This window comes from Bombina bombina, chromosome 5 (genome assembly GCF_027579735.1).
Source record: "Bombina bombina isolate aBomBom1 chromosome 5, aBomBom1.pri, whole genome shotgun sequence".
Lineage (NCBI taxonomy): Eukaryota > Metazoa > Chordata > Amphibia > Anura > Bombinatoridae > Bombina > Bombina bombina.
Window position 1 is genome coordinate 147536684 of NC_069503.1, and position 72089 is coordinate 147608772.

At 39.7% G+C, this 72089-nt stretch overlaps 1 protein-coding gene across 1 annotated transcript; it reads left to right on the forward strand.

Annotated features, from left to right (window-relative positions):
- The first annotated feature begins 10034 nt into the window (after window positions 1-10034).
- On the forward strand, window positions 10035-43540 carry LOC128661400 (uncharacterized). Its single transcript, XM_053715658.1, has 3 exons — window positions 10035-12122; window positions 15568-15765; window positions 43344-43540. Exons 1-3 carry the CDS (start codon window positions 10229-10231, stop codon window positions 43538-43540), a joined length of 2289 nt encoding a protein of 762 aa, XP_053571633.1. The 5' UTR covers window positions 10035-10228.
- The last annotated feature ends 28549 nt before the right edge of the window (window positions 43541-72089 follow it).

Sequence of the window (72089 nt, forward strand, 5' to 3'; positions counted from 1 at the left end):
GTAGAGGGGGAGGGATTGGAAGCTCATCTATAGACGGTGCAGAATTAATATCAGGGTTTCTTACTAGTGACATTGGGTGTAGATATTTTAGTCATATAACTTATGGACATAGTAAACAGGTACAGTGAAATATACCCAACTAGCCACTATTAGTTATGCAAATGAATAGATATGCTTCTTTCAGACTCAATGTACAAACTAAAGCACAAATTAGGGATGTTGAACAGATAACACATAGAACCACATCAACACATAGGGATTCTATGATCTACAGTACTAAACCTGAACTATAGGTGTCAAACATTTAATCCCACATTTTCTAACTCAAAGTAATTAAGTAAAGCATAAAAGAGAACAAACAGCATCAAAAAACACTTCTTAACCTTAACATTTATGCTAACAGTGGAATCTATAAAAAGCTATAAACACCAAGCTGTGCTCAGTCTCTAATATGACACATAGAGAGGAAAAGTCATTGTAGGGCCCTGCAGTATGAAAGGGACAAAAGTCACTCACATGCTATGGGCTAACTCAACAATACATGTAGCATGATATGTAGCATGGGGTTGCATATAACAGCAGCAATCCAGGCCGATGAAAGTATAGTCTAGGTGTCAGAAAGTCTTGCAGGCGACGCTAACATAAGAACACTGTTCCTACATGGAGGATAGAGTATTAAATCTCTAGCCTACACCCGCTTTCAGAAAGCTTGTACATGATGCCTGGTCAGCAGAGCGCCCCTCTTGCTGCTTAGAATCTGTGTTACTAAGCTGCCCAAACTGCCATTCAGACATACCAGGATGAAACTCTGCCACCATAACTCTTATCTGCATCATCCGTCTCTGAAGAGGCAGCGCTCCCGACCATACAGTCTCTGATGTAATGTAGCCCAGTCCCTCACAGTAATCCATCGGGTTCAGCTCAGGTGACTCAAGGGCTTGTTTAGTTGCTGCGTGTACCACTCGTAGATCTTGGAGCCTATCCACTCCTCTTAGCAATGTGTTTGACGCGCAGTGCTCAAATTTTCTTCCGGGCTCACATGTTTTCGGCATGGCCTGCTTCAGGTTCATGGCTGCCCTCAGCTCCTCAGCGAGTGCGTGGTGGTGAGCATCTAATGAGCTTGATAAGCCCTGTAGAGAGGAAATGATCTGTCTTTCCATATTAGATCTGGGCTAATGTATGATAAGAGATTCTCTAGGAAAGTTGCGGTGCGCTCTCTAAGATGGCGGCTGTTCCATACCACAGTCATACCAGGCCCAGCAATCTTTGTGTCAGTGTAGTGACCAATGCTCTAATTCAGCGACCCAAAATGATTGCCCGGAGTTCTGGGGGTCAGTTAGTGAGAAACAAAATTGTACAAAAGTCCTCTACTTGCTCATAATGATAGGTTATTTAATTCAGCAGCGGGAGCTCTGTGTAAACACGTCTTGCTACTTCAGCTGTTGGCTCCGCCCCCAATTACAATTTTTTTAAACTAATTACACCTACTCTAATCCCCCTAATAAAATAAAGAAGCCCCCCAAAATAATAAAATTCCCTACCCTATACGAAATTACAAATAGCCCTTAAAAGGGTCTTTTGCGGGGCATTGCCCCAAAGTAATCAGCTCTTTTACCTGAAAAAAGACAATACCCCCCCAACATTACATCCCACCACCCACACACCCAACCCTACTCTAAAACCCACCCAATCCCCCCTTAAAAAAAACCTAACAGTACCCCCTTGAAGATCACCCTAACTTGAGCCGTCTTCACCCAGCCGGGCACAAGTGGACCTCCAGAGGGGCAGAAGTCTTCATCCGATCCAGGCAGAAGAGGTCCTCCAAGCGGCAGAAGTCTTCAGCCAGGCGGCATCTTCTATCTTCATCCATCCGGAGCGGAGTGGGTCCATCTTCAATCCAGCCAACACGGAGCCATCCTCTTCAAACGAAGTCCAAGCGAAGAATGAAGGTTCCTTTAAATGACGTCATCCAAGATGGCATCCCTTGAATTCCGATTGGCTGATAGGATTCTATCAGCCAATCGGAATTAAGGTAGGAAAAATCCTATTGGCTGATCCAATCAGCCAATAGAATGTGAGCTCAATCCTATTGGCTGATTGGATCATCCAATAGGATTGATCTTCAATCCTATTGGCTGATTGGATCAGCCAATAGGATTTTTCCTACCTTTATTCTGATTGGCTGATAGAATCCTATCAGCCAATCGGAATTCAAGGGATGCCATCTTGGATGACGTCATTTAAAGGAACCTTCATTCTTCGCTTGGACTTCGTTTGAAGAGGATGGCTCCGCCTCGGCTGGATTGAAGATGGACCCACTCCGCTCCGGATGGATGAAGATAGAAGATGCCATCTGGATGAAGACTTCTGCCACTTGGAGGACCTCTTCTGCCCAGCTGGGTGAAGACGTCTCAAGGTAGGGTGATCTTCAAGGGGGTAGTGTTAGTTTTTTTTAAGGGGGGATTGGGTGGGTTTTAGAGTAGGGTTGGGTGTGTGGGTGGTGGGTTGTAATGTTGGGGGGGTATTGTCTTTTTTTTTCAGGTAAAAGAGCTGATTACTTTGGGGCAATGCCCCGCAAAAGGCCCTTTTAAGGGATATTTGTAAATTAGTATAGGGTAGGGAATTTTATTATTTTGGGGGTCTTTTTTATTTTTTTAGGGGGATTAAAGTAGGTGTAATTAGTTTAAACAAATTTAATTATTTTTGTATTTTCTGTAATTTAGTGTTTGTTGTTTTTCATACTTTAGTTTATTTAATTTAATTGTAATTAATTGTAGGTAGTTTAGGTAATTTATTTAATGATAGTGTAGTGTTAGGTATAATTGTAACTTAGGTTAGGATTTATTTTACAGGTAAATTTGTATTTATTTTAACTAGGTAGTTATTAAATAGTTAATAACTATTTAATAACTATTCTACCTAGTTAAAATAAATACAAAGTTGCCTGTAAAATAAAAATAAACCCTAACATAGCTACAAATGTAACTATTAGTTATATTGTAGCTAGCTTAGGGTTTATTTTACAGGTAAGTATTTAGTTTTAAATAGGATTATTTTATTTAATTGTAGTAATTTTATTTAGATTATTTTAAATTATATTTAAGTTAGGGGGGTTAGGGTTAGGTTTAGACTTAGGTTTAGGGGTTAATAACTTTAATATAGTAGCGGCGATGTTGGTGGGGGCAGATTAGGGGTTCATAACTATAATGTAGGTGGCGGCGGTGTCCGAAGCGGCAGATTAGGGGTTAATAATATAATGCAGGTGTCGGCGATGTTGGGGGTGGCAGATTAAGGGTTAATAAGTGTAAGATTAGGGGTGTTTAGACTCGGGATTCATGTTAGGGTGTTAGCTGTAGACATAAAATTCCTTTCCCCATAGGAATCAATGGGGCTGCGTTAGAAGCTGGATGCTGCTTTTTTGCAGGTTTTTTTTCAGCCGGCTCAGCCCCATTGTTTCCTATGGGGAAATTGTGCACAAGCACGTTTGGCCAGCTTACCGCTACCGTAAGAAGCGCTGGTATTGAGGTGAGATGTGGAGCTAAATTTTGCTCTACGCTCACCTTTATGCGGCTAATGCCGGGTTGAAAAAAAACTGTAATATCAGTGTTGTCTTAAGGTAGCGTTAAAAAAAAAAAAAAGGCTCGTTAGCAACGCACCCCTGATACCGCAAAACTCCTAATCTAGCCGATTGTGATTTACTTGCAGGAAAAATGGTAATTTTAAATAATTTTATGAATAAAATAAAAAATAAAAAATAATTCTGGATTTTGGAATTCCAGATTTGGGCATTTGTATATGTACTGCTTTCTCTGTAAAGTTGTTCTTACTACACCAGATTCCTGACTAATTTGAAGGAAACATGTTTGTTGTAGCTCATAATACATAATACATTTCTGTTGCAAATTATTCTACTTTATAGATATATTCAATAGTCAAATCTATTTAGCTTTCATGTAAATATCAATGGCACAATCTTCCATTAATAAATGTATTATTAATATTTGAATTATTATTACATATTTTAAATGATGACTTCATGGTATACATAATATGCTAGATTACAAGTGGAGCACTAAATCTGCCCGTTTGCAGGCACACAATAATTAACCAGTCATTACAAGTGACTGGTTATTGCTACCGCAAGCTCGCGGTAGCATTTAGATCTGATCTCTGGTTAATTTTCTAAAAGTGCTCTAAATTCCCTCAAAATAGAGGGCATTTTAGTTTTTTAGCCTTTATATTGTGGTTTATGGGAACTGTGTGTTCCCAGTAAATATATATGTATATGCTTTTATATATATATATATATATATATATATATATATATATATATATATATATGTGTGTGTGTGTGTGTGTGTGTGTTAAGTGTTTATACACATATAAACACATAAATATATATGTATATAAGCATATACATATATATATATATATTTACAAATGCTGCAATCACTGCACAATTTACCCCATTGGAGCCTATGGAAGCACGCTCTCATGAGCGCAATGCTTCCCAGCTGTTTTACTTGTAATACCACCACATATTAGAGTGTGCTGGTATTACACAGTGTAGCACAAATAAAGTTTTATTGAAAGCGATATTTAGCGATCCACTTGTAATCTGGCAATGTAAAATGTATTACATTGCTGCCTAGCACCACAATAATATGGCATATTGATGACTACAAAGCAGCATGAGATGATGATGCAAAGTAACATGTAGGGAAGATAAATGATTATACATATTCACATAGCAAATTCTCAAAACCTTCTGAGCTGTTCACCAGTCTCTCACCTCCTGCTGATCTTTAACTCAATTTAAAAGAGATAATATCAATCTGCTGAAATCTCCTCGACATTAACGTCAGAATTATGTCTTCCTGTATTAGTCTCTGGTCACATATGGATCATACAATGGCATAGATCTTCCAAGATAATTTATTTGTGGAAATGGATATTAAACTCTTGCTCAGTTTCTTTGCTGATATTTCAGATCTGTATTCTTAGATTTGGAAATATTTGAAATAATTAATGTAATAGAATTTGTGGTCCATGTAAATAAAGAAATTCATTGTTTTGGAACATAGTGTTCTCTACCCATTGTAATCACAATTCCTTTGCACACTGTCTTGCGTTGCTTTTTGCTGGGTTTTTAAATTCTAAACCACCATTTCAAATTCTAAACTGAAATTCTAAAATTCGGAGTCAGTCTGTGAAAGAGTCAGTGCGTGAATGAGTCAGCATGTGAATGAGTCAGCATGTAAATGACTTAGTGTTTGAACAAGTCAGTGTGTGAACGAGTTAGGGCTCGATTTATCAAAGCCCTAGGGCTGCAAGTTCTCACAAGAACTTGCTCGCCGTATTTTAACAAGCAGTGGTCAACTGACTGCCGCTTCCCTAACCTCTTTGCCACCTCTAAGGTGGCGAAATTCAGTCTCCGTGGCTGAATCTGACTGAGGAGATTGACAGCTCCTGCCCGTGTGTGATTGGCTGTACGTGGGCAGGGGGGCGGGATTGCACGCGAGCGCAAAATTGCACTCGTGTGCAATGGTGAATACCTGAGCTGAGGCACCCCTGTACACCTCAGCTTTGATAAATCTAGCCCTTAGAGTGTAAATTAGTCAGTGTGCAATAGAGTTGTGTGCGAACAAGTCAGTGTGTGAAAGAGACAGTGTGTGAATGAGTTAGCGTGTGAATGAGTTAGTGTGTGAATGATTCAGATTGTGAATAAGTCAGCATGTGAAAGTCAGCGCGTGAATGAGTCAGCGCGTGAATGAGTCAGCCTATGAATGAGTCAGCATATGAACGAGTCAGTGCGTGAATGAGTCAGCCTGTGAATGAGTTAGTGTGTGAATGAGTCAGAATGCGTATGAGTCAGCATGTGAATGAGTCAGCCTGTGAATGCATACAGAGAGAAGTGCACTTACAGGAACGAACAACTGGTTCAATACTATTGTTAGCCTGTTCTATGGCGATTTACCACCTGGGTGCAGCTTTTTAGCCCAGTAATACTTTTCACAGAGTAGAACTTTCCTATAGTATATCAGTCTGATTCTGCCTATTACGCTCAGTCCAGCACCGAAATACCAGGCAATTCCTCTCTGAACGAGGAACACAGCAACCCCAGACAATCGTTTCAGCCTTCATTGGGCCTCATCAGTGAGGTGTAGCAATATTATTCAGCCTTTAAATGCATCAGCCTGTGAATGAGTCAGCCTCTGAATCAGTCAATGAGTGAATGAGTCAACCTGTGAATGAGTCAGTGTGTGAACGATTCAGCATGTGAATGAGTCAGCATGTGAATAAGTCAGCGTGTGAAAGAGTCAGTGCGTGAAAGAGTCAGCGTGCGAATGAATCAGTGTGTGAATGAGCCAGCGTGCAATAGAGTCAGTGTACAATAGAGTCAGTGTGTTAAAGAGTCCGTGTGTAAAATGAGTTTGCGCCTCTTTGTTTTTGTTTTTTTTACAGTGACATGATTGAATATAAGGAGGTGGCAGCCTGAATGTACATGAATATTGTGGGACTTGTATTTACGGTGACACTAGCAACCTGTGAGCTGGGACTGCACTTGTTAGTGTTGAACTGAATGATTAGAAAGTTATTGGCGAATCAGTAACTTCTCATATACTATTATTATTGCCATTATCTTGTAATTATTATTTTTGCTACATTTGTATTGTTTTATTATATACACATTTGTACTATAACATCCTCATAGCTTTGAAATAGTAAGAGTGCCCCCTATTGTTTATACATAATGAATGAGTTTGCATGTGAATAAGTCAGTGGGTGAATGAGTCAGCGTGTAAATCATGCATCACATGATTAAGGGGAAACCCCGAAACGTTGTGACCTGTTTGTTGTCTACCTGATACATTGAAATAAAGAAGATTTTTGTATCATTGGAGACCACTTTTTCTTTATTATTCCTATTGATTGGTGAGTTTGGCAGTTCTAACTGTGGGACTCTAATTGGAGTTGTGCCGGGTTAACATTTGTGCTTTTTGAATCAATGTGTATATGAGTCAGCGTATAAACGAGTCAGCGTGTAAATGAGTCAGCCTGTGAATGAGCCAGCCTGTGAATGTGTCAGCGTGTGAATGAATCAGCCTGTGAATGTGTCAGCCTGTAAATGAATCAGCCTGTGAATGAGTCAGCCTGTGAATGAGTCAGCCTGTGAATGAGTCAGCCTGTGAATGTGTCAGCCTGTGAATGAGCCTGTGAATGAGTCAGCCTGTGAATGTGTCAGCCTGTGAATGTGTCAGCCTGTAAATGAGTCAGCCTGTAAATGAGTCAGCCTGTGAATGAGTCAGCCTGTGAATGAGTCAGCCTGTGAATGTGTCAGCCTGTGAATGTGTCAGCCTGTAAATGAGTCAGCCTGTAAATGAGTCAGCCTGTGAATGAGTCAGCCTGTGAATGAGTCAGCCTGTGAATGAGTCAGTGTGTGTCTGCTGGGATTGTTATCAGAAATTCCCAGCACTTGATATTTAGCACCTTGCAATTAGGTGCTTCATTCTCATGAGTGTTTTTAATGTATTTCTTCTTAATACTGGAATCATTTTGGAAGTTAATGCACAGCTTTGGTGCCCTTATGTTTGATTTGTTACTAAACTATTCACTGTTTTGCAGATTTAGGATACATGCATTGAAAAGCCTCTTTAATTTTCTTTATCTTACTTTCTTTACTGTGTCTAATTAGGGGCAGATATAAATATGCACCTGCACAAATCAGCCAATCACTTTTCAGGATATTGTAAGGTTCCACAGCATGCACTACAGTCTTTCTTGGTATAAGGTATAATAGAAAAATGTCCTGATTCATTGGGAGGAACCATTTGTGCAGAGAAAGAGCAGTAATTAGTTATCAGGTTAGCAGTGGGAAAATGTGTGAACAGGCATAGGGGCCTATCTATCAAGCTCTGAATGGAGCTTGATGTCCCGTGTTTCTGGCGAGCCTGCAGGCTCGCCAGAAACAGCAGTTATGAAGCAGCGGTCACAAAGACCGCTGCTCCATAACTTGTCCGCCTGCTCTGAGCAGGCAGACAGACATCACCTGAAATCAACCCGATCGAGTACAATCGGGTTGATTGACACCCCCCTTCTGGCAGCCCATTGGCCGTGAGTCTGCAGGCAGCGGCGTTGCACCAGCAGCTCTTGTGAGCTGCTGGTGCAATGCTGAATACGGCGAGCGTATTGCTTGCCGTATTCCGCGAGGTCTGGCGGACCTGAGACGCACTGTCGGATCAGGTCCACCAGACTTTCTTAAATAGGGGCCAAAGAGTCAAAACCAGAAGATCAGTCTGAAACCATCCTTCAAAGTAGAAGTATAAAACAGGTGCAGTGGTCAGGGCGCAGTTCCAAGGTTCAGAAGCCAGTAAGTCAGTCCTCAGGTAGCGCTGCAGAATCTGTGGGTGCTCTTCAAATAACTGATAATAATTGTAATAAAAATAATAATAGAAGGGTAAAACTTAATCCAGAAACGTTGCTAGGGCCAAGATCAAGGTAACAAGCCAGAAACATGAAGGCTTTAGTATCCATAAGAAAATAATGAATCACTGAATGGGAGTCTGAGATGGCCTTTTAATACCTCTCATTGAGAGGTCACCCCTGATAAAATGTAATGAAAGGAGCATTAACTTAGGACACAGTTCCATAGGCCAGACAAGAGTGGCGTCCAGGAAGCTTGCCACACTATTCCAATCCTATTTATGGTTGTCCATGGCTCCTGCAGCAGTAATTCGCCTCCTTCAAAATTCCTGTCAGTCCTAGATCTCAGAATAGTGTGGCTCCTAGTGCGCTGCAATACCAGACCTCCTGCCCACACAACGCAGCTCTGTCTGTGCTGCAAAATTCAGCTCCTTGCAAGTATAGTGCGGCTCTGGCTGTGCTTAAGACACTGTGGTGGGGGTAAGGGTTTTGTAAAACTGCAATACTCAAAACTAAATTATATGAAAAATAGCAAAAATAAATTATAAAAGTGCATTCCAATTTTTTTTTAATTATGTTTAATGTCCCTTTAATAATAACAACAAAACTATATTCTCAGAATATGTCCCTGTGCAACAAATACAATGTAAACGTGGCACTAAAATGTGTATTTAACAATGTAGATGTAAAAACTAGCTTACATCTTCTAACATGCATACAGAGGCATAACTAAAAGGTTGTTTTAACAGTAAATCTTTCTAATTATGCTCTGTTATGTTGCTTTATTCACGCATTCCCAGACTCCTTTCAAGTAATGACCATAATCATTTTTTTTTCTGAGCTATCAGTCTCATCACAGCACTGTTTGACTCATCAGTCTTGTGTTTTGCTCGTTAGTGGGGTCACACTAAGAATTACTCGCTACACCGCAACAATTTTCCATTTGTGTTCACTCTCATGACTACACATTTCAGCCTATGTGTTCCCCAAACATTCCACAACCCATTCAAATATAACCTTAAAAATCTGTACTGATGAAAATGGGTAAACCTTGCTTAATATGCATAACAGGATCATAATGTTTTCTTTTATATAAACATATTTAAAAATAATTAAGCAAAACAGATCAGGACAATAGTATTCAAGAGACTTTTTTACATTTAAATATACAGCAATAAATTAGAATAAAATGTTATTGGATTAGTTTTATAACTGAAAAAGAATTTTACTACCGTTATAACAATTTTACTGGCTTCATGTAATTTATGTTGCCAAAAAAATTAGCTATCATGTACCTGGGTTTGTTTTTGGGGTTTTTAAACATTAAATAACAGTCATGTTCTACAGTTTCTGAAGATCAAGTTTGATTATGTACTTTGAAATGGAGTTGCAGATTATCCTTAGCTCAACTCTTGGCTTTCCATTCACTTTTAAAAATAATTCATTATACAAAAGTCCTGCCAAAAGATATTGTGATAGACAGCAGCTATTTGATTTTGTTATGGGGGAAAAAAACACATTAAGATTTAAAAATATACACCCAGTGCAATTATATGTCCCATAATTTACAAACATGGATGCCCATTGTACAAATGCAGTGTAGGGCTTAGCATAAGCCTGGAGCAGTCTAAGGGTTAAGGCTGTAGGAGAGTGGGATAGAAGAGAGAGGGCTGTGTCAGGGTGCAACATTGTTGCTATTCAGGGTAGGCCCCTCCTTACCTGTAGAAAAGCTGAATCTTCCCTGGCAACTTCCTCTTCTTCTCTGGATCCTGACTGAAGCAGTTTTGTCCTCATTAGTGCAGACATGAATCGTCCCAGGCGTTCTACTTTGCCTCCCAGACGTTTTCAGACTGACCAAGCACCATCTGGATCTGCAAATGTGACCAGACAGTTAAGTGTTCAATCTGATAGTTTGGATGATTTGGTTATTATCCCCCCAACTCAGTTTTCTAATGTTGTTACTGCTCAGATTCATAATATAGAAGAGCTGGAGTCAGTTAATGATCAGTTAGAGCAAGTAAATCCCCCACAACAGCAAATAAACTTGCCTTTTGACAATATTGCAGCTAGCCACATGGCTTCATTTATCAGTGCTGTTCCTCCCTCAGCAGTGTCTGCAGTATCAGGTTTATTACAGAATATTATTGCAGCAATGGCTGCTTCTCAGCCCATTCCACAAGAGCCGGTTACAACTAATTTTAATCCTACTACCATACCGGTTTTGAATAACCCTCAAGGAACACCTAGGTCCCAATCTGCAATATTGCAGACACCACAGACACCACATCTTACCACCACACAACCTGTTATTTCAGGAGTCTTAACTCCTTGTAGGCCCACAGTTGCTAAAAAACAAAACAAACCACAGCCTCAATCCATTATTCAGACACCTGCGGCCTCTGGCGGTACTCTGCCCGGACGGGACAGAGCTAGACCAACCGTCGCTTCTACCGCCACACCACTCACTAATCCGCGGACACCTTCGGGGACCGCAGGGCCTCCGGTGACATTACTGGAGCCTTGCGGCCTTGCTGAACCCCGACCGCGTGGTGCGCGGCCTATCCCCAGGGCAGACGACATGTTAGTGATGTCACCGGAAGTGCCCATCGGCACTTCCGGTTTGGCGAAACCCCACGCGGTCGCAGGGACATCGGCTCACGGTGCTACACAAGATGCAGGTGAGCACCGAGAGTCGTCCTTGGCCGTGGATGGGGTATTAATAGGAGGGCAAAGGGGCAATAAGGGCGCTAGCATGCAGCGCAAGCAGGCGGTAAAAAAGGCCCAATATTATCAATTGCCGCAAAGGGGCCGCTCACAGTTTAGAGGCAATGCAAGGCAGACAGGCATTAGAAGGGGAAGGGGTGCTCGCACTATTAACCCTATTAGGGCAATGAGGCCTTTAGAATTTGCTCATGGGTTTCATATAAGGAATGTAGTTGCAGCGCAAACACACGATCAGCAGGATTATTCCAGTAACATTATAAGTGATGCAGGTAGCGCAATTTCAACAGCGCAGCAGCAAGAGGTGTTACTCATTAACCCTCAAAGTGCTGATTGTGGCGCAGCTCAGACAGCTGCGCAGCTAGCTGGTTTCATTAACCCCCAAAGGTATGAATGTGGCTTGCGTGATGGTGATGTCTGTCAGACGGCTGCACAGCCAACAGAATTAGTTATTAACACTTTAAGGTCTGAAAGTGGTTTACATGTGGCTGAAACTCATAAATCATCCTCCATGGTGGCGAATGCAGGCTTGCAAGGGGTGAATGTGCAGACAGTAGGTCAGATACAGACAGGAGGTCATGGTCATCTCACTGCTATGACTGCTGCAGCAGGTAATGCATTAGTATCAAATTTAGGCCAGAATGCTAATGTTAGGGCACAAAACAATGCTACTACTATTGTATCTAATCCAGCACAGGATGCTATTTGTATGGCCCAACTTCCTGCTATTGATAACCCACACACACAAGAACAAAGTGCTCGCGAATTATTGTCTCTCTTGCAGGGAGTTCTTCACTCAAAGGAGCCAACAAAGGTCCAGCAACCAACTGCTGCTGTAATTAACCCAGTGGACGCAGGAGCAGCTGCGACCACTTCAAATGGACAGCAGGGCTCAGCCAACGCCATCGCTATTCCCAGTCAGCAGCCAGAACAAGTCACTAGCAACACCGGACAAGGACTGTCTGCTAATTCAAACGGTGAGAATACTTTGTTTACACACGATAACAATTCTTCTTCTGACTCATCCACCTCTGACACAGGGTCAAGTAGTGACTCTTCAATGGGTTTACAAGGGTCAGGACAGAAGAAAATGTTTAAAATGATTAAAACATTTTTAAAGAGGGGGGCTGCGCCAGATAAGAAGCGCGATAGTATGAAGATGCTAGCCCTTCCATACACGGAACCCCTTACAGAGGTCCCGTCAGAATCCTTACCCCCCAGGGCCATTTCTGAAAGACATGCGGCCCTCTATGGCGACGCAAGCCCAGTAAAATTTATTCGCTGCATAAGCATTTGCGCAAAAAAGTAGTAGAATCCACAGAGGTAAATACGTTAATATATTCGACCTCTCTGTGGAAGCTTATAGGCAGAGGGAAAGAAGTGCTGAAGGGACAGGCCCTAAAAAATGTAAGCGCCCCGATACTTTCGATGAGTGGCTGCAATGCTTTAGGGTGTTTTCCTCTTGTTATATAGAGAAATACCCCTCACAGAGCCTGGCCATTCTTAAATACACTGACACCATTCATTGGATTCAGCGTAATCACAGCGATGGAGTATGGAGGGAGTATGATGCAGAGTTCAGAAGAAAGATGGCGGGTAACCCTACCTTAACTTTCGACTCCACAGATAATCAATTATGGCAGCGGATGGACCCCAAAGGGGGTTCCTCCTCCGCCATTAACTCCCCGCAGCAGTCATTTCGTCCCAATAGAAATAGGAAAAGGGGGGGCACATGCTGGCCTTTTCAGGATAAAAAATGTGAAAAGGGTAGCTCATGCGCCTTTAGGCACGTCTGCAGATTCTGCTCTGGATCACACCTGGGTAGTGAATGCAGCAAGCGAAGGGACAATACCACAGCCAATAAGCCCCCAAATACCAGCCTGGGCCAAAAAAGTGGAAACGCCAATTAAGGTTGGGGCAATGACACCCTGGTTATGGACATACCCAGACCAGGGTGCGGCACGAATGTTGTGGGAAGGGTTTTCATACGGTTTCAAAATTCCAACTGTCAAGTTCATTAAGGCCATTAAATTTCATAGGAATCTAATCTCAGCATATCAGCACCCTAAGGTCGTGAGGGAAAAAATTGATAAGGAGGTGGCCTTAGGCCGCATGGCCGGGCCCTTTCCTTCTCCACCTTTAGCCAATTTGGTCATTTCTCCGCTGGGGGTGGTCCCAAAGAAAGAACCCGGAAAGTTTTGTCTCATTCAGCACCTGTCATACCCTAAAGGTAGCTCAGTCAACAATGCTATTGACCCAGAACCCAGCTCAGTGCGCTATCAATCCTTTGATAGCGCACTAGATCTGGTTCGGAGGGCAGGGCCAGGTGCTTTATTAGCGAAACTTGACATTGAATCAGCATTTAGGCTTTTGCCACTTCACCCTTCAGTATTCCACCTTATGGGTTGCAAGTTGTCGGGTATGTTTTATGTGGATCGTTGCCTACCCATGGGCTGCTCTTTATCATGCGCCTTATTTCAGGCGTTTAGCAGTTTCCTACATTGGGTTGTAGCTTCTGACGTGGGCAGCGATTCCATAGCACACTACCTTGATGATTTCCTCATAATAGGTAGGGCAGGTTCTAGCGAATGCTTAACCATAATGAACAAAATGCGCAATATTATGAGCCACTTCGGAGTGCCCCTGGCCGAAGACAAATCTCAAGGCCCCACTTCATGTTTAGTTTTCCTAGGTATTGAGATTGATACCATCGCTCAGCTTTGTAGGGTGCCATTTGACAAAGTTCAAGCCATGCTAGAGGTGGTCAGAGCGTCCATTTCGCAATCAGTTATTTCCCTCAAACAATTACAATCGTTATTAGGGCTACTTAACTTCGCCTGCAGGGTTATCCCCATGGGTCGGGTTTTTAACCAAAGACTAGAAAGACAGCTAAGCGGTAGGTCCAACCCGAACTCTAAAATAACCCTGGGGGAGGATTTGATGGCTGATCTGGTAGTATGGGAAAAATTCCTTACACATTTTAACGGGGTGCGGGTATGGCGGTCAATTCCCATGTCAAGTCAGTTATTACATCTTTTCACGGACGCAGCTGGATCGCACGGCTACGGGGCTTACTTTCAGGGAGAGTGGAGTGCAGAGCCTTGGCCTAAGTCCTGGCCCCCAGTGGGCCTGACTCATAATTTAAACTCTCCTGGAGCTATTCCCCGTGGTCTTGGCCGTCGAGCTGTGGGGTAAAAAATTGGAGAATGGGACTGTTGTGTTCTGGACAGACAACATCAGTGTGGTATACGCAATCAATAACTTAACAGCCACTTCCGAGAAGGTTATCACTTTGTTGCGTCACTTGGGGCTGCGCTGTCTGGAGCTTAACATCCAATTCCAGGCCCGCCATGTCCCCGGGGTGAACAATGTAGTGGCCGACGCACTGTCACGTTTTGATTGGGTAAAATTTAGACAGTTAGTCCCAAGGGCAGCTACACTGGGCTTAAGCTGTCCTGATTTCCTTTGGCAGCTCGTTCTTCCTGGATAGCCTTGCTTCCGTTGGTTCGATCCTCCCTTGCACCATCCACATGGCACTCCTATGTCCGCATGTGGACTGAATGGGAAAAGTTCTGTAATTCCAGGGGAATTGAGGCTGCTCGGGGATCTCAGGACACGTTATGTGATTGGCTGGTGAGTTTACACACTTCCGGCGTTCGTCAAGGGGCAATACAGTCTAAATTAGCAGCAATATCATTTTTCTACAGGACTTTATCCATCCCTGACCCCACTGACTCATTTTTCATCAGGCAGGTCATCAAGGGTTGGGGTAGATCGCAGCAGCGTAAAATAGACTCTCGTGAGCCCATTACTCGCGAGCGCCTGGAACGTTTGGTCCAGGTGCTCGATGAAGTTTGTTTATCAGAATTTGAAGCCATGCTCTTCAAAACAGCATTTAATTTGGCCTTTGCAGGGGCCCTTAGGGTCAGTGAATTAGTAGCACCCTCTAAACAGAAGGCTGGGTCAGGGATTCAGTTGCAGCATGTTAGGGCTGCTCCTGGGTCCCTCCTCCTTTTCCTTCCACGTTCAAAAACGGACCAGGATGGAAAGGGAACTTGGATCCCCCTATATCCACAAGCAGTCAGCGCATGTTGCACTGTAAAATGGGTTAATATTTATTTAGCCCACAGACCGCAAGTCCAGGGTCAGTTCTTGGTCCACGCGGACGGCAAATCCCTTTCAAAATTCCAGTTTGGGAGGGTGCTGAAGCTGGCAGCAGTCAAAGCGGGGTTGGATGCTAGCAAGCTGGCCCCACACTCCTTCCGGATAGGGGCAGCTACAGATGCGGCGCAAGCGGGGTCCTTGAGCGAGGACATTAAACGTATTGGGCGTTGGCGACTCCAATTGTTTCAAAAAATATGTCCGGCCAATTGTTTAATGTTTATCGTAAATTTTCAAATACTAAAATATTTGTCTCCACAGGCACTGTCCCAGGAGTGAAGAGAATTTGGATTGTGGGACACTCCTTCGTTCACTGGGCCTCACTTCACTGTGCATCCCTCCCAATTGGCCAATCCCTAGGTTTTCCCTCCAACAAAGTATCCATTAGATGGTTAGGGGACAGGGGGATGTGTTGGCCACAATTAGCGGGAACATTATCAGAGGCCCTAGTACATTGGGGTAAGCCTCATATCCTGATCCTTCACCTGGGGGGTAATGATGTGGGGGCCATGCCAGTTCTCCAGTTAATAAAAGTTATACAGGCAGACATAAGTTGTTTGAGAGTGCGCATTCCAGGAGTCATGATAGGATGGTCCAATATAGTCCCCCGCCTCCACTGGAGGCATATGTCTGCCCATACGGCGGCATATCGGATTAGAAAAAGATCAATGCATCATTGGCAAAAACCGTCACAGGTTCAGGTGGCTTCGTGGTACGGCACGAAGCCATTTCGGCTGATAGAACTGAACTTTACAGAAGGGATAAAGTTCATCTCTCTGATGTGGGTTTAGATTTATTCATAGGAGATATCCAAAGAGCAATTTCACCCCTCCTGTAAGTCGGGCTGTGGGTGGTGGCGGCAAGGGACCATTAAAATGCTTCCTTGTGGCGGGGAGATCCCGGTCCTGTTGCGTAGGAGAAGGTCGCTAGGGGTGAGTGATGACCACATTTTGGGGAGGAGGGTAGGCCTCACGTGCACGTGACGGTAACCCTCCTTCCTCCCTCTTGAGGGATGGTCACGTGATCTCTGCAACCCCTCAGCGTCATCTCCTTAGGGCAGAGACCCCTCTGCTGCTGTTCCCGTTGGGCCGGGAATCTCCTTGCTGTACTGGGTTAGTTGGTCTCTATGCCGCCATATTCAGTTCTATTGGTTCTACTAGTTGATTTAGGTTAATAAAATTTCTGACCTGTGACGGTCAAAAATTTCTCCCATACAAAGTTGTCTGTCGTTATTCGCACTACATGCACATGTAAATAGTTATTTAAGTTAAGTTATGGTTAAGATTCTCCCTCCTCAGCTGGGAAGGATCCGGTAAGCGTTTAATCCCTTAATGCAGTGTAGGGCTTAGCATAAGCCTGGAGCAGTCTAAGGGTTAAGGCTGTAGGAGAGTGGGATAGAAGAGAGAGGGCTGTGTCAGGGTGCAACATTGTTGCTATTCAGGGTAGGCCCCTCCTTACCTGTAGAAAAGCTGAATCTTCCCTGGCAACTTCCTCTTCTTCTCTGGATCCTGACTGAAGCAGTTTTGTCCCGCCCTCCCTCCCCTTTTGTTACTGGTTCTTTGCTAAATTGACGGCAATTCAATGGCAGGGCTATGGCTACTCACCCTAGGCCCCTATGCCATTGCTGTAGTTTATAGATCTCCCCTCTCTGTTATGCGGTTCATTTCGGCTTGGTAACAGAGAGATCCTTATATCAGGTGGAAGATCTTTGTGCACCCCGGCGGCGGGGAGATCCCGGTCCTGTTGCGTAGGAGAAGGTCGCTAGGGGTGAGTGATGACCACATTTTGGGGAGGAGGGTAGGCCTCACGTGCACGTGACGGTAACCCTCCTTCCTCCCTCTTGAGGGATGGTCACGTGATCTCTGCAACCCCTCAGCGTCATCTCCTTAGGGCAGAGACCCCTCTGCTGCTGTTCCCGTTGGGCCGGGAATCTCCTTGCTGTACTGGGTTAGTTGGTCTCTATGCCGCCATATTCAGTTCTATTGGTTCTACTAGTTGATTTAGGTTAATAAAATTTCTGACCTGTGACGGTCAAAAATTTCTCCCATACAAAGTTGTCTGTCGTTATTCGCACTACATGCACATGTAAATAGTTATTTAAGTTAAGTTATGGTTAAGATTCTCCCTCCTCAGCTGGGAAGGATCCGGTAAGCGTTTAATCCCTTATAGAAAACTCAGCATTCATTCTTGTATCTTTGAGCGATACTCTCATGATAAAATAACAACATAAACGTTTATATACGTGAGTGAAAGCTATAAAAGTTTATATATTTTATTTTACCTTTTTGTTTTTTAATTTGTGTGCCACTGTATTGTAACTATTTTGCCAAAGGAGTTTTACAGCAAGAAGATGGAAAGTGGCTGTATCATGATTATGCGCAGATTTGTGTGATAGAGACGGTTCCTTGTGGTCTTTGAATACTGATTTAAGCCAATATGGTTAACTTGTATGGAAAAAACATCTGCATGCCCAGATTGTTTACTACAACAATTAATAAATTTGGGGAAGTGTCGTGTGCTTTTGCCATAAAGTGATTTTTCTATAGCAAGTGCAAAGTATTTTACACCTTTTCACAAGAATTTACTACAGTTTTGAATGATAATGCTTATCAGACCACCACTTCCCCATTTGACACTAGTTGAATTATTCTGCTCTCTTAATGTATTTGTGTGTTTGTACAGTAAATATGGGGCACTTATCTGTAAAGTATTGTTCATTAGATGGTTGTTATGTTTATAAAGTATGTAATTATTGTTAAATTTATTAGTATTTCTAAAACCTCATTGGACTTGTGAATTAAAAAAAAATCAGTTGTGGTCCCTCATTTTAAAAAAAGAAGAATGGATACCCACATAATAAAAAAATGTTATTGGTTATGTACAATGAAAATATATATATAAAAAACATAAAGTTCAAGTAATGATAAGACGGACAGACATAGTTCCCGGGTAGGCAACCTGTCCTTCCATCTCCATTGCATGCAGCAGTAGATGTACATTGTGCAAGGAATTTTTTGTGCAGTGCTACAGACAGCTCTTGCGTATCCAATAGACACCTCTGAGGAAGCAGAGAGGTTAGGAAGCAACTGTTGCCTGGTAATTGCTTCTTAACTTGCTGTAACGGCTTCAAAGCAGCTTCCATCTCTTAGGCCTAGATTTGGAGTTCGGCGGTAAAAGGGCTGTTAAAGCTCCGCGGGTTTTTTTCTGGCCGCACCATAAATTTAACTCTGGTATCGAGAGTTCAAACAAATGCTGCGTTAGGCTCCAAAAAAGGAGCGTAGAGCATATTTACCGCAAATGCAACTCTCGATACCAGAGTTGCTTACGGACGCGGCCGGCATCAAAAACGTGCTCGTGCACGATTCTCCCATAGGAAACAATGGGGCAGTTTGAGCTGAAAAAAAACCTAACACCTGCAAAAAAGCAGCGTTCAGCTCTTAACGCAGCCCCATTGTTTCCTATGGGGAAACACTTCCTACGTCTGCACCTAACACTCTAACATGTACCCCGAGTCTAAACACCCCTAATCTTACACTTATTAACCCCTAATCTGCCGCCCCCGCTATCGCTGACCCCTGCATTACACTTTTAACCCCTAATCTGCCGCTCCGTAAACCGCCGCCACCTACGTTATCCCTATGTACCCCTAATCTGTTGCCCTAACATCGCCGACCCCTATGTTATATTTATTAACCCCTAATCTGCCCCCCACAACGTCGCCGACACCTGCCTACACTTATTAACCCCTAATCTGCCGAGCGGACCTGAGCGCTACTATAATAAAGTTATTAACCCCTAATCCGCCTCACTAACCCTATCATAAATAGTATTAACCCCTAATCTGCCCTCCCTAACATCGCCGACACCTACCTTCAATTATTAACCCCTAATCTGCCGACCGGAGCTCACCGCTATTCTAATAAATGTATTAACCCCTAAAGCTAAGTCTAACCCTAACACTAACACCCCCCTAAGTTAAATATAATTTTTATCTAACGAAATAAATTAACTCTTATTAAATAAATGATTCCTATTTAAAGCTAAATACTTACCTGTAAAATAAATCCTAATATAGCTACAATATAAATTATAATTATATTATAGCTATTTTAGGATTAATATTTATTTTACAGGCAACTTTGTAATTATTTTAACCAGGTACAATAGCTATTAAATAGTTAAGAACTATTTAATAGTTACCTAGTTAAAATAATAACAAATTTACCTGTAAAATAAATCCTAACCTAAGATATAATTAAACCTAACACTACCCTATCAATAAAATAATTAAATAAACTACCTACAATTACCTACAATTAACCTAACACTACACTATCAATAAATTAATTAAACACAATTGCTACAAATAAATACAATTAAATAAACTATCTAAAGTACAAAAAATAAAAAAGAACTAAGTTACAGAAAATAATAAAATATTTACAAACATAAGAAAAATATTACAACAATTTTAAACTAATTACACCTACTCTAAGCCCCCTAATAAAATAACAAAGCCCCCCAAAATAAAAAATTCCCTACCCTATTCTAAAATACAAATATTACAAGCTCTTTTACCTTACCAGCCCTGAACAGGGCCCTTTGCGGGGCATGCCCCAAGAATTTCAGCTCTTTTGCCTGTAAAAAAAAACATACAATACCCCCCCCCTCAACATTACAACCCACCACCCACATACCCCTAATCTAACCCAAACCCCCCTTAAATAAACCTAACACTACCCCCCTGATGATCTTCCTACCTTGTCTTCACCATGCCAGGTTCACCGATCCGTCCTGGCTCCAAGATCTTCATCCAACCCAAGCGGGGGCTAGACATCCACTGAAGAAGTCCAGAAGAGGGTCCAAAGTCTTCCTCCTATCCGGCAAGAAGAGGACATCCGGACCGGCAAACATCTTCTCCAAGCGGCATCTTCTATCTTCTTCCATCCGATGACGACCGGCTCCATCTTGAAGACCTCGAAGCGCGGATCCATCCTCTTCTTCCGACGACTAGACGACGAATGACGGTTCCTTTAATGGACGTCATCCAAGATGGCGTCCCTCGAATTCCGATTGGCTGATAGGATTCTATCAGCCAATCGGAATTAAGGTAGGAATTTTCTGATTGGCTGATGGAATCAGCCAATCAGAATATAGTTCAATCCGATTGGCTGATCCAATCAGCCAATCAGATTGAGCTCGCATTCTATTGGCTGTTCCGATCAGCCAATAGAATGCAAGCTCAATCTGATTGGCTGATTGGATCAGCCAATCGGATTGAACTATATTCTGATTGGCTGATTCCATCAGCCAATCAGAAAATTCCTACCTTAATTCCGATTGGCTGATAGAATCCTATCAGCCAATCGGAATTCGAGGGACGCCATCTTGGATGACGTCCCTTAAAGGAACCGTCATTCGTCGTCTAGTCGTCGGAAGAAGAGGATGGATCCGCGCTGGAGGTCTTCAAGATGGAGCCGGTCGTCATCGGATGGAAGAAGATAGAAGATGCCGCTTGGAGAAGATGTTTGCCGGTCCGGATGTCCTCTTCTTGCCGGATAGGAGGAAGACTTTGGACCCTCTTCTGGACTTCTTCAGTGGATGTCTAGCCCCCGCTTGGGTTGGATGAAGATCTTGGAGCCAGGACGGATCGGTGAACCTGGCATGGTGAAGACAAGGTAGGAAGATCATCAGGGGGGTAGTGTTAGGTTTATTTAAGGGGGGTTTGGGTTAGATTAGGGGTATGTGGGTGGTGGGTTGTAATGTTGGGGGGGGGGTATTGTATGTTTTTTTTTACAGGCAAAAGAGCTGAAATTCTTGGGGCATGCCCCGCAAAGGGCCCTGTTCAGGGCTGGTAAGGTAAAAGAGCTTGTAATATTTGTATTTTAGAATAGGGTAGGGAATTTTTTATTTTGGGGGGCTTTGTTATTTTATTAGGGGGCTTAGAGTAGGTGTAATTAGTTTAAAATTGTTGTAATATTTTTCTTATGTTTGTAAATATTTTATTATTTTCTGTAACTTAGTTCTTTTTTATTTTTTGTACTTTAGATAGTTTATTTAATTGTATTTATTTGTAGCAATTGTGTTTAATTAATTTATTGATAGTGTAGTGTTAGGTTAATTGTAGGTAATTGTAGGTAGTTTATTTAATTATTTTATTGATAGGGTAGTGTTAGGTTTAATTATATCTTAGGTTAGGATTTATTTTACAGGTAAATTTGTTATTATTTTAACTAGGTAACTATTAAATAGTTCTTAACTATTTAATAGCTATTGTACCTGGTTAAAATAATTACAAAGTTGCCTGTAAAATAAATATTAATCCTAAAATAGCTATAATATAATTATAATTTATATTGTAGCTATATTAGGATGTATTTTACAGGTAAGTATTTAGCTTTAAATAGGAATTATTTATTTAATAAGAGTTAATTTATTTCGTTAGATAAAAATTATATTTAACTTAGGGGGGTGTTAGTGTTAGGGTTAGACTTAGCTTTAGGGGTTAATACATTTATTAGAATAGCGGTGAGCTCCGGTCGGCAGATTAGGGGTTAATAATTGAAGGTAGGTGTCGGCGATGTTAGGGAGGGCAGATTAGGGGTTAATACTATTTATGATAGGGTTAGTGAGGCGGATTAGGGGTTAATAACTTTATTATAGTAGCGCTCAGGTCCGCTCGGCAGATTAGGGGTTAATAAGTGTAGGCAGGTGTCGGCGACGTTGTGGGGGGCAGATTAGGGGTTAATAAATATAACATAGGGGTCGGCGATGTTAGGGGTAGCAGATTAGGGGTACATAGGGATAACGTAGGTGGCGGCGATTTGCGGTCGGAAGATTAGGGGTTAATTATTTTAAGTAGCTTGCGGCGACGTTGTGGGGGGCAAGTTAGGGGTTAATAGATATAATACAGGGGTCGGCGGTGTTAGGGGCAGCAGATTAGGGGTACATAAGTATAACGTAGGTGGCGGTCGGCAGATTAGGGGTTAAAAATTTTAATCGAGTGGCGGCGATGTGGGGGGACCTCGGTTTAGGGGTACATAGGTAGTTTATGGGTGTTAGTGTACTTTAGGGTACAGTAGTTAAGAGCTTTATAAACCGGCGTTAGCCAGAAAGCTCTTAACTCCTGCTATTTTCAGGCGGCTGGAATCTTGTCGTTAGAGCTCTAACGCTCACTGCAGAAACGACTCTAAATACCGGCGTTAGGAAGATCCCATTGAAAAGATAGGCTACGCAAATGGCGTAGGGGGATCTGCGGTATGGAAAAGTCGCGGCTGAAAAGTGAGCGTTAGACCCTTTAATCACTGACTCCAAATACCAGCGGGCGGCCAAAACCAGCGTTAGGAGCCTCTAACGCTGGTTTTGACGGCTACCGCCGAACTCTAAATCTAGGCCTTAGTAAATAGAGACCATAATAGTGATCAGTTCATATAGAAAGACAATCTAGTTTGTGACTGAATTTTCTATTTTATTAAAGCATTTTATTTAAGTGCTTAACTTCTGTAAAGAGGGAACCTCATCTGGAATGTTTTAGTTAGAATTAAAGGGATATTAAACAGTAAATACATGCTAGACATAATAATTTATTCCATGCAAATATTAGCCTTAGAATAATATGTAGCTGTATTTTTACCAATATATTAGTTGTTTAAATTTAGATTATATAAGGGTAAAAGTAAAATTTGTATAAAGCACTCGAGGTTCTAGAAAGTAATGGGTGCTGCCATATTTGAAATATTTTTCTATTTATTTCTGTTTTCCATGGGGAACAATTAGGGAAAGATATAAAAGCCAAGAAATTTAGTAGAGTTTGTGTAAACAATGCTGTGTTGAATCTTACAAGACCCTGTTTGCATTAGTCTGTTTTATTGCATGTTTTATATATGTTCCTAATTGTTTGCAGGAGGACAGTGAGATAAGCTTACAAATTAAAGGGACAGGAAAGTCAAAATGAAACGCATGATCCAGATAGAGCATTTTAAACTTTTATATTTGCTTCTATTTTCAATTGTGCTTCCTATTCTTTGTATCCCTTGTTAAAAAAGAATACGCACATATCCTACACTAGTGGAAGCTGCTGCTGATTGGTACCTGCACACATTTGTCTCTTGTGATTGGCTAACTAGATATGTTCAGCTAGATATCACTACTGCAATGTTGTTACTTCAGCAAAGAATAATAAGAGAATGAAGCAAATTTGACAATAGAAGTAAATTGGAAAGTTGTTTAAAATTCTATGATCCATCCAAATAATGAAAGACAATGTGGGGATTTGGAAAAAGATAGAATATTATAGCGCCAAGATAATATTCTATAAAAATGAAATACATAAGCTCCTCTGAAATCAGATTCAAAACAAATAGTACATAAGAAGAGCGCCTCACTAAAAAGTGGGATAAAGTGTAAATATATAAATAATTGAATATATTAAAAACATAACATATGCACATAAAAAATACATAACATGAATAAAATGATCAAAGGGATCCCAATGGTAAAGGAAAATGATCACAGAAAAAATGTCAGGTGTTCAGGTGATATAAAAAAAGGTGTCCTTGAAAAGTTTCCAAAAAATACATATTAGATTGAAAAAATGAAAAATAAATACAAAATAAAACAATAAGTTGATATGAAATTCCAATATAAAAATATATCTGAGTGTGTAGTGATATTTCCCGAATTGAGTGAGTGATATCTTTGACCTCAAGAAAAGGTAGGTGTCTATGTATAATAAAAGAAAAACAACATAGTGCAGAATGTCTATAAAAGATTGCGTACTGAGCGCAACAATACATCTTCAAACTATAAAATCTTTGTTACAGGCACTCAGAATAAATAGTCAATGCATTTCAGCCCTTAAGGCCTTTTTCAAGACTAAAGTTATGCCAGTAGGGGTGCTTATAAATATAATATGTGATCCAATCAAATCCATTTCTGTGTTAACGAAATGGCACCAAAATCTCACCATCCACTTCCTGTTGTAAACGTTACCGGATATTGGAAGTACTACTACTTTCGGATCATGCAGTACGTCAAATTCAGTATCTGCATCAACCCATTTCCGAGTTTATGATAGGATTTATGGGAATAGTTTTGGGCATATTGCCTTAATAGAACATATTGGTAAACAAATATATATGTAAAAACTACTATCGGTATAATAGATGGGATCACACATAGACTAAAATTACATTTAATTACTATCTTTCCTTCTATATTTGCAATGTAAATAATTACAAACATGAAAAATACAATATTGAGGAGCGCTCCATAAGTAAGTGCTGAATAAAGGCTATATGGTTCCATGAATCAGTCTTAGAGCTTGTTAGCTGGAGGGTCACAGATGCAGCGACTTTAAAAACACACAGGTCTGGATGCAGGATATGGCTATGCACAAAGATAAAAACAAAAGAAGGGCGTAAAACCCTCTAAGTGCAGTATGTTAAAAACAACTGAAATGTATTATTACAGATGCACACACACACTTAAAACCCTCAAACGATATGATGTATGTAAAAACACATAAAACGTAGATATCCTCACAAAGGAGTCATTCAGTGTCACAGAGCATCTCAAGAGTCCCCCACAATCTATGCAAGATATCCGATATCAGAGTGGAGTCAATAGGGCAAAGTGTCTCTCATAGAGATGTATAAAAGATCATAACAAACATTGTTGTGAAATAACCGCCACTATACCACATCAGCTGTACATTGAGTATCCGTCTAAAATACAGCTGGTAGCCGTATAAAATAATGTTGTATTTTGCCCAGAAATCAACTTCACCCAGCAGTGATTCCAACCTTCTCCCAGCTGATGAGTTTAAAACACTACGAAACATGCTGTCCTGGGATGGTTCTGAATCACTGCACTAACCGTAGCTAAGTTTATAAGCTGTGTGAACTTTGGCATAAAGGGAGTCTGGGTAAAAGAAGACTTGAAGTAAAAAAGTGTGTCATTGTGAACCTCATTTGCATATCTTACCCAGAATACTTTGCTGCATTGGAAACAATGTAATTCAGAGGTTTTCTGTGGGAAAAACAAGCCTTCTGGTCTGTCTATATATATATATATATATATATATATATATATATATATATATATATATATATATATACTGTATATAAAGAAACAATTTTGCAAGAAGGCACTCACCTTATTTTCAATTTATGATTTTTATAACACCCCGGAGGCTGTGGTGTTCTAGTGAGTGATTAAAGGGATGGTAAACTCTATGTTACTCATTTATATGACTAATCTTGTTCTATCACAATAATTATGGACACCTAATTTTGTCTAATACAATATATTAGATATTACTCACAAATCAATGTATTGTAAGTCATTCATCTCCGTTTCATATGCAAGAATTCACAGAATATATATATATATGCATTTGCAATTGGCTAATGACTGTCACATGATACAGTAGGAGTGGAAATAGACATAATTTTGAAATTTTTAAGAAAAAAAAATCTACAACTCATTTGAAATTCAGAATTGTAATTGTCTTGTTATCATACAGTACATTAGTAGTATACTTATCTATGTACTTACTGGTCCTTTAATTAAGGGGGTTGAAGATGTTTTCCTTTAAAGGGACACTCAGGTTAAATGAAATTTTCATGATTCAGATACAGCGTGTAATTTTAAACAACTTTCCAATTTACTTCCATTAAAAAAAATGTGCACATTCTTTTATATTTACAATTTTTGAGTCACCAGATCCTACTGAGCATGTGCAAGAATTCACAGACTATACGTATATGCATTTGTGATTGGCTGATTGCTATCACATGGTACAAGGGGAGTGGAAATATACATAACTTTCAAATTTGTTATAAAAAAATCTACTACTCATTTGAATTTCAGACTAAGCGCTATTGCATTGTCTTGTTATCTTGCATTTGTTGATTATGCAAATCTAATGTGTTGACTGGTCCTTTAAATGCATAATTTATCAGCAAATATCAATATATCAGCAATTAAAGATGATTTACTGCTCTCTTAGAAATGATTAAACACTTCAACTGCAGTGAATAAAACTAGTGTTTTTAAAGTCCTGTTTGGGCACTAAATCCTCAAAGATCACCATACTTTATACTGTAATTTGCCCTGTATCTTGCTGCACAATCTGTTGGTGTATAAATGTATCAGTATAGGTGTTTGATATTTTTCTTATTTTCATCAGGATTTAGAATACTTGCACAACATATTGTATGTAACAAGGTAACTCTTTCACAAACAATTGCAAAAAAAAAAAAAAAAACAACATTAAAGGAATAGTAAAGTCCAAATTAAACTTCCATAATTCAGTTAGGGCATGCAATTTTAAACAACTTTCTAATTTACTTGTATCATCAAATTGTCTTTGTTCTCTTGTTATTCTTAGTCAAAAGCTAAACCTAGGTAGGCTCATATTCTAATTTCTGAGCCCTTGAAGGCCGCCTCTCATCTGAATGCATTCGACATTTTTCACAGCAAGAGGGTGTTAATTAATGTCTTTCATATACTGTAGATAAAATTGTGTTCACGCACCTGAAGTTATTTAAGAGTCAGCACTAATTGTCTGCAATGCAAGTCTGTCAAAAGATCTGAAATAAGGAGGCAGTCAGCAGAAGCTTAGATACAAGGTAATTACAGAGGTAACAAGTATGTTTCTATAATAGTGATGGTTATGCAAAACTGGGCAATGGTAAATAAAGGGACAACCTATCTTTTAAACAATAACAGTTTTGGTTTTTACTATCCCTTTAAAAAACCTTTTGAACTGTTAAAAATTTGGTCTTGCAAATATGTGGCATAAAGTATAGAGATGAACTTTTCCTATAAATCTCATTTATTTCTATAGCGTTTTACTGATCTTTGTTAACATTTCTGCTTTTGTAAATATGTCTGTAGAACTATGAAGATATTTGCAATGTTCTAGCTCTCCTGCGAATATTTTTTTTTCTTTCTACATTCATGAGTTACATTGTGTTAATTCCTGAATGATGAATTGGATATGTATAGGTTTAAAAGTTTCCGTTGGAATTCAAACTTTGGGTCTCTGGAATTTATTTCTTTTTCTATGATAAAGGAAAATATTTCTTTGAACACAAAGCTTTGTCTAGAAGAGTGATTCAGAAATGATAATAGATCTTTATTTAAGATAAAAAATAAGTGTTAACCTCTTATTGGCAGAATTACTATAATACAAAAGATTTGTGCAAGCTAGTTAATTAAAAGGAATAATTATTAAAGGGACATGAAACATTTTCCATGATTCAGATAGAATTTACAATTTTAAACAACTTTTTAATTAATTTATATTTTCAGATTTGCTTAATTCTCTTGGTATCCTATGTTGAAGTACTATTAAAAGCAATGTTTATAGCATCATTATACATTGTTGCAAGCACCTCTGCCATATAGGGCACAAGACACATGCACACTCCTGACCTGACCTATGTAATCTGTCACAGCAAGTAAAGCGTTAACAAAGAGTACCAAAAGAAAGGAGAAAATTTGACAACAGAAATAAATTGTGATTTTTTAAAAAAATTCTCACGCTATCCTAAAGGGACACTGAACCCAATTTTTTTCTTTCGTGATTCAGATAGAGCATGCAATTTTAAGCAACTTTCTAATTTACTCCTATTATCAATTTTTCTTCGTTCTCTTGCTATCTTTATTTGAAAAAGAAGGCATCTAAGCTTTTTTGGGTTCAGTACTCTGGACAGCACTCTTTTTATTGGTGGATGAATTTATCCACCAATCAGTAAGAACAACCCAGGTTGTTCACCAAAAATGGGCCGGCATCTAAACTTACATTCTTGCATTTCAAATAAAGATACCAAGAGAATGAAGAAAAATTGATAATAGGAGTAAATTAGAAAGTTTCTTAAAATTCCATGCTCTATCTGAATCTTGAAAAAAAAAATGGGTTCAGTGTCCCTTTAAAAATGAAACTTTCATTTTGACTTCCATATCTTTAACTATACAAACTAGACCAGTAGTCAGCTACCTTTTATGAGTAGTGTGCCAAAGTAATTCTATAATGGTACCAGACTTGCCAGTCTCATGTTTTGAATCAGATTTGACTAATGAATATTTAATGATAACAAAGACATAATGAACCTCAGATTAGACCCCTGGCTCTCTAGTCCCTTAGTCAGCCCCATTCCCACATCATTGCCTTGAGATCCCTTTGTCAGCATTTTATTTTAAAGGGACACTCAAGTCAAAATTAATAAACTTTCATGATTCAGATAGAGCATATAGATTTAAGAAACTTTCCAACTTACCTCCATTATTCAATTGTGCACTGACTTTTTATATGCACACTTTCTGAGGCACCAGCTACTACTGAGAATGTGCAAGAACTCACAGTCTATATGTATATGAGTCTGTGATTGGCTAATAACTGTCACATGATACAGGGGGTCGGCAAATTGCAGGAACATTTGAAATTTAGAAGAAGAATAAACTACTGCTCATTTAAAAATCAGAGTATGTGTTATTGTATTGTCTTTTTACTATGTAATTGTTGATTATGCAATGCTACTGTATTTAATGGTCCTTTAAAATCACTTGGGCCACCCTGCTACTGCCTGCTGATTAGGTCACCTCTGAGTATAGTGGATTATCGCTTAACCAAAGTGCACTGGATCTGTAAAGGGGAGTAAACAGGAGGATAATGAGGGCCCTAGCTGCCACACTGCCTGACAGCCAAGCAGACATGTGCCAAGTGCCAAAGACTATGTCATTCCTTTGTGCATTAGTTCTGGAGAATGCTGAACACTAATTAGGGGTAAGGATATATGTGGATTATAATTATTAAACAATAAAGACTTAAAGGGACAGTCAAGTCAAAATTAAACTGTCATGATTCAGATAGGGTATTCAATTTTGAACAACTTTCCAATGTATTTTTATCATCACATTTGCTTTGTTCACTTGGCATTCTTTGATTGGCTAAAATGCAAGTCTGTCAAAAGAACTGAAATAAAGGGGCAGGCTGCAGAGGGTTAGATACAAGGTAATCACAGAGGTAAAAAGTATATTAATATAACTGTGTTGGTTGTGCAAAACTGGGGAAAGGGTAATAAAGGGATTATCTATCTTTTTAAACAATAAAAAGAATAAATATAAATAGACTGTTCCTTTAATTCCCATTATAAGTTTACATTGGTACAATGGTGTTAATTATTGCTATAAAAACCCTTTAAGAATATTGCTACCTAGAACTATTGGTGAATATTTGGGAGGTTCAAGAACAAATGTTATCTTATTTAGGGATTGGCTCCAAACATTTTTAAATTCTCGTTCAATATAAAAAAAATGGGATTGGACGTTTTTATTTATTTTTTGCTATTAAATGATCCCGATGTTCAGTGAGTCCAACACAACTGAGGTTGACAATAATACAATATTCAAACTCTATTTCCCCAGAACGGCACAGTTAACAGCCGATATTGAATATTGATCACTGAAAACCATAATGTGTTTGTTTTGCAATTGGGTAGAGAAGTGTTTGGGAAAAATGTAAAACAACCTGAATGTCATTTGCATATGGGTAAGACGACTATACTGGGAGTTCTCATACTGTAAATTGTGAAACCACTATGTGTTAAAGTAGCGCAGCGATGGCAGCAATTTTAAATATATATGTATATGAATATATACATAAATATTTATGTGTTAATATGTGTATATACAGATATTAACACATAAATATATAAGCATATATAAATATATATTTACAGGGAGCACACAGTTCCCATAGACCACAATGTAAAGGTACTTTTCAGTGCCATTTTTTTTCTAACACCCCACACTCTCCAACTTTTTACCCCTTATAACTGCCTAGTGCAGTATTTTGTTATGGAAAAAAATATGCTAAAAAAAAAAAAAATTCTTAAAAAAAAAGAAGACTCTTGGATCACTTTTAGAAAATAACCAGAGATCTGATCTCTGATTAATTTTCTGAGCGCTAATCGCAGCAGCAATAACCAGCGACTGTAGATGTCTTTTTGTGGGCGCACAATAAATTAGCGCTCCATTTTTAATCTACCCAAATGTATGGCAGTTATCAATCATGTTGATCAGATCCGATCAGGATGATTCACAGCCCCTTCTCACATATGATTAGATGCCCCCAAGCAGAGGGCGGCATTGCACAAGCGAGAAATGAAGTTATGTCATAACGTAGGGAAGCTAAAAGCTTCCCTATAATTGTATGGGATTTTACAATCTGTTCCACTACTGCACAATGTGAGATATATTTTTTCACATACATAGGGCTCCAAATTCAGCTTTGGAGTGCCTTTAGCTGCAGGCTCAGACCACTGCTTCTTAACCTACTACATTCATTCTAAAGTGGCGTTTCTCTTCTGGGGTGTTTGAGAGCCTCTGCTCTTGAGATTGGCCACATACAACCAGGTGACAGTGAACCTCGTCCACCAACCAACTGATATATGGAGCCCTAATTGTTGACATCTAGAATTTCATAAAACATTCCAAACTGCACTGTACAGCATATGGTTTGTTTTTTTGTCAATATCGTTCACTTTAAGAATAATATGACGACACTAGGTTCTAGATATTGTAGATTGTAATGTTTTAAACCACATATTTTAAGGACTATTGTTTTGTATAAAGACCTGTGCAAACAATCTCAGCTGAAAAATTAAAAGATGTAATGACAAACTGGTAACTCACAAACATGTGATTTCCGATAGAAATCTCATTTATGAAGATAAAAGTACTGTAACAAGAAGTATAAAAAAAAGAAAGATTTTAAAAACATGATTGTTATTTTCCATTTCCACAATTTTAAAAAAGATCCAAATTTACTTCTATAATCAAATTTGCTTTGTTCTCATGTCATACTTTGTTGACGAGATATTTAGATAGGTAGCTCGCTCGTGTCTGGGGCTCTTCATGACAGGAACTAGTTTTGCCATCTAGAGCTCTTGCTAATGTGTCACATTGTTGCAAAACTGCTGCTATATAGTTTCAGACACATGCACACTCCTGAGCATAATTTCCTGCTTTTCAACAAAGGATAACATAAAAAAGAGGAACATTTGATCATTTAATTTAATTGGAAAGTTGTTTAAATTGTACGTATTATCTAAATCATGAAGTATATTTTTGGGGATTTATGTCCCTTTAAAGAATATAGGTTAAAATTGCATCAGTGGCCATTTCAGATTATATTGCACATGCGTATAAGGTAAAAAGGAATTTAATTTGATTGTATTATGGAACCAATTTTCCAGTCTGGAGTAGACCAATGTTGTAAACAAGAAGACTAAAACGGATGTCAGCAGCAAAAGAATATCCAGAAGAGTCGTCAGGCGAAGGTTTAATGCCGGAATAACTGATAGAAGTAAGGCGTAACATCAAAAGAGGCAGGCAGAAGAATTGTTAAAAGTTATGTTTCAAAAGTCAGCAACCAGTTTATTAGTCCATAAACCAAGGTACAGGCAAAAAGGTGGCACTAGGCTTAGAACCAGGAGAGCAAACAAGAAACAATTTGATTGCACTCAAGCACTTTTACTTTTGACTTGCAATACGCACGCTATGTCCACACAAAAAAATGAAAAACCATATATTGCTCACGTGTTACAGTCAGCCCGCAACTTGTAATCTAGCCTAGAGTTGGTAAGGACAAATACAGTAAGGGAAATTCAAAAATGTCTGCTAAATGTATGTCTATAATAGAAATGAATAGCATTTGTACTTAAAAAGGATATATGTGCAAACTAAGAGCAATGATTTATTGTGCACGGTAAACGGGCAAATTTTCCAATTTACGGGTGCACAATAAGAAATCAGCCATTACAAGTGGCTGGTAAATGCTACCGCGAGCTAGCGGTAGCAATTAGAGCTCTGAAAATTAACCAGATCAGATCTCTGGTTGTTTTTTAAAACACTCCCCCAATTGCCCTCAAATTTAAATGTAGCTTTTGGTTTTATAAAAAAAAAATATTTTTTTAAATAACTGCACAAAGCAGTTTTAAGGGTTTAAAGTGATAGTACATTTTGATGATAAAGTGCCCATTTTTAAAAAATTCAATTAAAATCAGGGGCACTTTAATTTATCAAAATTTACATTTCACTTGTGTTGTGAAAATACTTACCTTTTAATCTTGACAGCTGCTGCATCGCTTCCTCCGCCTATCGCAAAGCCTCTTCCTGGGTCTAAAATGAGGAATCCGGCTTCCTCCAATCACGGCGTTGAATCAGACACTAATTCCCCCGGGGGGGAAGCCGTGATTGGAGGATGACCGATCCGTCATTTATGACGTAGGAAGAGACTTGCGAAGACCGGGGGAAGCTGGAGCGGCTGTCAAGAGTAAAAGGTAAGTATTTTCACAACACAAGTGTAATGTAAATTTTGATGACTTAAAGTGCCCCTGTTATTAATCAAATTTTCAAAAACCGGGCACTTTATCATCAAAATTTACATTCACTTTAAAGTGAGGGGATGTGGGGTGTTAGAAAAAAAAAACAGCATTAAAATGTGCCTTTACATAGTGGTCTATGGGAACTGTGTGCTCCCTGTAAATATATATGTACTGTATATGCTTATAAACATATACATTTATGTGTAAATATGTGTATATATATATATATACAAATAAATATATATGTAAATATTCATATACAAATATATTTACACTTTGCTGTCCATTGCTGCACAACTTACCGACTTCGCTGCGCTAGGTTCTCCGCTGTGTCTCACAACATGAGAACGAGTCTCCCATTGGAGCCTATGGAAGCACGCTCCTGTGAGTGCAAAGCTTCCCTGCAATGTGAATGCTACCTTTCCTAACTTGTAATACCAGCGCACATTTGCGTGCCCTGGCATTACTGAGTGAAGAACAAATATCGCGCTTGCATAAGAGGTATTTTGCGCTTCACTCATAATCTGGCCCTAAATGGGCTTTTTACTTCTTCTTCTGCAATCAAAATCTATCAGCTAGATTACGAGTTTTGCGTTATGAGGGGTGCGGTACTAACTTGCACGTTACTGTCACGCTCACTTACCTACAGCGCTGGTATTACAGATTTTTCTAAACCCGGCGTTAACAGGCAAGAAGTGAGCTTAGAGCAAAATTGTGCTCCATACCACAATCCAATACCAGTGCTGCTTAAGTCAGCGGTGAGCTGGTTGTACGTGCTCGTGCACGATTTCCCCATAGACATCAATGGGGAGAGCCGGCTGAAAAAAAGCCTAACACCTGCGTAAAGCTCCGTAACTCAGCCCCATTGATTCCTATGGGGAAACTACATTTATGTTTACACCTAACATGAACCCCGAGTCTAAATACCCCTAATCTTACACTTATTAACCCCTAATCTGCCGCCCCCGACATCGTCGACACCTACATTATACTTATTAACCACTAATCTGCTGCCCCAAAATCGCTGACACCTACATTATATTTATTAACCCCTAATCTCCCTCCCCCAATGTCGCCGCAACCTACCTACATTTATTAACCCCTAATCTGCCGCCCCAACGTCGCCGCCACTATAATAAACATATTAACCCCTAAACAGCTGCACTCCCGCATCGCAAACATTAGTTAAATATTATTAACCCCTAATCTGCCGCCCCTAATATCGCCGCCACCTACCTACAATTATTAACCCCTAATCTACCGCCCCAACGTTGCCGCCACTATATTATATTTATTAACCCCTAAACCTAAGTCTAACCCTACCTCTAACACCCCCTAACTTAAATATAATTAAAATAAATCTAATTAAAACCTACAATTAATAACTAAATAATTCCTATTTAAATCTAAATACCTGTAAAATAAACCCTAAGCTAGCTACAATATAACTAATAGTTAAATTGTATCTAGCTTAGGGTTTATTTTTATTTTACAGGCAAGTTTGTATTTATTTTAACTAGGTAGAATAGTTACTAAATAGTTATTAACTAGCTAAAATAAATACAAATTTACTTGTAAAATAAAACCTAATCTAAGTTTTACACTAACACCTAACACTACACTACAATTAAATAAATTACCTAAATTAAATACAATTAAATAAACTAAATACAATTACCTAAATTACAAAAAAAATAAAAAAAATACACAAAATAAAAACAAATTACAAGATATTTAAACTAATTACACCTAATCTAATAGCCCTATCAAAATAAAAAAGCCCCCCCCCCAAAATAAAAAAAAAAAAACCTAGCCTGAACTAATCTACCAATAGTCCTTAAAAGGGAATTTGTGGGGCATTGCCCCAAAGAAATCAGCTCTTTTACCTGAAAAAAAATACAAACAACCCCCAACAGTAAAACCAACCCCCCAAATAAAACCCTAACTAAAAACACCTAAGCTCCCCATTGCCCTGAAAAGGGCATTTGGATGGGCATTGCCCTTAAAAGGGCATTTAGCTCTATTGCAGCCCAAAGCCCTAACCTAAAAATAAAACCCACCCAATAAACCCTTAAAAAAACCTAACACTAACCTCCTGAAGATCCACTTACAGTTTTGAAGATCTGACATCCATCCTCAACGAAGCCAGGAGAGGTCCTCATCAAAGCGGCAAGAAGTCCCCAACGAAGCCTGGAGAAGTCTTCATCCAAGCCGGGAGAAGTGGTCCTCCAGACGGGCAGAAGTCTTCATCCAGACGGCATCTTCTATCTTCATCCATCCGGTGCAGAGCTGCTCCATCTTCAAGACATCTGGAGCGGAGCATGCTCTTTGAACGAAGTCTTCTTCCCGACTGAAGGTTCCTTTAAATGACGCCATCCAAGATGACGTCCCTTAGATTCCGATTGGCTGATATAATTCTATCAGCCAATCGGAATTAAGATTGAAAAAATCCTATTGGCTGATGCAATCAGCCAATAGGATTAAACTTCAATCCTATTGGCTGATCCAATCAGCCAATAGGATTGAGCTTGCATTCTATTGGCTGATTGGGGGGTTGGTTGTGTGGGTGGTGGGTTTTACTGTTGGAGGGGTTGTTTGTATTTTTTTTCAGGTAAAAGAGCTGATTTCTTTGGGGCAATGCCCCACAAATTCCCTTTTAAGGGCTATTGGTAGATTAGTTCAGGCTAGGTTTTTTTTTTTATTTGGGGGGGGGGGCTTTTTTATTTTGATAGGGCTATTAGATTAGGTGTAATTAGTTTAAATATCTTGTAATTTGTTTTTATTTTGTGTATTTTTTTTTATTTTTTTGTAATTTAGGTAATTGTATTTAGTTTATTTAATTGTATTTAATTTAGGTAATTTATTTAATTGTAGTGTAGTGTTAGGTGTTAGTGTAAAACTTAGATTAGGTTTTATTTTACAAGTAAATTTGTATTTATTTTAGCTAGTTAATAACTATTTAGTAACTATTCTACCTAGTTAAAATAAATACAAACTTGCCTGTAAAATAAAAATAAACCCTAAGCTAGATACAATTTAACTATTGCGTAAGTTGATTTGCGGTAAGGCAAAAAAAAGTGTGCAGGACAGCTGTACCTACAAGACTCGTAATAGCAGCTGTAGTAAAAAAAAAGCAGCGTTATGAGCCTTAACGCTGCTTTTTTACTCATAACGCAAGACACGTAATCTAGCCGCATGTTTCTATGAATCTATGGGGTATATTTAACAATGTGTGATACCATGTTGTATATAATGTCTGCCGCACATTGATAAATGCCGACAGCATACACTGTCTGCATTTATCATTGCACCAGCAGTTCTTGTGAACTGCTGATGCAATGCCGCCCCCTGCAGTAGGGGGTGACAATCAACCCGATCGTATTTTATCATTTTATCGGGTTGATTTCTGTCCGCCGCCTCAAAGCAGGTGGACAAGTTATGAAGCAGTGGTCTTTAGAAACACGGGGCAACAAGCTCAATACGGAGCTTGATAAATTGACTCCTATTTGTTTTCATGGTAGTTTGCAGAAATGTATATTTTTTTTAATTAATTATTATTTAATGTATTTATTTGTTACTGTTTATTATTATCCACACATTAAGTGGTTCAAACATTTATATCAAGAAATATACATAAACAATATGTGATATATTTGATTTGGTTACACCTTACATGCACTTTGAAACAACTCATTAAACAAAGTTAAAAGGAATAAAAAAAAATATACTGTACATGGGAAAGGAATGGAAACAATTGAAAATGATATATGCAGCATGAATTCATCATTTTGTTCCAAGCATCAATCCTTTGTTACCATTTACACACCAGTCTGTATAACACTAGGTATTTGGAAATTACACCTGAAACTCATTAGTTAAAACATGTTCCGCTGTGGAATAAAAATGCCTTTTTTTGGCCCTGCTAAAAGACAATTAGCTCTCTGTCTGGATCCACACCCAGATTTCAAAGAATCCTTGAGTCTGGATATCCAGCATTGGTCTTTGTTTTAATAACAAATAAACTATGTTTAATCTTTTTCACCTCTTTTTACTCCCTAGAAAAAAATGTATGTGGTCAAGTTGAGTCTTTTGTTAAAAAAAAAAAAAAATCCCCAGATGGAAAATTAGACTTGAAACTACAAATGGCAAGAGAATTCTATCCCAGGCTATTTGGTAAGTTTAATACTGCGTGCAACAATTACAGATATACCTCCGAGAGCTTTCCAGGGCAAACTGGAAACCTTAACTTTGTAATCTTTATTACCAAATAAGAGTTTATGAAGCAATTAAAATGTACATAACACGTCAGGCAACATATCTGTGGGAAACGAAGCTTTGTTATTGAATTCTTTACCACAGTTCTCTTTTTCCACTGCTTTTAGTCTTTTTTTCTGGCAAACTTTTTTGGGAAAAGCCCTTTCCTGCAATTGATTAATTTCAGCATAGTTTCCACAAAACTGAACAAAACAATGTAAATGTTACAATGTGTAGCCCTCGTCCTTGTGTATCTCACAATTCTGCACCTTATGTTAACATTTAACGTTCAGGAAGACGGAGACCGCTAGGGCACATAGACCAGTTATTCTGTATAAATAGGATTACAATTATATTCATTTCTTTTCAATATTTTGCTGGGTATAAGCCAAAAAAGTAGAAACCAAAAATTAAGAATGAATCAACCAGAAAAAGAAAATACGATAACTGGCAATACATAATTTGGTTGCCTCTCTTAAAGATAGATACAATTTAATTACCCATAAATATACAGTACATAGAAACAAAATTGCATTGTCATTATTTCATTTCATTATTTATTTTCCCCACTTTTCAAATAATTTAACTTTCGAAAATTATTCCACTACCTATACAAGCGCAGTCATGCTACAGACTTAAAAAGCCTGAATCTAACAAATAATAATACACAGTGATTGCTGACTAGGAAGGAGTCCATTTATTTATCTTTCTAATTGGTCACACTAGAGGAGATAAGATAAGTATTACACAATAAGTTTCCAAAGAGGGTTAAATCCTTGAACTATAAAACAATATAAATTTAAAACATTTATTTTGAAAATAGAACTTAATTGTTGGTATAAGAACTATGTATATATAAAATTGTTTAATATTCCTTTAATATTAATAAATGGAGGGATATTTATACAAATAAGAGCAGAGAGCTTTAGATCCTTTCTCATTTTAATATTTTTTATTGAGGTTTGTGTACATTACACCGTATGGAATATGACAATTTACAAAAAAAATCTGGCTGTGACAATACAGTGAATGGACAATGAAACAATGCCTTAGATTTACAATATGAGATTAATAACTTGTAAGCTAAGTACTTAAATTGAGACATGTTTAGTAACAGCAACAACCGAGTGTCAGTAGTAGGATAAAACAAACATAGATGAAACCTAATTTTTCTAATGGATTATTGTATTGATGTAACTACTGCACTGGCCTCTCTTTGGCCAGGAAGGTTAGTAATATTATAGCAGTTGGTAGTTACATGATGGCCATTCTTCGACCATTTGATAAATGAATAATATTAAATGCAGAAAAAGTAATGGTAAAGCAAATTAAGCTAATATGATGATATATAGAGGCATATGTATCAAGCTCCGAATGGAGCTTGATGCCCCGTGTTTCTGGCGAGTCATCAGACTCGCCAGAAACAGCAGTTATGAAGCAGCGGTCACAAAGACATCGCCGGAAATCAACATGATCGAGTACGATCGGGTTGATTGACACCCCCTGCTGGTGGCCAATTGGCCGCGAGTCTGCAGGGGGCGGCGTTGCACCAGCAGCTCTTGTGAGCTGCTGGTGCAATGCTGAATAAGGCGAGCGTATTGCTCGCCATATTTAGCGAGGTCTGGTGGACCTGATCCGCAGTGTCGGATCAGGTCCACCAGACCTTGATAACTAGAGGCCATAGTATGTAATAGGATATGAAGAATTGGGGTAAATCAGCAGGCAAACGCTGCTTTCACTTGGGGGAGGGGACTAGTGGGGGCAATATAGCCAAATATAGCGCCACTAATGAGCTCATACTTAAATGAAAATAAGAACTGGAAACTGAGTGTATATAAACATAAAAGATTTGTCCTTTAAAATTGATAACGCAAGAATAAGATATGCATTTTTGTCACACAAGTGGAACCAAATAGCAAATAGGTTGCTATTGTAAAACAATACATATAAATAATTGTTATCGTTATAATAAAAGATATTTAGCTAGAGAAATGAAGGGGCTATAAACATAAATCATAAAGCTTTGCCTTGTGTTCTGATTGTTTGTGTGATGAGGATGAAGTTGCAAAATAGTATCGACATGTGACAGTAATATCTCAGGCCATACTTAACTAATGTGTCACAAATGAATTTGGACTAAATATAATGAAACCTGTTTTTATATTATTTGGGAATGATCCCCGCATTGCTGGAGGGGACACTCTTGGATCCATCTATTCTAATAGAAAATGGGGCGTGGGGAGTTAGCTTTTGTTATGGTCATTCTTGGACCTAAGAATATAGGGGGGGGGGGGGAGTGAGCATCTGATATACTAAATGTAAAGATAAGGAAAAATAAAAAATATATAAAGGAAGAAACCTTTATCATCTCCTGTCTGAATGTATGGAGGGTGATCTAGATTGCCATCTAAACCATTGGGGAGGTGAGTAATAAAAGTAGTTTCTGTAGGATGTTAGTTATATCTAGGGGGGCTGCTACTAAAGGAATACTGAGTAAAATAAGGGGCAAGATCTTTAGGAGACTAGTGCACTAAGTGGGTGGTAAGAGGGTATACCAGGGTATCGGAAGGGTACTTAGATACATTGTAGTTAAGAGAGAGAGATAAGCTAGTCTCTTATCATTGGAGCTGCAAAGTAAAGGATTCATAGTCTAGTTGAGTAGAGATTGATCTTATTAAGTTAGGAGGAATAATGCCTAAAGTGCAAGAGAGTATGTGAAAAATCAAGACAACATATTAAGAACAGATTAAATGGACACCTAATTCATGCCCTCTGTGATGGTTATATAGTCTGTAACAGAGACATTAATTGAGTAACGTATTGTTAATAAGTAGTGATGTTGCGAATAGTTCGCCGGCAAATAGTTCCCGGCGAACATAGCATGCGATGTGCGATCCGCCCCCTATTCTTCATTATTGAGTAATACTTTGACCCTGTACCTCACAGTCAGCAGACACATTCCAGCCAATCAGCAGCAGACCCTCCCTCCCAGACCCTCCTACCTCCTGGACAGCATCCATTTTAGATTAATTCGGAAGCTGCATTGTTAGTGAGAGGAGGGACAGTGTAGCTGCTGCTGATTTAGTAGGGAAATCGATAGCTAGGCTAGTGTATTCAGTGTCCACTACAGTTCTGAAGAACTCATCTGATCTCTGCTGTAAGGACAGCACCCCAAAAAGCCCTTTTTAGGGCTAGAACATCAGTCTGCTTTTTCTTTTTTCCTGTGTAATTTAATTGCAGTTGCCTGCCTGTCAGCGTGTGTGTCAGGCTCACAGCGTATACTGTGCCCACTTGCCCAGTGCCACCACTCATATCTGGTGTAACAGTAGTTTACATTTAAAAAAAACAAACACTTTTTTGACTGTGTTAAATAATAGCAGTCAGTTTCCTTCACACGTGTGCGTTTCAGTGCCTGCCTGACAGGGCACAGTGTAACCCCAGTGCAACTCATATCTGGTGTAACAGTAGTGTAGATTTTAAAAAAAAACAACACTTTTTTGACTGTGTTAAATAATAGCAGTCAGTTTCCTTCACACGTGTGCGTTTCAGTGCCTGCCAGGGCACAGTGTCACCCCAGTGCAATTCATATCTGGTGTAACAGCAGTGTAGATTTAAAAAAAACAACACTTTTTTGACTGTGTTAAATAATAGCAGTCAGTTTCCTTCACACGTGTGCATTTCAGGGCTTGCCAGGGAACAGTGTCACCCCAGTGCAACTCATATCTGGTGTAACAGTAGTGTACATTTAAAAGAAACAACACTTTTTTGACTGTGTTAAATAATAGCAGTCAGTTTCCTTCACACGTGTGCGTTTCAGTGCCTGCCAGGGCACAGTGTCACCCCAGTGCAACTCATATCTGGTGTAACAGTAGTGTACATTTAAAAAAAAAATACAATTTTGACTGTAATAGATTGAATAGCAGTTAGTTGTCTGCAAGCGTGTGTGTCAGGCCTACAGCGTCTACTCTGCCAACTTCTGCCAGTGCACAGTGCCACTCATAGCTGTTGTCACAGTAGCTTGCATGCATAGTACCACTAATCTAAAAAAAAAATGACAGGCAGAGGCAGGCCACCCCGCAGGGGCCGTCGTGGTCGTGGTGCTGTGATTCCCTTTGGCCCTAGAATAATGCTCAGTGTTCAGAGGCCACGTATCCCGAACTCGAACAGTTCTGAGGACATAGTTGACTGGCTAACACAGGACACCCAATCTTCTACAGCTTCCGCTCGGAACCTTGACGCACCATCCTCCTCCAGCTTAGCTTCGGGCACCTCTCAAGTTACCACTCGCCCGCCTGCCGCCACCACCAACACTAGCACCACAGCCGCTTCACTTGATCTGTCACAGGAGTTATTTACACATCAGTTGGAAGAAATGAGTGATAGTGATGCGCAAACATTATTGCCAGAGGATGTAGATAACAGGGATATGTCTCAGTCAGGCAGTATTACACACATGGACATAACAGGGATTAAACTGATAAGAATAGAACTACTTAACACACCAGTCCTATCTGGTGGCACATTAGATTGCACGTGCAGTGCCCCAAATTTGAAGTAGGAGGACCGACCAAGCATCTTTTTCCATCTCCCAGTTCCTAAAATCAATGCCATATACACATCCCCTGATAGGGGACGTAACAGGGTTTAAACTGATAAGAATAGAACTACTTAACACACCACTCCTATCTGGTGGCACATTAGATTGCACGTGCAGTGCCCCAAATTTGAAGTAGGAGGACCGACCAAGCATCTTTTTCCATCTCCCGGTTCCTAAAATCGATGCCATATACACGTCCCCTGATAGGGGACGTAACAGGGATTAAACTGATAGGAATAGTACTACTTAACACACCTTATAATAACGCAGAGAGAGGCAACGCAGAGAGAGGAGTCTGAAGAAGAGGAGTCAGAGGAGGAAGGTGGCTTTGAGGAGGTGGAAGACCAAACACAGCAGGCATCCCAGGGGGCTTGTTGTCACCTTTCGGGGACCCTTGGTGTTGTACGTGGCTGGGTGGAGGAAGAGACCTTCAATGACATCAGTGAGGACAAGGAACGGGACATGGCTAGCTTAGTATCCAACCTTGTGCAAATGGGGAGTTTGCGGTTGTGCAAATGGACTGTTTGCGGTGCGTTAAAGGGACAGTCTAGGCCAAAATAAACTTTCATGATTCAGATAGAGCATGTAATTTTAAACGATTTTCCAATTTACTTTTATCACCAATTTTGCTTTGTTCTCTTGGTATTCTTAGTTGAAAGCTTAACCTAGGAGGTTCATATGCTAATTTCTTAGACTTTGAAGCCCAAGTCTTTCAGATTGCATTTTAACAGTTTTTCACCACTAGAGAGTGTTAGTTCACTTATTTCATATAGATAACACTGTGCTCGTGCACGAGAAGTTATCTGGGAGCAGGCACTGATTGGCTAGACTGCAAGTCTGTCAAAAGAACTGAAAAAAGGGGCAGTTTGCAGAGGCTTAGATACAAGATAATCACAGAGGTTAAAAGTATATTATTATAAATGTGTTAGTTATGCAAAACTGGGAAATGGGTAATAAAGGGATTATCTATCTTTTAAAACAATAAAAATTCTGGTGTAGACTGTCCCTTTAAACGGGGAGTTTGGTCTGTCACTGTGAAGCGGGCGTAACCCTTACACTACCTGATTGATACAACATCATAACTGATGTTTTAAAGCACGTTATTCCAAACAATTTAGGAATGTTAGGTGATTTATGCCCTTTATGGCTTAAAAACAGACTCTGCATCTACTATGTAATTTTCCATGGGAGTTTTGCCATGGATCCCCCTCCGGCATGCCACAGTCCAGGTGTTAGTCCCCTTGAAACAACTTTTCCATCAGTATTGTGGCCAGAAAGAGTCCCTGTGGGTTTTAAAGTTTGCCTGCCTATTGAAGTCTATGGCGGTTCGCCCGGTTCGCGAACAGTTGTTGAAGTTTGCGTTCGCAGTTCGCGAACCCAAATTTTTATGTTCGCGACATCACTATTAATAAGTGCACTTACAGTGGTCTCTCTAATAAGATCAGCAAGGGTTACGGTTAAATATTCAGTAACTCTAGCATAAAATATTGTTAGTCAGCGCGAGATTTAACATTTTTACATTTTTTAAAGATTCAGCTGCTATCAAAAGGAATTATAGAGGACCTATTGTATAGCTCAGGATGCAGTCAGGTGTACTTCAAACTAATATGCTACCCCCCCCCCCCTCCTGAGCTGAAGGAGCATTAACTAAACAACAAAGATTTATAACATTAGTTAAGGCTCAGGGCCCCAACAACAAAAACTAAGAGAGTAATGGCCAGATCAATAATAAAGAAGGATAGGGAACCCATCAGGTTATCATCATTGCCCCACACTTATCTTTCATTGAGGTTGGCTCTCTAGAACCAGTGTCCCAAAATGTAGAAGCATTAAACAGGAAGTAACTGTGGACCTTGAGAAACAAGCAGAGCAAGAGTGTCTGAATAGCTGGTTGTCAAATGTTCGTGGCTGCATGATCTCTCCAAAAACACCCTCTTTTGAAGCGGGTGATAATCTTGTACAAGTAGTGGTCGGTATTTTGGTGTAAGGCAGCAGACAGTAAGACACTGAGTCTACAGAACAATTTTGAGCCATTATTAGGATTTTCAACCTCTTAAACAGTTGCCTCTGACCTCTGTCTAAAACTACTGAGGAATCACTGTCTGCCCCACTATCTGAGGATGTATCATAAGATAATGTGCGTTAAAATCTGGGGCTCACCTTGTCCAGCTCATTTGCGCAGAGGTCACAGGGCCTGCATTTGGCTGGGCTGGTCTGGAGGTAGAAGACCAGGCATCCTCGGTTCCCTCTGTTGGAGCTGCCGCAGTGGATGGTGCAGGTATGAGACTGCTGTCTGCTATGGTAGCGGGGTTGGTGTGGGAAATGCTGGAAATCAGGTCATAGTCCAGCAGAAGGTGCCCCTCGTTGCGCAGAGGTCACAGGGCCTGCATTTGGCTGGGCTGGTCCAGAGGTAGAAGGCCGGGCATCCTCAGTTCCCTCTGTTGGTACTGCCACAGTGGATGGTGCAGCTATGCGACTGCCATCTACCATGGTAGCAGGGTTGATTCAGGATATGCTGAAAATCAGGTCCTGTAAGAGAAACAACATGTCTGGAGTACCTTGATTGTTGTGGATGGAGGCTCCTGTGCTATTCCATACATTGTGCATATCCTTAGCTGCCTGGGTTGCCCCATGATAAGTATTTCCCTGAGCAGAGTATGAAGCAGAGAGGTTGCTATCTGCATGTGAAACAGAGGGAGTGGAAAAATAAGGAGTAGCATTATGAGAAGGTCATGGCCTAACATGAGATGCAGAGACCTGTGTAGGAGTGTCCCTGACATTGTTATATAACCCCATAACAGGTGTCATGGCATTACTACTCTCTATTGTCTGTGCGTAAGTGTACAATTGAGCCCTATTGTGGCTATGACTCTCAGAAGTGTTGACCCCCATTGCCTGAGCGATGTTATAGCTGGGCCTAGGATTAGGATCAATATTTCTCCCATCGCTAGCGCATTGCGGCCTACTGCTTTACCATTCAAGATTGATACCATCGCTACACATTGTGGCCTTCAGAATAAACCTCAAAGATTGCCCCCATCGTTAGCACATTGCGGCCTTCAGTATTAACCTCAGAGTTTGCCCTCATCGCTTGCACGGTGCAGCCTGTCATATTCCCAACCTGTGCTGAGGCCTGTGATGTTGATCTGGTGCCTACGCGCGTCTGTCTGCTTACAGCTCTTGCCGGATTTCTGCGTTGAGCTTGAGAAACCTGCCACCCGCCCTCCATCCCCAACCACCAAGGACCCGGACTTACCTGTGGACCCTTGGAGGGATGATGGGCTGTTAACCGCTAGGTTTACCGGAGCTTGAAGAGCAGAGTTCACCCTGCTGTTCGGAGCGACTTGCACGTGACTTGCGTGCTCCGCGATTATGTCACTGGAAGGGGCGTAGCCTAGCGGGAATGCAACCGGAGGCCACGTGGGGAACAGATTCCACCAGACCACCAAGGAGAAGTCCTCCAGAAGCGGCTACAGCCCCCCATCGTTAGCACATTGCGGCCTTCAGTATTAACCTCAGAGTTTGCCCTCATCGCTTGCACAGTGCAGCCTGTCATATTCCCAACCTGTGCTGAGGCCTGTGATGTTGATCTGGTGCCTACGCTCGTCTGTCTGCTTACAGCTCTTGCCGGATTTCTGCGTTGAGCTTGAGAAACCTGCCACTCGCCCTCCATCCCCAACCGCCAAGGACCTGGACTTACCTGTGGACCCTTGGAGGGATGATGGGCTGTTAACCGCTAGGTTTACCGGAGCTTGAAGAGCAGAGTGCACCTTGCTGTTCGGAGCGACTTGCACGTGACTTGCGTGCTCCGCAAATATGTCACCGGAAGGGGCGTAGCCTAGCGGGAACGCAACCGGAGGCCACGTGGGGAACAGATTCCACCAGACCACCAAGGAGAAGTCCTCCAGAAGCGGCTACAGCCCCCACCCCATCCGGGAAGGTAGAATGGTTCACAATGGGGGCAAGGGCCTGCAAGAGGGAAGTTATTGCACTTGCAACGGTAGGCGGGAGGTCCTGTAAGGCAGCAACCGAGTGGAGAGTGAGCAAGGCCCCAATGTCAAGGACCACAAGGGGACCCATAGTAGGTTAGGGTAAAAGGTTAGTGGACTGGGCCAGCAAAATAGGGTTCTGATTTTGGGCCTGAGAAATAGAACTGGTAACTTGGGCCTGTAAATTACCACTAGCAGGCTGGGCCCGTATAGGTTGGGCCTCTTTATGCATCTTAATGTTTAAGGGTTGGGCCGGCATGTGAGTGACTTGTGTAGACAAAGACCCTTGAGGCGAAGGAGGGGGGATAGGAGGTCGGATGCTCACACTGTGCATCTGAGCTGAATGGATAAGTTGCCCTGAGGAAGTTAACAAGGGGAGTTGGTGTGGGCAATGGGTTAATTCTAATAGGAGGTGTAATTGTTTGAATTTCCTGAGAAGGGAATTCAGTGATACTCATCTCCTCTCGCTCTTCTTCTAACAATGCAGGTTGGCATAGGACTGGATCCCTCCTGGAGCGCTTTGAAGGAATAGCGGAGCGTTGAACACAGTCCATGATAAACGATGGATGGTGTGTAAAAGACTTGCAGCTGTCCCAAAGGAAGCCTTCTTAACAGGTAGGAGTGACACTCCCCTCAAATGGCAGCATTGTTGCAGACCTAGAAACTTCCCTCCTTAACTTCCCTCTCCCTGCAGGCCTTATCCCTTATGTCACTCCTAGCCTATTTGGCTCTCCGTTCTCATTCTGTTAACTGATTGAACAGACAAAATCAATACACACAAAAGGGATTTTGATTATTTTTTCATGATTATACTTCTCAGTTGGATGTGTGCTGATCCTTTTTCAGATTTGCAGAACTGTTTTAAATCACAAATACAAGAACAAAATATGCTGCCATGGAAAAAAAAAACTGTCATGATTAATACATTATATAAAACACTAGTCCTAAAGCCCGTTCACACGGGCCATTTTTTTCAGTACAGCGGTCCCACTCTTTACACTCTCTCCTTCCCCCTCTCTTTTGCTCTCTCTATCTCCCCACTCTCTTTTGCTCTCTCTGTCCCCCTCTCTTTTGAGCTCTCTCTCCCCCCTCTCTTTTGAGCTCTTTCTCCCCCCTCTCTTTTGAGCTCTTTCTCCCCCCTCTCTTTTGCGCTCTCTCTCCCCTCTCTCTTTTGCGCTCTTTCTCCCACTGTTTTAAATCACAAATACAAGAACCAAATATGCTGCCATGGAAAAAAAAAACTGTCATGATTAATACATTATATAAAACACTAGTCCTAAAGCCCGTTCACACGGGCCATTTTTTTCAGTACAACGGTCCCATTCCTTACACTCTCTCCTTCCCCATCTCTTTTGCTCTCTCTATCTCCCCACTCTCTTTTGCTCTCTCTGTCCCCCTCTCTTTTGAGCTCTCTCTCCCCCCTCTCTTTTGAGCTCTCTCTCCCCCCTCTCTTTTGCGCTCTCTCTCTCCCCCTCTCTTTTGCGCTCTCTCTCTCCCCCTCTCTTTTGCGCTCTCTCTCCCCCATCTCTTTTGCGCTCTCTCCCCCATCTCCTTTGCGCTCTCTCCCCCCTCTCTCCCCTCTCTTTTGCGCTCTCTCTCTCCCCCCTCTTTTGTGCTCTCTCTCCCCTCTCTCTTTTGCGCTCTCTCTCCCCCCTCTTGTTTGTGCTCTCTCTCCCCCTCTCTCTTTTGCGCTGTTTCTCCCCCTCTCTTTTGCGCTCTCGCTCTCCCCCCTCTCTTTTGCGCACTCTCCCCCTCCCCCCTCTCTTTTGTGCTCTCTCTCCCCCTCTTTTGCTCTATTTCCTCCCTCTCTTTTGTGCTCTCTCACTGCCCCTCTATTTTGCGCTCTCTCCCCCCTATCTTTGCGCTCTCTCCCCCCTATCTTTTGCGCTCTCTCTCCCCTCTCTTCGGGCTCTCTCCCTCCTCTATTTTGCTCTCTCTCTCTCCCCCTTCTCTTTTGCGCTCTCTCTCTCCCCTCTCTTTTGAGCTCTCTCTCTCCCCATCTCTTTTGAGCTTTCTCCCCCTCTCTTTTGCTCTCTCTCTATCCCCCCTCTTTTTTGTGCTCGCTCTCCCCCCCTCTCTTTTGCGCACTCTCCCCCCTCCCCCCTCTCTTTTGTGCTCTCTCTCCCCCTCTTTTGCTCTATTTCCTCCCTCTCTTTTGTGCTCTCTCTCTAAACCTCTCTTTTGTGCTCTCTCCCCCTCTCTTCGTGCTCTCTCCCCCCTTTCTTTTGCTCTCTCTCTCCCCCCTCTTGCGCTCTCTCTCCCTCTCTCTTTGGAGCTCTCTCTCTCCGCCTCTCTTTTGTGTTATCTCCCCCTCTCTTCGCGCTCTCTCTCCCCTCTCTTTTGCTCTCTCTCTCCCCCATCTCTTTTGCGCTCTCTCTCCCCCTCTCTTTTGAGCTCTATCCCCCATCTCTTTTGCGCTCTCTCTCCCCCTCTTTTTGAGCTCTCTTTCCCCTCTCTCTCTCCCCTCCTCTCTCCCCCTCTCTCCTCTCTCTCCCCCCTCTCCTCTCTCTCTCCTCCCTCTCCTCTCTCTCTCCCCCCTCTCCTCTCTCTCTCCCCCCTCCTCTCTCTCTATCACCCCTCTCTTCTTTCTGTCCCCCCTCTCCTCTCTCTCTCCTCCTCTCTATCTCTCTCCCCTCTCTATCTCACAACGTGCCCGGCCACGCCCCCTTCTTGCCCGGCCATGCCCCCTTCAGGGACATTCGTGCACGGTCACGCCCCCTTCATGCTGGCCACGTCCCCGCTCATGCCCGGCCACTTCCACTTATGCCGCAGATCAGCTAGGGAGTAGGACTCAAAGGCCAGGTGTGTTTGTCCTCGTGCTGTCTCTACTGCGCATGACAGCTTCGGACAAACACACTTGGCCTTTTATATAATAGGAAGTCTTTCAAATAAGAGTTTTTTTTTTGCAGTCAGTGTTAAAGAGACACTGAACCCAAACTCTTTCTTTTGTGATTCAGATAGAGGGGTCAATTTATTAATGTGCGAGCGGACATGATACGATGTAGCGTATCATGTTTGCTGCACATTGATAAATGCCGACAGCATACGCTGTCGGCATATATCATTGCACCAGCAGTTCTTGTGAACTTCTGGTGCAATGCCACCCCCTACAGATTTGCGGTCAATCGGCTGCTAGCAGGGAGTGTCAATCAAAAAATAAAAATCAGCAGGGGATCAAAATAAAAATTTCCTCATTGTATCTGTATCTATCTACCTATCATAGAACATTATCTTCTTATGTTTGCACTTTTAAATAACCTTGATCGTGTTTGCACAACTTGTGGGTGTTAGGTTTTTTTCAACTTTTTCAGCTCCTTTGAAATCTATGGGGGAATGTGATTTTGCGTTCACTACTTCTCAAAGTCTATTTGTTACAGCAACGTTACGAGCGCGAGAGTGCAAACTTTTTACTTTTAACTTGTAATACAAGCGTGAGTCTCTGGGATCATAATCTAGCTCTATATAAGTAATAATTTTTTTTTAATAACTATGGCATTATTATCAGATTCTATAGATTTAAATATGGTTGTTTAATTTTCTACGACATTCTGTATTTACTTTATGTGACCAGAGCACACAGCTTCTGCAATTTACTACCCTCTGTCAATATCATTTAAATGGTATCTCAACTGATCAAGAGCACTGTTGGATTTACAATATAAAATGCTCTTGGGATTAATAAAAGGGCTTTATTAGGGGATTATATCCAGAGACATGTGTACTCACTGGGAGGTCAATGTGTAATAGCTGGAGTACAAATCACTGTACGTATGAAAAATGTATGTGTTATAGACCAGATAACAATATCCATGCTTCACAAACGTGGAATACGTGCTATGCGTGTTATAGAAGTAATGTTTATAGCCACCGGAAACATAGAAATTGAACACTTACTTTATCAAAAGCATTAAAGCTTTGAGCTACATTTTAAAGGGACGTGGAAATCAAAGTTAAACTTTTATGAATCAGAAAAATGTGGATTGATACGCTTCACAAGGGGTGTATACCTGAACAAAATAACAGCCTTAAAATGACGGTAAAATCTCCCCTTTTTAAAATCAGATTGAGACTGATATTTTAGATTAGAGTTGTATTAATCAGTTGTAATGAAGTTTCGCTATAACTTACTTTTTAATTTAGATATGAAATTAAAATTTCCCGCACTCCACCACCCACTTCAAAAGTAATTTTTTTCTGTGAGCTAAAGGTTTGAACTGTTCTGCAATCAGCTCACTAGCTACAACAAAAGGGCCATATGGGGAGAGCGCTGATTGGAGAACAATTCAAACCTTTAGCTTACAGAAAAAAAAATACTTTTGAAGTGGGCAGTGGAGTGCAGGAAATTTTAATTTCATATCTACATTAAAAAGTAAGTTATAGCGAAACTTCATTACAACTGATGAATAATGATGAGCGTGAGGTATTTGAATTTCATATCTATATTAAAAAACAAGTTATAGAGCATCTCAATTGCAACTGATGAACTACATCTAAAATATCACTAAGATTCCGGATCTGATTTTAAAAAGGGAAAAGTTTACCATCACTTTAAATGGTTTTTAAACATTTTATTTTGCAATGCAGTGCTTAAAAGTTTAATGCACCTTTAAGCCTATATCCATTTTCTAACCCTAACCTTAAGGGACAAAAGCAGTTTACAGAGAGATAGATAGATAAATACAAACAGTATATATTAGCAATCAAGCACTGCATTGTAACATATCTGCATACATTAAAGCATTTAGAACTATCATTTTACAGGGAGTGCAGAATTATTAGGCAAGTTGTATTTTTGAGGATTAATTTTATTATTGAACAACAACCATGCTCTCAATGAACCCAAAAAACTCATTAATATCAAAGCTGAATAGTTTTGGAAGTAGTTTTTAGTTTGTTTTTAGTTATAGCTATTTTAGGGGGATATCTGTGTATGCAGGTGACTATTACTGTGCATAATTATTAGGCAACTTAACAAAAAACAAATATATACCCATTTCAATTATTTATTTTTACCATTGAAACCAATATAACATCTCAACATTCACAAATATACATTTCTGACATTCAAAAACAAAACAAAAACAAATCAGTGACCAATATAGCCACCTTTCTTTGCAAGGACACTCAAAAGCCTGCCATCCATGGATTCTGTCAGTGTTTTGATTTGTTCACCATCAACATTGCGTGCAGCAGCAACCACAGCCTCCCAGACACTGTTCAGAGAGGTGTACTGTTTTCCCTCCTTGTAAATCTCACATTTGATGATGGACCACAGGTTCTCAATGGGGTTCAGATCAGGTGAACAAGGAGGCCATGTCATTAGATTTTCTTCTTTTATACCCTTTCTTGCCAGCCACACTGTGGAGTACTTGGACGCGTGTGATGGAGCATTGTCCTGCATGAAAATCATGTTTTTCTTGAAGGATGCAGACTTCTTCCTGTACCACTGCTTGAAGAAGGTGTCTTCCAGAAACTGGCAGTAGGACTGGGAGTTGAGCTTGACTCCATCCTCAACCCGAAAAGGCCCCACAAGCTCATCTTTGATGATACCAGCCCAAACCAGTACTCCACCTCCACCTTGCTGGTGTCTGAGTCGGACTGGAGCTCTCTGCCCTTTACCAATCCAGCCACGGGCCCATCCATCTGGCCCATCAAGACTCACTCTCATTTCATCAGTCCATAAAACCTTAGAAAAATCAGTCTTGAGATATTTCTTGGCCTAGTCTTGACGTTTCAGCTTGTGTGTCTTGTTCAGTGGTGGTCGTCTTTCAGCCTTTCTTACCTTGGCCATGTCTCTGAGTATTGCACACCTTGTGCTTTTGGGCACTCCAGTGATGTTGCAGCTCTGAAATATGGCCAAACTGGTGGCAAGTAGCATCTTGGCAGCTGCACGCTTGACTTTTCTCAGTTCATGGGCAGTTATTTTGCGCCTTGGTTTTTCCACACGCTTCTTGCGACCCTGTTGACTATTTTGAATGAAACGCTTGATTGTTCGATGATCACGCTTCAGAAGCTTTGCAATTTTAAGAGTGCTGCATCCCTCTGCAAGATATCTCACTATTTTTGACTTTTCTGAGCCTGTCAAGTCCTTCTTTTGACCCATTTTGCCAAAGGAAAGGAAGTTGCCTAATAATTATGCACACCTGATATAGGGTGTTGATGTGATTAGACCACACCCCTTCTCATTACAGAGATGCACATCACCTAATATGCTTAATTGGTAGTAGGCTTTCGAGCCTATACAGCTTGGAGTAAGACAACATGCATAAAGAGGATGATGTGGTCAAAATACTCATTTGCCTAATAATTCTGCACTCCCTGTATAAGCAAACTTTCAATTGTTGTGCAGTCGTTAATCATGTGTAAACTCTGTGTTTTCCTATTCCTTTAATATTTTCAATACCAAAGATTGCTATTAAATCCACGTTTCTCACACAAAAAAAGAAAGTATGGAAATGCAACAATTTATACACTCACTTTTATGGTCATTAGACTGAATATTAAATCCACCATAAAATTATTAAATATTAGGGATGGGCGAATGTGTTTGAATTCGAATGTTAGAACGAATGTTATTGTAGAAATTTGATTTACATAATAGAATGTTGATAAGAATGAATATTCTTAAAAATTCTATTATCGAATGTTATTTACAGTTTTCTAATGTCACCTTCGAATTCGAATGTGACATTCGAATTCGAATGTGACATTTGAAATCGAATATGACATTCGAATTTGAATATTACATTTATAAAACAAAGTTGTAGACTATAAATACTATTTTGAATGTCACATTCAAATTTGAATGTCACATTCGAATTCGAATGTCACATTCGAATTTGAATATTACATTTATAAAACACAGTATTAGACTAGAAATACTATTTTGAATTTGAATGTTACATTAGAATTCGAATGTAGCATTCGAATTTGAATGTAGCATTCAAAATCGAATATTACATTTATTAAACAGTTGTAGACTAGAAATTTTATTTTGAATTCGAATGTAGCATTCAAATTCGAATATTACATTTTAAAAAACACAGTGTTAGACTAGAAATACTATTTCGAATTTGAATTTGACATTCAAATTCGAACGTAGCATTTAAATTCAAATATTACATTTATTAAACAGTTGTAGACTAGAAATACTATTTTGAATTTGAATATTACATTTGAAAATTGAATGAATACATAGCTAAACATTCTATTATTCAAATGAATATTTTCAAATTTTATTGAAAAATTCGAAAACGAAAATTCAAAAATAGAATGTTAGAATGTTATGTAAACATTGTAAATTCGATTTGAATGAACAAATGTATCAAAATTCATTTTAAAGTTAGAATTTTAAGAAACATTGGCCCATACCTATTAAATATACATAGTAAAACATTATTTTGTATTTATTGTGCTTTTTCCACTCCCCAGATTTATGCTGATATGTATCTCCAGTAGGTTGCAATTTACACAGTGAGAAAGGTGGGGTGGGGGGCTCCATTACAACAGACCACCAGTCTAAAATATATTTTTGTTTTTTTAACCTGCTTAACTAATAAGGATAGCTAAATGTTCTTAAATAGTAGACAGACCCCTTACAACAACCAAAATTAGGTGAGGATTAGTTGGAAGAGGACTTGTTGCTGCTAGTAAAAAGGTACATTTTAGGAAATATACGGCTAGATTAAGAATTTTGTCGGTAAGGACCCGCGTAGCTAACGCCGGCTTTTTTCTGGCCGCACCATAAAAATAACTCTGGTATTGAGAGTCCACATAAAGGCTGCGTTAGGCTCCAAAAAAGGAGCGTAGAGCATATTTAACGCAGCTTCAACTCTCGATACCAGAGTTGCTTACGGACGCGGCCAGCCTCAAAAACGTGCTCGTGCACGATTCCCCCATAGGAAACAATGGGGCTGTTTGAGCTGAAAAAAAAACTAACACCTGCAAAAAAGCCGCGTTCAGCTCCTAACGCAGCCCCATTGTTTGCTATGTGGAAACACTTCCTACGTCTGCACCTAACACTCTAACATGTACCCGAGTCTAAACACCCCTAACCTTACACTTATTAACCCCTAATCTGCCGCCCCCGCTATCGCTGACCCCTGCATATTATTATTAACCCCTAATCTGCCGCTCCGTAAACCGCCGCTACTTACATTATCCCTATGTACCCCTAATCTGCTGCCCTAACATCGCCGACCCCTATATTATATTTATTAACCCCTAATCTGCCCCCCACAACGTCGCCTCCACCTGCCTACACTTATTAACCCCTAATCTGCCGACCGGACCTGAGCGCTACTATAATAAAGTTATTAACCCCTAATCCGCCTCACTAACCCTATAATAAATAGTATTAACCCCTAATCTGCCCTCCCTAACATCGCCGACACCTAACTTCAATTATTAACCCCTAATCTGCCGACTGGAGCTCACCGCTATTCTAATAAATGTATTAACCCCTAAAGCTAAGTCTAACCCTAACACTAACACCCCCCTAAATTAAATATAATTTTAATCTAACGAAATTAATTATCTCTTATTAAATAAATTATTCCTATTTAAAGCTAAATACTTACCTGTAAAATAAATCCTAATATAGCCGCAATATAAATTATAATTATATTATAGCTATTTTAGGATTAATATTTATTTTACAGGTAACTTTGTAATTATTTTAACCAGGTACAATAGCTATTAAATAGTTAATAACTATTTAATAGTTACCTAGTTAAAATAATAACAAAATTACCTGTAAAATAAATCCTAACCTAAGTTACAATTAAACCTAACACTACACTATCATTAAATTAATTAAATAAAATATCTACAATTACCTACAATTAAACCTAACACTACACTATCAATACATTAATTAAATACAATATCTACAAATAACTACAATGAAATAAACTAACTAAAGTACAAAAAATAAAAAAGAACTAAGCTACAAAAAATAAAAAAATATTTACAAACATAAGGAAAATCTTACAACAATTTTAAACTAATTACACCTACTCTAAGCCCCCTAATAAAATAACAAAGCCCCCCAAAATAAAAAATGCCCTACCCTATTCTAAATTACTAAAGTTCAAAGCTCTTTTACCTTACCAGCCCTGAACAGGGCCCTTTGCGGGGCATGCCCCAAAGAATTCAGCTCTTTTGCCTGTAAAAAAAAACATACAATACCCCCCCCAAATTACAACCCACCACCCACATACCCCTAATCTAACCCAAACCCCCCTTAAATAAACCTAACACTAAGCCCCTGAAGATCTTCCTACCTTGTCTTCACCTCACCGGGTATCACACCGATCCGTCCTGGCTCTGATATCTTCATCCAACCCAAGAAGGGGCTAGACATCCATCATCCGATGGCTGAAGAAGTCCAGAAGAGGGTCCAAAGTCTTCATCCTATCCGGGAAGAAGAGTAGATCCAGACCGGCAACCATCTTCTTCCAAGCGGCATCTTCTATCTTCATCCGATGAGGACCGGCTCCATCCTGAAGACCTCCACCGCGGACCCATCTTCATCCGGCGACGTCCAACTGAAGAATGACGGTTCCTTTAAGGGACGTCATCCAATAGAATGCGAGCCAATCAGATTGAGCTCGCATTCTATTGGCTGTTCCGATCAGCCAATAGAATGCAAGCTCAATCTGATTGGCTGATTGGATCAGCCAATCGGATTGAACTTGATTCTGATTGGCTGATTCCATCAGCCAATCAGAATATTCCTACCTTAATTCCGATTGGCTGATAGAATCCTATCAGCCAATTGGAATTCGAGGGACGCCATCTTGGATGACGTCCCTTAAAGGAACCGTCATTCTTCAGTTGGACGTCGCCGGATGAAGATGGGTCCGCGGTGGAGGTCTTCAGGATGGAGCCGGTCCTCATCGGATGAAGATAGAAGATGCCGCTTGGAAGATGATGTTTGCCGGTCCGGATCTACTCTTCTTCCCGGATAGGATGAAGACTTTGGAGCCTCTTCTGGACCTCTTCAGATGCCGGAAGATGGATCGCCAGCCCCCGCTTGGGTTGGATGAAGATTTTGGAGCCAGGACGGATCGGTGAACCTGGTATGGTGAAGACAAGGTAGGATGATCTTCAGGGGCTTAGTGTTAGGTTTATTTAAGGGGGGTTTGGGTTAGATTAGGGGTATGTGGGTGGTGGGTTGTAATGTTGGGGGGGGTATTGTATGTTTTTTTTTACAGGCAAAAGAGCTGAACTTCTTGGGGCATGCCCCGCAAAGGGCCCTGTTCAGGGCTGGTAAGGTAAAAGAGCTTTGAACTTTAGTAATTTAGAATAGGGTAGGGCATTTTTTTATTTTGGGGGGCTTTGTTATTTTATTAGGGGCTTAGAGTAGGTGTAATTAGTTTAAAATTGTTGTAAGATTTTTCTTATGTTTGTAAATATTTTTTTATTTTTTGTAACTTAGTTCTTTTTTATTTTTTGTACTTTAGATAGTTTATTTCATTGTAGTTATTTGTAGGTATTGTATTTAATTTATTTATTGATAGTGTAGTGTTAGGTTTAAATGTAGGTAATTGTAGGTATTTTATTTAATTAATTTATTGATAGTGTAGTGTTAGGTTTAATTGTAACTTAGGTTAGGATTTATTTTACAGGTACATTTGTAATTATTTTAACTATTTTAGCTATTAAATAGTTCTTAACTATTTAATAGCTATTGTACCTGGTTAAAATAATTACAAAGTTGCCTGTAAAATAAATATTAATCCTAAAATAGCTATAATATAATTATAATGTATGTTGTAGCTATATTAGGATTTATTTTACAGGTAAGTATTTAGCTTTAAATAGGAATAATTTATTTAATAAGAGTGAATTAATTTCGTTAGATTATATTTAACTTAGGGGGGTGTTAGGGTTAGGGTTAGACTTAGCTTTAGGGGTTAATACATTTATTAGAATAGTGGCGAGATTCGGTCGGCAGATTAGGGGTTAATAATTGAAGTTAGGTGTCGGCGATGTTAGGGAGGGCAGGTTAGGGGTTAATAAATATAATATAGGGGTCGGCGGTGTTAGGGGCAGCAGATTAGGGGTACATAAGGATAACGTAGGTGGCGGTCGGCAGATTAGGGGTTAAACAAATTTAATCGAGTTGCGGCGATGTGGGGGAACCTCGGTTTAGGGGTACATAGGTAGTTTATGGGTGTTAGTGTACTTTAGAGCACAGTAGTTAAGAGCTTTATGAACCAGCGTTAGCCCAGAAAGCTCTTAACTACTGACTTTTTTCTGCGGCTGGAGTTTTTTCGTTAGATTTCTAACGCTCACTTCAGACACGACTCTAAATACCGGAGTTAGAAAAATCCCATTGAAAAGATAGGATACGCAATTTACGTAAGGGGATCTGCGGTATGGAAAAGTCGCGGCTGAAAAGTGAGCGTTAGACCCTTTTTTGAGTGACTCCAAATACCGGAGGTAGCCTAAAACCAGCGTTAGGATCCTCTAACGCTGGTTTTCACGGCTACCGCCAAACTCCAAATCTAGGCCATAGAAAGCCATAAGGAGATTGGTTATGTGGGATTGATTAAGGGAATTGTGTAGGATTAGAGTTACTAATTGGAGAGTTGTGTAAGGGGATATATATTTAATGGTGGATACTGATGGGTGAGATCTTGTAAAGGGGTGTTTGAAGTGTAGGACTTGCATTTAGAGGGGTGTTTGCAGTGTAGGACTTGCATTTAGAGGGGTGTTTGCAGTGTAGGAGTTGCATTTAGTGGGGTGTTTGCAGTGTAGGACTTGCATTTAGAGGGGTGTTTGCAGTGTAGGACTTGCATTTAGAGGGGTGTTTGCAGTGTAGGACTTGCATTTAGTGGGGTGTTTGCAGTGTAGGACTTGCATTTAGAGGGGTGTTTGCAGTGTAGGACTTGCATTTAGAGGGGTGTTTGCAGTGTAGGAGTTGCATTTAGTGGGGTGTTTGCAGTGTAGGACTTGCATTTAGAGGGGTGTTTGCAGTGTAGGACTTGCATTTAGAGGGGTGTTTGCAGTGTAGGAGTTGCATTTAGTGGGGTGTTTATAGTTTAGAAGATAGTGATGGTGGAGAATACAGATCATAATTCTTTTTTGATCATCTTCTTTGAATTTCTTTGGTTACAGAAGCTGATATACATTATATTTGGTTGTTTGTTTTTTTTCTAGCTGCAGTGTGGTAGTTGACAGTGTTTAGTGACAGGGTTCTGCTACCTAGGTTAACTGTCTGTAGTAACTTCCATAGAAATATATTGCTCTCGCTACCTTCTAATGTTTTTTATTACAGTCAAGCTACTAAATTTGTATGTGTCTTAATATTGATCACTCACGTTTCACACAATTTAGCCCATGACATCCTCTGTCAGCTAGATAAAAAAATATCTGCCATGTTGGCGCATACATATTTTTCTGCTTTACACATCCAAATGGGTCAAAGCAATTGTTCATGCTTATTCAAATTGAAATCCAACAAATAACCACAACCTGAAATGTATATGTGTGTGTGCATATAACAAATAAAAGAAACACGTGAAAATAAAATATAAACTAGTATATTAGCATCAAAACCCTGCAGAAACTTGTTTCTCTGCATGAAAACCACATGGAAGTCACAAATTTGTAATTTGTCCTAATTGTTTAATGGGATAATAAACCCAATTTTTTTCTTTTATGATTCAGAAGGAGCGTGCAATTTTAAGCAACTTTCTAATTTATTCCTATTATCAGTTTTTCTTCTTTCTCTTGGTATCTTTATTTGAAAAAGCAGGAATCTAAACTTTTTTGGTTCAGCACTCTGGATAGCGCTTGCTGATTGGTGGCTACAATTTGCCACCAATCAGCAAAATTGATAATAGGTGTAAATTAGAAAGTTGCTTAAAATTGCATGCTCTATCTGAATCATGAAAGTAAAAAAAAAATGGTTTAAGTATCCCTTTAAGGAAATAAATATTTTATATGTAAAAATATATAAAATCTATCCTTTTTATGCTTTAGCTGTCTGTAACTGTTGTTGCTGGGTGCTGTGATAAAGAATTCATGCCATATATGACATGTAGATATCTTTTTCAGTGTGTGCCTCTCTCTTAGCTCTGTTTGCCCGTTTGATTACAATGTAGTTTGGCACAGACTTGTGTAGCCGAGAAAAGATTCCTTGTTTTTTGACCACATAGATGTTAAAAATGCAAGCCCATATTGTTTGCTGCAACAATTTACATGGCCATGCAACATATGGGTGTTATTTATGCTGTTTTAAGTTAATTTGAATAGGGTATTAATGGACTATGTGTGTCTGATTGTGATCTAAGTGTAAAATAAATAAATCCTATATAATAAAAGACCAGGTATGTTTGTCAGATGCAGTCATGCGCAGTAGAGACTGCAGAGGACAAATATACCTGGCCTTGAGCAGCAGAGGAGTGCGCACTGCGGAAGCTGCCTGGTGGGGGCGTGGCCGGGCATGCTGTGATGGGGGCGTGGTCATGCGTGTCGTGATGGGGGCATGGCCTCGTGGGAGCATGTGTGAAGGGGCGTGGCCAATGGGAGAGAGGTGGGAGAGAGCAAAAGAAAGGGGAAAGAGAGCAAAAGAGGGGAGAGAGAGCAAAAGAGAGGAGGGAGAGAGAGAGCAAAAGGGGGGCAGAGCAAAAGAGAGGGGGAGAGAGAGAGAGCAAAAGAGAGCGGAGAGAAAGAGAGAGCAAAAGAGAGGGGGAGAGAGAGAGCAAAAGAGAGGGGGAGAGAGAGAGCAAAAGAGAGGGGGAGAGAGAGAGCAAAAGAGGGGGGGGAGAGAGCAAAAGAGGGGGGGGAGAGAGCAAAAGAGGGGGGGAGAGAGCAAAAGAGGGGGGAGAGAGAGAGCAAAAACAGAAGTGGGAGAGAGAGAGTAAAAGAGGGGGAGAGAGAGAGCAAAAGAGAGGGGGAGAGAGAGCATGCAAAAGAGGGGGAGAGAGAGTGCAAAAGAGGGAGAGAGAGCTCAAAAGAGAGAGGGGAGAGATAGCGCAAAAGAGAGGGAGAGAGCTCAAAAGAGAGGGGGAGAGAGAGTGCTAAAAAGAGAGGGGGGACAGAGAGCACAAAAGAAAAAGGAGAGAGAGCGCAAAAGAGACGAGGAGAGAGAGCGCAAAAGAGAGGGAGAGAGCTCAAAAGAGAGGGGGAGAGAGAGTGCTAAAAAGAGAGGGGGGACAGAGAGCACAAAAGAAAAGGAGAGAGAGCGCAAAAGAGACGAGGAGAGAGAGCGCAAAAGATGGAGAGAGAGAGAGCGCAAAAGAGAGGGGGAGAGAGCGCAAAAGAGAGGGGGGAGAGAGAGCAAAAGAGAGGGGGAGAGATAGCAAAAGAGAGGGGAGAGAGAGCAAAATAGAGGGGGGAGAGAAAGCAAAAGAGGGGGGAGAGAAAGCAAAAGAGGGGGGAGAGAGAGAGCAAAAGAGGGGGAGAGAGAGTAAAAGAGGGGGGGAGAAAGAGCGAAATAGGGGAGAGAGAGCAAAAGAGGGGGGGGGGGGGGAGCGAAATAGGGGAGAGAGAGCAAAAGAGGGGAGGAGAGAGCGAAATAGGGGAGAGAGAGCAAAAGAGGGGGGAGAGAGCAAAATAGGGGAGAGAGAGCAAAAGAGGGGGAGAGAGCAAAAGAGGGCGAGAGAGAAAGCGAGCAAAAGAGGGGAGAGAGAGCAAAAGAGGGGGGAGAGAGAGAGTAAAAGATGGGGGAGAGAGCAAAAGAGGGGGAGAGAGAGTACAAGAGGGGAGAGAGAGCAAAAGAGGGGGGAGAGAGAGCGCAAAATAGGGGGGAGAGTGCTCAAAAGAGAGGGGGGAGAGAGAGAGAGCGCAAAAGAGAGGGGGGAGAGAGAGGGCGCTCAAAAGAGAGGGGGGAGAGAGAGCGCAAAAGAGAGGGGGGAGAAAGAGGGAGCAAGGGTTGGAATTTGTCAACAGAATAGAATGCGAGCTCAATCTGATTGGCTGATTCCATCAGCCAATCAGAATATTCCTACCTTAATTCCGATTGGCTGATAGAATCCTATCAGCCAATCGGAATTCGAGGGACGCCATCTTGGATGACGTCCCTTAAAGGAACCGTCATTCGGCTAGTAGGCGTCGGGAGAAGAGGATGTTCCGCGTCGGAGGTCTGCAAGATGGATCCGGAAGAAAGAAGATTGAAGATGCCGTTGATAGAAGACTTCATCCGGATCATGGACCTCTTCAGCTCCCGCTTGGATGAAGACTTCAGCCGGATCATGGACCTCTTCAGCCCCCCGCTTGGGCTTGGATCAGGACATCAGAGGAGCTCTTCAGGACGGATCGGTGAACCTGGTATGGTGAAGATAAGGTAGGAAGATCTTCAGGGGCTTAGTGTTAGGTTTATTTAAGGGGGGTTTGGGTTAGATTAGGGGTATGTGGGTGGTGGGTTGTAATGTTGGGGGGGGGTATTGTATGGGGGTTTTTTTACAGGCAAAAGAGCTGAACTTCTTGGGGCATGCTTTGAACTTTAGTAATTTAGAATAGGGTAGGGCATTTTTTATTTTGGGGGTCTTTGTTATTTTATTAGGGGGCTTAGAGTAGGTTTAATTAGTTTAAAATTGTTGTAATATTTTTCTTATATTTGTAAATATTTTTTTATTTTTTGTAACTTAGTTCTTTTTTATTTTTTGTACTTTAGCTAGTTTATTTAATTGTATTTATTTGTAGGAATTGTATTTAATTAATTTATTGATAGTGTAGTGTTAGGTTAATTGTAGGTAATTGTAGGTAGTTTATTTAATTAATTTAATGATAGTATAGTGTTTGGTTTAATTATATCTTAGGTTAGGATTTATTTTACAGGTAATTTTGTAATTATTTTAACTAGGTAGCTATTAAATAGTTCTTAACTATTTAATAGCTATTGTACCTGGTTAAAATAATTACAAAGTTGCCTGTCAAATAAATATTAATCCTAAAATAGCTATAATATAATTATAATTTATATTGTAGCTATATTAGGATTTATTTTACAGGTAAGTATTTATCTTTAAATAGGAATAATTTATTTAATAAGAGATAATTTATTTTGTTAGATGTAAATTATATTTAACTTAGGGGGGTGTTAGGGTTAGGGTTAGACTTAGCTTTAGGGGTTAATACATTTATTAGAATAGCGGTGAGCTCCAGTCGGCAGATTAGGGGTTAATAATTGAAGTTAGGTGTCGGCGATGTTAGGGAGGGCAGATTAGGGGTTAATACTATTTATTATAGGGTTAGTGAGGCGGATTAGGGGTTAATAACTTTATAATAATAGCGGTGCGGTCCGGTCGGCAGATTAGGGGTTAATAAGTGTAAGCAGGTGGAGGCGACGTTGTGGGGGGCAGATTAGGGGTTAATAAATATAATATAGGGGTCGGCGATGTTAGGGCAGCAGATTAGGGGTACATAGGGATAATGTAAGTAGCGGCGGTATACAGAGCGGCAGATTAGGGGTTAATAATAATATGCAGGGGTCAGCGATAGCGGGGTCGGCAGATTAGGGGTTAATAAGTGTAAGGTTAGGGGTGTTTAGACTCGGGGTACATGTTAGAGTGTTAGGTGCAGACGTAGGAAGTGTTTCCGCATAGCAAACAATGGGGCTGCGTTAGGAGCTGAACGCGGCTTTTTTGCAGGTGTTAGGTTTTTTTTCAGCTCAAACAGCCCCATTGTTTCCTATGGGGGAATCGTGCACGAGCACATTTTTGAGGCTGGCCGCTTGCGTAAGCAACTCTGGTATCGAGAGTTGAAGCTGCGTTAAATATGCTCTACGCTCCTTTTTTGGAGCCTAACGCAGCCTTTATGTGGACTCTCAATACCAGAGTTATTTTTATGGTGCGGCCAGAAAAAAGCCGGCGTTAGCTACGCGGGTCTTTACCGACAAAACTCCAAATCTAGCCGCTAGTTTGTAGCTATGATATATTTATTATCAAATGAAGTAATGCACACAGTATTTAGTAGAAAGATATTTGCACAAAAAGAATAAATATGAAGTGAAGACAAATCACATCTGAACTTAATAAAATGTAAGAACCAAAAAAATGAATTGACGTGTTGTATCATTCCTTGCATCATATAACATAATTGGAAAAAGTCTCCCAAGGATCTATACCTTTTGTTACAATAAACATTATTGATAATATTTCTAGAATAGCGTAGCAACATTACATATGAACCTAAATATAATCACTGAAAAGATGGACATGTTTATAATTTCATTACTCCAGCGAATATAAGTTTTAGGCTTCATACTCTTAAAATCAGTTAAAATATGCTATTAAATTGCATACATACCATTGTGTGAAATTCTGGCTATATACTTCATAGAACTCTGCATTGCAGTAATCCGATTGGCAGGAGGTATCCTAGGAAAAGGCCATAGAATTTCTAAATTGTTTAAAAGAATGTGGAACTCAAAATGAAAGGGACAGTCTACTTTTTTATTTAGTATTTCTTAAAAACACTGTTATATTAATATACTTTTTACCTCTGTAATAACCTTGTATCTAAGCCTCTGCAGACTGCCCCCTTATATCAGTGCTTTTTACAAACTACATTTAGCCAATTAGCACTGGTTTCTGCATAACCCCACAAGAGTGAGCACAATGATGTTTGTATGGCACACATGAACTAGCGCTTCTTGCTGTGAAAATTTAATAAAATGCTCTGAGATAAGGTTGTACAAATCTGGGGAATATGTAGTAAAGGAGTTATCTATCTTTTTAAACAAATCTATTTTTTTAAGTAGATTGTCCTTTTAAAGACAAAGGGCTCCAACACTAGTTAAGAAGCAGTATTCTACAGAGCACTACTATTTAAAGGTATAGTAAAGTCAAAATTAAACTTTCATGATTCAGATAGGCAATTTTAAAGAACTTTCCACTTTACTTTTATTATTAGTTTGCTTTGTTCTCTTGGTATCCTTTGTTGAAAAGCATAGTTAGGTCGGTTAAGGAGCAGCAATGCACTACTGGGAGCTAGCTGCATTGGTGGCTGCACATATATGCCTCTTGTCATAGGTTTACCAGATGTGATTAACTAGCTCCCAGTACTGCATTGTTGCTCCTTCAACAAAGGATACCAAAAGAATTAAGCAAAATTGAAAATAGAAGTACAGTGTGAAGTTGTTTTAAATTGTTTTATCTATCCAAATCAAGAAAGATAAATGTTGGGTTTCATGTACTGTACTCCTGGGCAGGATGACTGAGAGGCCAATATTAAAACTCGCATCCATGTTAATTCAAAGATTTCAACTGGGAGACCCAGTACATCTTCTGTGGGCCCTAGGTACATTTTACTTTTGGGACCCCTTTATCCATAAAAAAAATAATAAATAAATGATAACAAATATATTTTGCAATGTAGTTGGTATAAAGACAAATATGTATCTCACTTATTGCAAGAAGTAAACTGACAAAAGCTGACAGGCAGTGAAACTGAGAAATGCAAGCAGGGAAGAAGTCTGTGACAGAGGGCCCCATATATGAAGCTTAGGATGCAGGGTCGGTGTCTGAGTGTTTCAGGCTGGAGTGAGCAGGCCTGAAACACTAGTTAAGTAGCAGCAGACTCAAGACCACTGCTACTTAGCCTCTCCGCCACCTCAAGGGTATCGTAGTTAAATCATCTTGAAACGATCGGGATGATTGACAGGCCCTGCTGTCCCTCAATTAGTTAAGTGAAAGCAGGTGGCGCTGCTGCACAAATAATGTTTCATGCAATGTTAAATGCATTTGATACATGGAGTCCAGAGAGTACAAACACCCCACCCCATTGCAGAGTTTAAGGACTTTAAGAAGCATATTATAATTAACTTCATCAGTAAGTCATCATCTATTTAGATTATGGATTTCAGATGTTAGTAAAAATGAAAATGTTTTCCTTGACCACTAAAGTCCTTTTTTTTTCCTATTGATTTTAAATTTCATGGGCTTCTTAAAGGATTGTGGATGCTGTATCTACTTTGCCTTATGGATATGTTGGCACTGGAGACATCTTCAAATAAAGCAGACTTGGTACAAACTATAGCAACAAGCTAGAACCAGAAGATACTTAGGTATGCTTTTTATTTAGAATGTCTCTCACATATTGAAAACAAGCATGACTTCTTCTGTTTCAAGTTCTACATAGATTATTGTCAGCATTAAAGTTTATAATTCATTTGGATGACATTTTTTACCCTAATTTTCGGATATTGGTTTGGCAATCTATTACACTATGAAAGATAATAATATTTCACTTAGCCTTCTTTTTTTTTCTATCTACAACTGTGAAGGCCTGCAAAACATTAAAAGCATCAGGAATCATCTAGACAAGTCATCTAATTTAAAGTCCAATACCCTTAAATGCCTGGCTTTGATCCTTCTCAGGTAAAAGATTACAAAACCCATATGCGAGTCTAAATAACTTCATTACAACGTGCAGTAGTTATACGATATTGTGATTTCATAGTTTAATGTAAACCTATTGTTCATTTTACATAAATCTGTTTCCAACTACAGTTGTATTTATTCTTAGACTTTAATTTTGGGCATGGGTATTACATCCTATTAACATTTGGCAGATTGTCTTATTTTTTCATAATTATAAAACCTAGTTCAATACAAAAGAATGTAAAGAGTTGACCAAAATCCAAGCATTTGACTTTCATGCCTTGTAAACTCTAAGTTCTGTTTTCTATTCTACTTTTAAAGCAGATTTATTGAAGAGGACTTGACATTTATTTATTTTTTTTCCATTTTTATTATTGCGGTTAAATCAAAAAGAAATATCAAACTCAGGAAGCTAAAGACTAACTTCTTTCTTTCCATTGTTGTTGATTACTTTTAGTCATGAAATAGAAATTCCAGTGTTATTGCCATGTATTGCTCGAGTAAGACACATATTGTCTGGCCTGAACTGGAAACAAATATATAATGCACGGCACATGCTGTCAAAATATGTACACAAATCAAAAATACTTAATCAAAAAGTGAATGAATAAAAAGAAAGAACAAAATGAACTTAAAAACCCAAACACTCAAACAATTTATGAAACTGTGAATGCAACGTTGGAGTGTCAACTCCATGCCATATCCTAACTGGTGTTTTTGATTGACAGCCCCTGCTTGCATGTTGCCAATCGCAGGGGGCGGTGTTGCACAAGCAGCATATTGCTGCTCACTTGCTGTGATGCCAAGGCAAGAGCAAGGGGCTGGAGTATGTGATTTCAAATAACTAATATACTTCTATTATATCATGTGCTTTGCTCTCTTGGTATTCGATGATGAAAAGCATCCCTAGGTAGGCTCAGGAGCAGAAGGGCATTACTGAAAGCTGGATACTGATTGGTGACTGCATATTTATGCCTCTTGTTATTGGCTTGCCCAATGGGTTTAGCTAGCTCCCAGTAGTGCATTGCTGCTTTTTCAACAAAGGATACCAAGATAATGAAGAAAATGAAAATATAGAAGTTAAAGGCATAGTAAAGTCCAAATTAAACTTTCATGATTCAGTAAGGGCATGTAATTTTAAACAACTTTCTAATTTACTTTTATCATCAAATTTACTTTGTTCTCTTGTTATTCTTAGTTTTAAGCTAAACCTAGGTAGGCTCAGATGCTAATTTCTAAGCCTTTGAAGGCCGTCTCTGCATTTGACAAGTTTTTCACAGCTAGAGGGCGTTAGTTCATGTTTTTTTATATAGATAATATTGTGCTCATGCACGTGACGTTATTTTAGACAGCACTAATTTTCTGAAATGCAGTTCTGTCAAAAGATCTGAGATAAGGAGGCAGTCTGCAGATGCTTAGATACCAGATAATTACAGAGGTAAAAAGTATATTTCTATAACAGTGTTGGTTATGCAAAACTGGGGGATGGTAAATAAAGGGATTATCTATCGTTTTAAACAATAACATTTTTGGTGTTTACTATACCTTTAACTGTAAAGGTGTTTATAATGATATGCTCTGTATAAATTTGGAAATACATTTTTGGGGGGTTTAATGTCCCTTTAAATTTCCAGCAGTGGCTGCTGTATGGCTGGCATTTGATGTGGGGGAACAGGTTCCCTGTCTGTGATAAATGAGGGCTTTTATCTCTTTAATTAAGGAAGATGAAACATTGCTGCATATATGCATTATCACTGAGTAAGGATGTACCTGTAATTTACATAAGTGTGTCTTGTCATGTGTATGGTTAAAAAAAATTCTGATTATGCCAGTTTTAAAATGATTCAAACCGAGAGGTTTCTTGTGCAATACCGCCCACTGCCCCGGAGCAATCAATTGCGCTAGAGAAGGGAATGTCAGTCACCCTGAACAAAACAGTGTCGGGGGATTGATCATGTCACCTCTGGGGTGGTGAAGAGGCAAAATAAGCAGGGTCTGCTTCTTAAAGGGATACTGAACCCAAATTTTTTATTTTGTGATTCAGATAGAGCATGCAATTTTAAGCACCTTTCTAATTTACTCCTTGTATCAATTTTTCGTCATTCTCTTGTTATCTTTATTTGAAAAAGAAAGGCAAGAACCCTGGACAGCACTTGTTTATTGGTGGATGAATTTATCCACCAATCAGCAAGAACAACCCAGGTTGTTCACCAAAAATAGGCCGGCATCTAAACTTACATTCTTGCTTATCAAATAAAGATACCAAGAGAATGAAGAACATTTGCTAATAGGAGTAAATTAGAAAGTTGCTTAAAATTACATGCTCTATCTGAATAGCTAAAGAAAAAATTTGGGTTCTTGCGGAATCATACCATTTATCATTGACTCTTAACTGATGGACTTCTATCGAATAGAAGGTATTGAATAAGAAATGTATAAGGTGTGATGTACTCTTTATATTTTTTGCAATAAAAATTATTTCAACTAAAGTATAGGACATGTAAGAGAACTTTGCACAAAAGTGGTTAAAGCATTGTTTCATGACAATTTGTCAGCATAGTTTTATGAATTGTAACGCTCTTGAGAAAGACGGAACTTTACCGTTGAAAAGCGTTGAGCAATAAAACCACTTTTTAACCTAAATATGTGGCTGCAGGCTCGCTTATGCAAACCTGCTTCACTTAGCCCAAAAAGCTTTGAATGCAGCTTAATACATTTAGCCCTTCATTTTCTTTGAGGGGGTCCTTAAGCAGTAAACATTCTAAGTGATATATATATAATTGTTTAATTTAGACATGCACATAGACCACAAATGTGCTTTAAATTGAATTATTTATCATGAAAAAAATGTTTTATTTTGTTTCTTTTGACATTCAATAAGGTGTTCATACAGAATTGTCATGTTAACAAAAATCCATCTGTCAGTTATTTACAATGGGGATTTTTTGTGGCCAGCAGAGAAGATGGACAGCATCTTAAACTTAAATAAAGTTAAAGTAGTAGTTAGCGTTATTGCTACAATCAGCAGCAGCATAAAACATATGTTTTTTTTAATTTGTTTGTATTTTCTTTATAGCGGTCAGAAAAAGTTAAGCTTATTGGCTGTCGTCAGAATCAATCAACTGAAAAAGACATAGATAAATCGTTACTGAATAGTAAAAATCTGAATTTATAAAACATCCACCCCTAAATAGAGTAGATTTGAACTTTTTCAAGACCCCCCCCCCCCCCTGCAGAAAAGCCTTTCCTGCCTTTGAGTGAAAACGTAAGCATTACTGGGCTAAAAGAAGTTCCACCAAGGTGGTAAATCACCATAGAACAGGCTAAGAATAGTATTGAGCCAGTTGTCCGTTCCTGTGAGTGCACTTCTCTCTGTATGTATTTAGTCTCCCTATGGGAAAAAGGGGCAACCAGACGTGGATTCCTTGCTCAGTGTGCTTAGAGGAATATTGCTACACCTCACTGGCGAGGCCCAATGAAGGCCGAAACGATCGTCTGGGGTTGCTGTGTTCCTTGTTCAGAGAGGAATTGCCCGGTATTTTGGCGCTGGACTGACCGTAATAGGCGGGATCAGACTGATATGCTACAGGAAAGTTCTACTCTGTGGATAGCTCAACTGGGCTAAAAGAAGCTGCACCCAGGTGGTAAGTCGCCATAGAACAGGCTAACAATGGTATTGAGCTGGTTGTTCGTTCCTGTTTGTGCACTTCTCTCTGTATGAAAACTTTAAAGGGACACCATTTTTTTATTTCTGTTATCAAATTTGCTTCATTCTCTTGGTATCTTTTGTTGAAGGAGCAGCAATGCACTACTGGGAGCTAGCTGAACACACACAGTTTGCCAATGACAAGAGGAATTTATGTGCAGCCACCAATCAGCACCTAGGTCCCAGTAGTGCATTACTGCAACTGAGCCTATCTAGGTATGCTTTTCAACAGAGGATACAAAGAGAACAAAACAAATGAGGTAAACAGAAGTAACTTGTAAAGCTGTATAAAATGACATGCTGAATCTGAATCATTAAAAAAAAATGGTTTCACTCCTCTTTAACAAATCAACTATTTTTTTCCCTCACATGCATTTGTTTGTGCAGTTTTTGTTTGTTTGTTTTTTATGAAAGGGCAATTCATGTATGGGATATTCATTTCCTATAGAAGGCAGTAGTTGAGGCTTTTTCATATTTAAACTTTGCAAAACATGTTTTTAAAAAATAGACAGCTTTTTTAACATTGCATTTGCACGGCCGCTAAAACTTTACACTGTACTGTATATGTTTAGTTCAACAGCACTGTACCAAATGTGTGATATATAAATAACATGATTGGTACAGTGTTACCTTAATATTAGAATTACCCATTGAGTACAGTGTTACCTTAATATTAGAATTACCCATTGAGTACAGTGTGGACTTGTTTTGGTTTATTTTTTATATTGCAATCACACAAAAACTATTGTAATTAACTCATAACATTAATATATACCTGCTCAGCTATTACATTTAATTAATTTAACTCTTTGTAACACTTTACCTGAATTTAACCTAATTCATTAGAGTTTGCACATTTTGATTGCTTAACCCATGCAAATGGGTTAACAGGACACTGTACTGTAAAGCGTTATTACATTTTTCATTTTTTTTTCTAAACAATCAAAATATAATTGTTCCTTGATGAATTATACTTTTTAATTGGTTAATTAAATACCTATTAAATAGTAAAGTAAGAGTGTCTATGATTATGACCCAGGAGCAGGCTAAATTGTATTTGACAGAAACCCCTTTACCCCCATTGTCTGTGAGTATCATGATTTTAAAGTGGATGAGATAATAAAGTTTAGCACATTTCTTTGTACTTTTAAGTTTATTGTTAAAGTTGTTTTGAATTTGTATGATCACGACTTGGCTAAGTGTATAATATTGGTTTGTTGACTATAATAAAGCCGACTCGCTTCATAGTCAGATTTCTAAAGTTTAAGTGGAAAGTGCACAAAGTTTGGTGTTTTTTTCCTTCCAAGAATCTGCAGATTTACACAGGCTGTGAAGTGCTGACAATCTGCAGGCGTTGAAAAAATAAAATGTGAAGGGAAGGCCACTGTAGAATGATTTGGCTATGCAGTTATATTGAATGGACATTACACTCAAACGTTCATTCCCCTTAACATGTTTAGTGCTAGATTATGAATGGTGCTCTAACTCTATCGTGCAAGCGATAAGGAGTATTTCTCATCTTTTTGCGCACAATGGAAATATTGCATATTAGGTATTGAAAGTAAATGTGTTCGCTTGCGCTCAATTCAATTTAGGCACATTGGGTAACTGTTTTAAACAAGTTATATGGGCTCAATTCTAGATGGTACAAGGTGTTTGACAAAAAAGAGCTGCAAAGAGCTTTAATGCATATATGCATACATACACGTCTAAATATGTGAGTGTGTATATACAGTATATATATATATATATATATATATATATATATATATGTGTGTGTGTACATATTTATTTAAGTGTTTATTGTTTTACTGTATATGTACTGCACATATTTCACATTCCAATGTTCGTCACCTACAGGGTAATGTAATTGTTATTGTAAATACATATTTCTATAAATATATATCTAGATACCTATACCAGTATATACAGTATATTCCTATAGATATATAGGTATAGATATGTATATTACATTAACAGTATCATATGTGTATATATATATATATATATATATATATATATATATATATATATATATATATATATACAGGCAAAGTGCACTCCAGATCCTCCTCACACAACAGCTTCGGGTGCTAGCAAAAGCAAAGTACAGCCAAAAACAGAAAGCACTCCAGAAGTCTTGTTACTTTTATCACCTTTAATAGTGAACGTTTTCGGGCTACAAACAGCCCGTCCTCAAACTTACAAGGTTAGCAAACACTTACCACCCCTCTGTGTTATAGACCACCACCAAGACCAAGTGCGCCACGCTCTCCGCGGTGGATGCGCCGCCCCTAGCGAGTGACGTCATCGCCCGCGGCAACGTGCAAACAACTAAAAAAGGGCAAAGACAACAGTAAGATATGCGGGCATAGAGATGAAAAGTTCTAAGCATTATCATAATACAGTAATATGCATTACAGAAGGCAAACTGGTCAATATATCACAAAAGTAGTTAAAACAAAAAAAGAAAAAACAAGTCATTAAGACAAACAAACTACCGGAAACAACGGTTGTTATGGTAACCAGTAAACAATAAAGATACCAGAATAATACCTCAAAAATACAAAGAACTAATGCATAGACGATTATGGGGCTCCACAAAACAAATAATTACCAATCTGGTAAATAATTATATAATAAACACTTATGTAATAAACATTATTGTGTAGAGTGGAGTCACATACCCGGACAGTCAGAGAAGAACAAATGATATTTATTATTTCCAAATATAAATAAATCATGGCTCTCATTAATAAACAGCAATGTAGAATGTTCATGGACTCCCCATAGCTACATCATTGAACCCTGGATACGGGTCATAGAAACACCTGCCAATCCAGCTGTGTATTTAGACCATAAGGTACCAGTGTATTTAATTCGAAAGTCCATTTCGCTTCTCTTTGTAGAAGTAATCGGTTTCTGTCACCCCCTCTGAGTAGTGGTGGTACATGGTCTATGATTGTGTACTTCAGATCCATGATGCTGTGATGATGTTCCAGAAAATGTCTGGCCACTGGTTGCTCAGACGCACCCTTGTTAAGTGCCAACTTGATTGCAGATCTGTGGTTTGCCATCCGAGTGCGTAAGTCATCACAAGTTTTTCCTACATAATAAAGCCCGCAAATACAGTGCAAAAGATACACTATATGCGTGGTAGTGCATGTCAGGCGAAATTTGTGTTTATAAATTTTTCGTTTATGTGGATGGGTAAAACTTGATCCAGTGATTAACCCCCCACAGGTTGTACAACCTAGACATCGGAACACCCCAGGTTTTTTAATGTCCAGCCATGTAGAAGACTTATAACTGTGTATGGGGTCAATTTTAATAAGCCAGTCCCGTAGAGACCTAGATCTCTTGAAGCCTAATCTTGGGGGATCAGCCTTATACAAAGGTAATGATCTGTCTGTCTTAATAATGTCCCAATGTTTGTTTAGTATGTCCTTTAGGGGGCCTTTATCACCAGTAAATGTGGTGATGAATGTCATCCTATTGTCCACC

Excerpts from the sequence above, each read along its gene's own strand:
- LOC128661400 (XM_053715658.1), top strand. The coding sequence starts at position 10,229 with ATGAATCGTCCCAGGCGTTCTACTTTGCCTCCCAGACGTTTTCAGACT. Across the intron at positions 12,123-15,567 it reads ACTGTCTGCTAATTCAAACG|GCACTGTCCCAGGAGTGAAG; the intron begins GTGAGAATACTT and ends TTGTCTCCACAG. Across the intron at positions 15,766-43,343 it reads AGAGGCCCTAGTACATTGGG|GTTGGCTCTCTAGAACCAGT; the intron begins GTAAGCCTCATA and ends TCTTTCATTGAG.